The 56319-nt window shown below is 43.6% G+C and overlaps 1 protein-coding gene across 3 annotated transcripts; it reads left to right on the top strand.

Moving 5' to 3' along the window:
- Positions 1 to 1796: 1796 nt before the first annotated feature.
- Positions 1797 to 54568, top strand: STK38L (serine/threonine kinase 38 like). Of its 3 annotated transcripts, none has more exons than XM_077337890.1 (14): positions 1797 to 1946; positions 26592 to 26736; positions 28945 to 28996; positions 35123 to 35245; positions 36842 to 36925; positions 38075 to 38198; positions 39026 to 39180; positions 42714 to 42816; positions 44897 to 44958; positions 46166 to 46283; positions 46415 to 46538; positions 49588 to 49683; positions 50820 to 50911; positions 54138 to 54568. In XM_077337890.1, the coding sequence occupies exons 2-14, from the start codon at positions 26603 to 26605 to the stop codon at positions 54263 to 54265; spliced, it is 1395 nt and encodes a 464-aa protein (XP_077194005.1). In that variant the 5' UTR covers positions 1797 to 1946; positions 26592 to 26602; the 3' UTR covers positions 54266 to 54568. The 3 variants fall into 3 exon arrangements, with proteins under 3 accessions (XP_077194005.1, XP_077194003.1, XP_077194004.1); XM_077337888.1 differs by having other exon boundaries at positions 1892 to 2030; XM_077337889.1 differs by lacking the exon at positions 1797 to 1946 and adding an exon at positions 17124 to 17144.
- Positions 54569 to 56319: the final 1751 nt, after the last annotated feature.

Raw genomic sequence — 56319 nt, 5'->3', positions numbered from 1 at the left:
GCTAATGGTGCCCAGCTGAATGGAGTAAGGGTTAATTGTAAACAGCAGAAGCCAATTACCTGAGCTTTGACTGCAAACAAGCTGTAAAACCAATTGATATTAGATGATCTTTGACAGCTGTCAAGATAGAAGGCTATACTCAAATGTTTTATATTTTCTTTAACAGGTCTCCAATATTAAGCCATTGCAAAGAGAAATCTTTATAACTAAGAAATGATATTGAGCAGACCTTTTCCTATTTGGGGATTTTTGTCGCAAATCAATCTTCAAACCCCCCACCCCGATTTAAAGCAACATTTAACAAAGCAAAACCATGTGCAAATGCTATAAATTGGCTCTTCCATAAAAAGGAGGGGGGAAGCATATTCTCAGAGCCATGTTAATTGGAATGTTTGCTCAGCAGAATCCAAAGAGAAAAATAAAAATAGAATTTTAAGTCCATTTTTGCACAAAAAGTTCCTGGACAACCTTGTTATGTTGGCACCATATATAGCCCCCTTGACATGACATCACCAACATCCCAAGGTTGTCCAGTAGCTGGGTTGCGATTTGGTCATTTTAAAATCGCAATTTCACTAATCCAGAAAACTAGATTTACAGGTGTCCACTCTTGGCCAGCAACTGCTCCAACAGCGCCTCCAGCACAGCGCAGTCTCCCACCAGGTGCTCCAGGTGGCATCTTGGCGGCCTTAGGCTCCAGGCAGTAGCCCAGCTCCTGAAGCTGTACGCCCAGCCTCTTCAGGGGCACCTGCTTGCCACGCAGAGAGTCCCACTTCAGCACCACCTCCTCACAGAAAAAAACCAATTCTTATCCATCCATGGTTCCTCTATATATTTGTAAAACAGCCTGGGGGGTGGCACGTGTCTGGCTGTCCAAGTTGGAATAGGCCAATCACGGTGCAGCCAGCAACACTGGCTGCACCCTGATTGGCCCTGCCCCTACAGTTCCCGCCCTCCCTCCCTGGACTCTAGCCACATTCCTCTCAGAAAGCCAGAGACAGATACACAGAGCCCTGCCAGACCCAACAGGAACCCTCATTCCCTCCTACTGCAAGCCATTGGTCAGTTTCGGTTTAATTTCTGTGACAGAACACTTGCATAATTTTAAGGTTGGGGGTCACCACAACATGAGGAACTGTATTAAAGGGTCGTGACATTAGGAAGGTTGAGAACCACTGCTCTAGTTGGCCCAGGCTTTGTTCTGTCCAATCCTAAACCCATAAGCAGCAACTATCCAGCACCTCTCTGGAAACCTCTGCTTAGTTTGGAATGCAGCCACTTAACTGTGGAATACATCCTCCCCTTCTCTCCATTCTGGAAGCATTTTGACCTGAAAAGGGTTAATCTGTGTACAATATTCTGTGTTTTGAGTTCCAAAATATTGTCCTGGAGTGCCTTGAATGCACCCCACTGTTTTTTGAGGTAATATGGTTTGTTTAATGCTCATTCCAGCCTGTTCTGGGGTGTTATGGAGGTATTTTAGCCCCAAACATTTCTGCATTTGGAGTACCAAAATATTTTGGCATGCAAACTATTTCGATGATTTGGTTTCCAAATTATTGTTCTAGAGTGCCTTGAATGCATCCCACTGCTTTGGGGGCACTGTTATTTGTCTAATGCCTGTTCCAGAGGCATTTTGGCCTGGACAGGATTAATAAAGGGGTGGGAGCTCCACTTTTTCATTTCGAAAATATTGTCCTTGAGTGTCTGTAATGCTTTCCCCTATTTTTTGTGGCATTCTTGCTTGTTGAATACCTGTTCCGGCCCATTCCGGCGTTTACCTTTTCCCGGCCTGTTCTTCCCTCGGCCGCTGGGCGCTCGGCTCTTCCTGGCTCTCGCGAGAGCTGCCTGTAAACAGCGCGGTGCTGCCGCCTCCCTCCATTCGGCAGCCGGGCAGGGGAAGCGGCTGCAGCCGGCCGCGGAGGGAGAGCAGCCGCTTTGGAGAGGTGAGCGCGTGCGGGAGCGCGAGGGAGCTGGGGCCCCTTCCGCAGGCCAGTTCTCCCCGTGGCCCATCGCGAGCCGCGCGTGAGGTGCGTGCCTGCAGAGGACGGGGCTGCTGGGACAGAGAGAAGGGCAGAGCTTGGGACGGAGGCCAGGCAGTGCGTCAAGCCCGGCCCGGGAGCCAAACGGGACCGTCCGCCTAGCCGAGTCCTGTAGGGTGGGCGACCGCCTATACTGCCCACTGGAACCGTTTCAAGCCCCCAGAGGCTGCTCTTCCAGGGAGGGAGAGAGAGGGTCTCGGCTTAGGCGGCCGCTTCGGATTCTGCCCCACTTAGTGGCTTGAGTGCACCCCCCCCCCCCCGACAAAAAGCAACCGGGGAGCCAGGTTGGCCAGAAGTGCAATCCCCAAAGGAAACCCCAGCCGCGCTTTTGAGTCAGACCAGCCTGGGGATGGCAGGTCCACCCGACTTGCTAAGTCACCTTCGGAGCTTGGCGGCTCTCGAAGTAAATGAGGGTGAGTCGGGGTCCGGATCAGGCATATTTGTGCCCCCACCCCACCCCACCCCGCCCCGCCCCGCCCTGTTCCTCAAGCATCTCCAGCTTTGCTAGTGTGATAAGGGCTTCCATGTGGCGTGCACTTTCACGTTCCTGCAGATGTTAAAGCCTAGCTGCGTTTTAGACCTTGGGAATCATTGAGGCTCAGAGTTTTTAATTGAAAGACTTGGAAGGTTTAAAAAAAAAATCCCGGTTTTTGTCTCTTCCCTCTCCAATGAGTTGGTATCCTCACCAGTTGTGCTCACTTAAGGATTGTGCCCTCTTTGTAAGATTTTGGTGGAGGATGCCTGACTCCCATGTGAAGGTCCAGGTTCAAAAACTCCAAATATGGGATGGTGCAATGAGTTTTAAAATAATGAGGTAATGTACTTTAAAATAAATTAGCCCTTTTGTATGGCAATTTTCTGAGTCTGTAAGGCAGATAGAAAGATTGTCTGGACTTCTTGGTCTAGCCTAGAGCTCCAACTTGGCCGTTCTCCTTTCCAACTAGGTTAGGAGAAGCTTACAAAGCATAAAAACTAGAATGGAATTCATGCTTTAGAGCAGAACATTTCTGAAACTAGACAGAAAAGATGTATTAGAATAGACTTTAAATGCACATATGGCAAAATAGCCCATGATATGAAGATGTCTTAAGCAGTTTTGCATTGAGCATTACATAATTTTATAGGTTTTAGAAGTTAATTTTCAGAAAGTCTGCTGGCCCTCAACCTCAGTTTGTCTTTAAGGGGTGTACTGTGTTTGTGTTCCTGGCGTATATATGCATGACAAATATCCTGTTCAAACTCTGATCACTGTTCTGCAAAATCACTTCCAGCAGCTGGATCTCCGTGGGAAAGTTGTATTTGCATAATTTATATGCTACTTCTTGAGAGACCCTGTTAGAGATGGCTCACAAATAAGGACAGCACCATGAAATCATAAAAGTAACAACTTACAGTATCAGTGTAGAAAATGCCCATAAAACTAGCCGGGACATAAAGAAGCATAAAATCAACATTGAACAGCCTAAATATATCCTTAGAACAGTCATAATTCTAAAAGCAGACCATCAAAGAGTTGGGGGGGGGGAAACCTTGAAAACCCTTAAGTCAGAAGGATGGTAAAAAGAAATATTTTGGTGTGGTACTTAAAAGACAGTAAGGGGGGGTTTAGCAGGGGAATATTTCAAAGGAATGTGAACTACAGCATGGATAGTGTTCTGGATGCCTTGGAATGTATTGTGGCGTGCTTTTCTTTTCCTTTGGATGATGGGAAAGAGCAATAAATAAATATTTCGGTAGTTAAAGCAGTCTTTATTGTACATTTGGAACAGTTTCATCAATTTCTTGTTGAACTCTATTCATGTTGCTTAAATATGAAAGCATTGATGTTGCAGGGAATTTGATACATTTTGGGATACCTTCCTACTGGTAAGTTTACTTATTACCAGATTTATTATTGAGATGGTATATGTGGCATTTGATAAGGTTGCTTTGATGAGTTCAAGATTGTGTGTGTGTGTGTGTGGGGGGGATACTGAGATTTGTTTGTTTTAGTTTGAGGATTTTTTTTTGGGGGGGGGCATGTGCTAGACATGTAGCCAGAATTATAGGCAGGCAGGCATTTGGAAACCAGGATAAAAGTCAGCAGCATTTTACTGGGTTGCAAGGATTTTTACAAGTAGGGAATATCTGATCAGGATATGGGCTTCAGTAATAATCAGTAGTCTTCAGGATGAGTGTTTGAGTAATATGGGAGCCCTGCTTGTCACATTGGGACCCAAAGGTATCAGTCCAAAAACCTACAACAACAACCCACAAACTCACAACAACAACAAAATAACCTTTGGGCAGGATGTGCAGCAGCTCCCTAGGGACTCTGTGACCCCCCCACCCCCATTCCAGTTGTCAAGCTTATTGGAGACCTTGACTATTCATCTGCAGCTGACCAGCTACGACCCTCAGTTTTCAAGACTTGAGCAAGGCTGTTAACGACAAGACATTTTGGAAGTCATCAACTGACAGGGTTTCCATAAGTCAGAGGCAACTTAACACACACCCAATATATATTTTAGAAGTGTTGGCATTTTTCTGCAAATCTGCAGTGTCCGTCAAGTTTGCAGAAATATTTGTTTTCTACTCAATGTGGGCCTGACCCACAGATTCTAGTATCTGCAGATGAGCTGATGCATAGGGAGCCCATTTGCTTGCCCATGTGCCAGGTGGCCTCTGCAGAAAACCCCCAATGATGTGAGTGAAGCAAACTGCCCTGGCAGAGCATAGGGAGAGGCGGTCCCACAAATAAGAGGGACCAAGGCCATGAAAGGCTTTGTATGTTATAGCCAATACTTAAAATGAGATGGGGAGCCAATTGAACATCTGCCCAGTGGGAGTAATATGCATTCTCCATTGAGCTCACTTTAATTTCCAAGCTATGAAATTCTGGACCAGTTGGAGTTTCTGAGTTGATTTGGAGGGGAGACCAATGTGCAGTGTCCATTGTCCATTTCAGTGTCCAATGTCCATTTCAGTAGTCTCAATGTGACTATGGCATGAATCTGGGTGGCCAGGTCAGCCATATCAAGGTAAGGGACCATTTTAGTCTGAGTTGGTAGAAAGCTGTTTTTGCAGCTCAATTAATTTGCTTCCCCAATAATAAAGCTGTATCTGATATGACCCCAAGGCTTTTAACTGAAAATTGTGGAGAATAGTATCCTTCAAGACCTCCCCCTTAACATTCAGCATTACCTTTGTCTTGTCAGGGTTTAGATTACATTTGTTCACTTTTATCTAGTTAACCATCATGGCCAGGCAGCAATTCAGGATCTCTACCGCATCATCAGAAAATTTAGATACAGATACATAGAGCTGAGTAACAGCAGATAACAACCAACCTCAGAGTTACAAGTGATTTATCCTAACAGAGATTGAAAAGTCACACAAGAGGGGTCACACACTGATGACAACTGATTTCCAGTAGCAACCCTTTGAATCTGATCCGAGAGGAATGATTTGAACCAGTTCAACACATGTTCCCTGGGACCTACGTCTACCTCCAGATGCCTTAACAGGATGGCATGATCTGCTGTATTGAAAAACCCAGTAAGAGCAACAGCAAAGCTTGGCCTTTGACTACACAAGGCTTTCTAAACCAGGGTTTCACAAAACCCTGGGATGTCTTGATAGCCCTAGAAGGGTTTCCTAAATGGCTGGGAGTTCATTAATTTTGAATATTAAAATTAATATTTTAATTTTACAGGACACCCATCTGGCCTCGATCCGGGCCAGGGCCTTTTCAGTCCTGGCCCCAGCCTGGTGGAATGAACTCCCGGAAGAGCTGAGGGCCCTGCAGGAACTGTCAGCTTTCCGCAGGGCCTGCTAGACAGATCTCTTCCGCCAGGCATATGGTTGAGGCCAGGGTGGAGTCTTGGTGGTTCCATCTGAGGATTTCCCTCCAAGGTATAATGAGATTTGGTGCCTCGCTCCCAATGGGAGAAAACTTGGCCCTCTGGCATGAACGGGAGGGAGGGGATTAGGAAAGTAGAAGTGTTCCAATATGTGATCGCCAGCCGTCTATTGTTGTAAGGGGTGGTTTTATAGGCTTTTACTGTATTTTTAGTGTTTTTTTGTGAACCACCGTGAGACTTTTGGAAGAGCAGTGATATAAAAATCAAATAAATATATGTATTTTAAATTTGTTAAAGATTTATCAGGTGATATGACCATATATGGTCATTTATCAGGTGATATGACCAGCAGCTGGCTCAAGGTTGACTCAGCCTTCCATCCTTCCGAGGTCGGTAAAATGAGTACCCAGCTTGCTGGGGGGGGGGGGAAACGGTAATGACTGGGGAAGGCACTGGCAAACCACCCCGTATTGAGTCTGCCATTAAAACGCTAGAGGGCATCACCCCAAGGGTCAGACATGACTCGGCGCTTGCTCAGGGGATACCTTTACCTTTACCTTTATGACCATATATGGTCATATTGACCTGCTCCCCCCCCAAATGGGCAATGATGGGCCTGGAAGGGGAGGAGCTCCAGGCGGGCGTGTACATTGCTATGTTTCCCAATCATATTCTGCATCATCGCACCTCTTTTGGGATTTCTTGAAGCCTGAAGAATGTTTCAGGGGCTTCTTGCTGGGGGGTAAACGGTAATGACTGGGGAAGGCACTGGCAAACCACCCTGTATTGAGTCTGCCATGAAAACGCTAGAGGGCGTCACCCCAAGGGTCAGACATGACTCGGTGCTTGCACAGGGGATACCTTTACCTTTTTTTAATGGTTAAAAAGTTGAGATAGGCTGGTCTGTACTCTACCAGACGTCATCAATTACAGCTAGCAGAGCTCCCTCTGTCCCGTAGCCTGGCTTGCGGCCAGACTGGAAAAGTTCTAGCGTGTATGAATTAACCAGGAAGACTTGGATTTGGTTCATTACTGCTCTCTGAGTCACTTAGAGAGAGTAGATTAAAGACCGGGCGATAATTGGCCATGTCATTTTTCTGTAGGGGTGGTTTTTAAAGTAGCAGACAAATAAGTGACTTTGAGTGACTGCAGGAAGGTGCCCTAAATTAGAGGCTGATTTATAATGGATGCTAAGAGTCTGTTGATGTGATCGTTATGCGATTTTAGCAGTCAGAATACAAGTTGTGGCATTTATAGATCCTAGCATCTTCTCCACATCCATTACAGAAGCCCAAGCAGTGGATTAGGCTTTTCCTCTGATGTACTTGTGGTATAATTGAAATGTTGATCAGAGCTTATTTTTGATACCTTATCAGTAAAAATCTTGACTAAATCTTGACTAAAGTCTCACAGCTAATTATTCCTGGGACATTGCGATGAGCGTGAAATAACTGATGCTGGATAACTATTTTTCCTTATCCTAACTAACAGTTCAACAATTGGCCAGAGATGATCCAGTTTGGAGTGAGAGTTACCTTCATGTTAAAGATGTATATGTAGGAGAAATGGAATATCTTTATTCAGGGGTGACAAGCCTGTGAAATGTGAGGCCTCAGTCAATAGCAGAGAGGAACTAAGTGCGAGCTCTCTGTTTGGTACAAAGGCGTAGTGGAAAATAAAGGGGGACTGATGAAGATGAGAAGCAAAAATATTCTGTCCTATTCTGCAAAGAAATCAGATGAAAGAATCCAGTGTGTGTTGGGAATCTCTGTAGAGTTGGTATCCTGGAACAGACTTTAATTACTGGCTCTAAAGCTAGTATGAAGCTAGTTATACTGTTTTAGGCCCATAGGATAGTATGGATTCTTTTCTAACAAAAGAATAGGGGATAACTTGGGAATTGCGCAGCTTATCAGAAGAAAACTATAGACCTGGGAGTCTGTTCATTGAATTAGTAGAGAAGGGCAGTTACTAATTGAATGTTTTCAGAAATAGATAAACGGTACAGAGTCATGTATTTGATGGGAACTTTGGGACAATGGGAAGATGTGAATTGGAGGTGCCAGGCTCTTACAGCACCCTTAATGGCATGCCAGGTAAAAGATAATACAAGGAGAGACTCTGTCTTCTAGCCTTGTTTGGTTTAATTGCTTTCATCCGGTTGACACCCTTGCACTTCCTGATTTCTCTTGAAAAGGTTTCCTTGAAAGTTGCTGCAAGATCTCTTGCGAATCACAAAGCATGGTGATTGCTCCCCACACTTTTTCTTTGTCTTGCAGGAGCAGGTATCTATGGGAGTGTGGGGTATGCAGATGTAAGGGGAGTGCTAGCAGCATATTCCTTCCCTGAACTGAGGTCTTCACTAGGAGCTTGAGTTCACAAATTTTGTGGGCATTCTTCATTGAGGGATTTCAGGTGTTCCTTTTCTTCCAGGGCCTGTAGCTTGAGAGCTTGTTTTAAGATATCAAACATGGCAAGCAGTGTGATCAACCTGAAGATGTAGTATCACTATGATAGTATGAAATATTACATTGAAAGCTCCTGTGGCAAAAGGAGTGACTGTCGTATTCTGCTGAACAGCCCATTGGGAAACGTAAACTATTTACAGGAGGAGAGAGGGGTGGCCATTTACACTTGTTTGAGGGGGGAGAGAGATACAGAAAGTAGTAAGAGCAAGGGATTCCTCACCAAAGCTGGTACACATCTACTGGCTAGGTTTCTACTGGAATCTTTAAAAAAAATATTGTACTACCAGAATCAAAGAATCAACAAGTGTGCCTGTACAGCCAATCATAAATGTACAATGGACTGATAATAGATCTATGCCTCCCCCGGGGACTCGGGTTCTGGACCCGAAGCAAAACATCATCAGGACCTCCTCTCCACCCGCTAGTAGTGGGAGGGAGGGGGGGGAGTTGAGCTGCCATTCTTGCCATGCCGGCAATATTGACAATGTTATTATTGTTTTATGGGGTTTTAATGGGGAATTGCGATATTGTTACCCGCCACGAGCCGCAAGGGAGTGGCGGGCTATAAATCTAATAATAATAATAATAATAATAATAATAATAATAATAATAATACAAGTAATTATGATTAAAATGCACAGTATAGAAAAATCGCACACAGAAAATCTTCAAGCAAAAGTCTGATTGCATGAGCAGGTAAAACTGGCCACATTAGAGAGTACAATGATCTAGAGCTTGATAGGGTAAGGATCCAAATGTATGGCTCCAAGCAATAAGGAGTCCGTGGCAGTTTGTCCAGTGTGTTGTGCTCAAGAGTATCTGCAGAGCTGAGCAGAGGAGTTTAGAAACCCAAATGTCATAGTCTGTAATTCAACAGGAAAACCCTGGAGGCTGGAATCTAGTCAAAGAGAAAAGCAAGTCCATGCAATATTTGGTGGCCAGATGTATGTGACTGGGCCTTGCTGGGAACCAGAACTCTGCCATACCCCTACCATCCACTCCAGTGCTGGAGTAAGTGCCAAGGAACTTGAAGGAGGGCATGGTATTTGGCAAGGGTGCTTACTTCATTGGGAAGGAGGAGGAAGTATTGGGAAACCGTCCAGCCATGCTTCTGGAGGCAGCAGAGGGTGGCAGAATCGATCAACTAATGAGGCTCCAGGACTCTGGAAATACCCCGACTGGTGGGCACCGATGCAGACAACCAAGCAGTAGACTGTCCCACTAGATGTGTGGGAGCAGCAGGTCTAGTGATGTGCTTAACAGTCTCCAGGATTAACCAGAGGCAGAGTGCTGTCCAAAGGGGCAGAGAGGGATGTGGCTGAGGCCTCACTCATTAACAAATTGACTAGAAGTGACCTATGGAAGTGAGGAAAGGGGGTGGAGCAGTACAGACAGGCTGGCAGAGGATGGGACCAGGGTTAATTGGAGGGAGGAGTCTTTAAAGAGAAACCTCTGGGATAGCCAAAGAAGGAAGACTGTTGGAGGCCTCCTTAAAGCCAGAGCAGCCTAACCAGGTTGAGGGAGGGTGATGGTGCTGTTTATTTCCAACATTAACCATATCTGGGGCCTGGGAGTTTGACAGGGCAGTGAATGATTCCTGGGAGGACAGGGCCTTTCAGTGAAGGAAAGTCCATGTGGTTTCAGAACGTGCAAAATTCTGTTGATTGTGGGACAAATGAAGAGATTCTTGTGAGATGAAGTTGCTGAGTAGCATTATGGATGTACTACTGTTTTTCCTCCAAGTTCCCAGTGCAATTTCACAGTTATGTAGCAAAAGTTGTGTTGTGCACAGTGTCTGGTAAAAGAGGGTAGATTGACATATGAACAAGGTGACCATGCTGCTACCCGAGTCCTCTGGGGATACCAAGCATCTGGCTGGCAAACCTGGAGCGTCTTTGGCAATGTAACAGGAAAGAATGCAGCTCTTATCAGGTGGGACACTTTGGTTGATAGAACATGTTTGCTATTTGGCAGATTTCTGGAGACACACTTCTTTCACACTTAAACACAAAACTTTCAGGAACACATGCTCTTTTTAGTAAGCTTGCAACAAGGGTCAGAGTGGTAAGTGGATCCCTCCCTTTCTGCTCCCCTGATAAGCCTTGATCCCATGGATTCAGGAATGCACAGTCCACCTGCGAGAGTCATCATCACATGCTCGCCCATTTCCCCAAGGTATGGAGCAGAAAAAGGTTGGGAGCCCTAATACCAAAGAGAGTACTCACTATGCACTGAATTGAGTGGGGGCACCATGAACTCAAGAGCCATATGGTCAATATGGATCTTGAAGGCATCCCAGGCTTATTACCCTCAGATACTCCATAAGAACAGTCATATGCAAAGAATGGAAACAAAAGGAACTGCAGAAAAGGAAACTGATTTTCCATCCTGGGGTGGGGGAAACCCCTCTCTAGCAACTTAGCCAGTCTGTCCCAATAAAAACAGACCAACTGGTTAGGAAATGGCAAAAATAGTTCATTAAACAGTTATGGGGTACTTTAGTCAGCACCATCTCTGTAAGTTTAAATGTCAAAATGTAAATAGCGTGTTGGGAGGAGTTAAAAATAGTTGTGTCTTTTCCACCTTTGAAAAACAAAATGGAGTGGAAGGAGGATGGCTAGAAGAGTGATAGCATCCTTTGTATTTATACAACTACATACACATGTATGGTGTCCAGATTTGTATGTACGTGTACAAATATACACATACATAGTCCCACAAATAACAGAAAGATGTTGGGGAAGAGTAAGGCAAAAGGGAATTCTAACCCTTGTCTTTTGTGGGGGGTTCTGCCCAGGGTTCTGGCCTTTCCCAAACTGATTTGAGCCTGGCGGCGGAATGGCTTATGCCTGGGCTGTTCATTTTCCTCTGAGGAAGAGTGCTTGTAATCTCCATTTGGTGATCACTGGGGCTTGCCCTACCAACAATGGAACAGGGACCAGTCCTGAACATTTTAACTGTTTGTTTACCTGTTTGTTTTATGCGTCTGCTGGCCTGCAAGTATAATAACAATATATAAATAAATGAAATGTACAGTCTTCTCCTTCCCTTGTATAAAGGGGTGGAGAATTTCTCAAAATACACTGCTTCTGACTTCAGAGGCTTACAGGCATAGCTTTTGTGCCTGCCCGTGCTTTGCCATTCCTCCTGTTCAGGCTTAACTCCAGGTGGAAGAGAACAAAAGGAAGAGGTTGGCTTAGGTTAGAGTCTTGGTCTGACTGCTTTTTCCACTTCAGTGGAGAGTGGGGGTGGTTTGTACTTCCAGTCATTTGTTCTCAGAAAGGGAGGATCGGGCTGAATGAGCGGGGGGGGGGGGTTCCTTTCAGATGTAGCTCCAAACAGAATCTGTTTGCGATTTGCCATCCAGCATTGTTTTTTTTTTCACAACCGCACATAGAGCTGGAAGTTATACTTTTGGGACGTTTTAGAAAGAGGAAACAGAGACAGACTTTCTGTAATTCTCTTGATCAGGACAATCTTTGTTAACAGACTCTGCGTCAGTGCCCAACATTAGCATTTGTTCAAAACTGTTGGTGTGGAGAATTTGGGACGAAGGTAGCTGTGCTCTAGTTAGCTAGAGCTAGCTGGCGAGAGCCAGTTTGGGGTAGTGGTTAGGAGTGGTGGCCTGTAATCTGACGACCCGGGTTCGATTCCCCAGTCCTCCACATGCAGCCTGATGGGTGACCAATGGGCTACTTGCAGCCCTGATAGTGCTGTTCTCACAGAGTAGTTGTCTCATTGGTTGTTGCAGGGAGAGGAAGGGAAGGCGATAGTCTCTTTGTGACTCCTTCAGGTAGTGAAGAGTGAGGTATAAAGACCAACTCTTCTACATTTAGTGAAAACCACTTGGCCCAAAGACAAATTCTTTTGGGATATTGCATATTTACTCTCCTTTGTTTGGCTTACAGTATTGTTGAAAAGAGGTATAGAAGCGAAATGAACAGAGAATCAGAAGCTTGTCTTTACTGGGACTAGGCATTCCCCACTGAAAGGAATAGCTGAAGCAGAAAGTTTTATACTCTGCATGTGCTCAGAGGCTAGGGATGCCAGCTTTTGGGTTGGGAAATAGCTGGACGTTTTGGGGATGGAGCTTGAAGACAATGTGGTTGGGGAGAGGAGACACTTCAGTGGGGTATCACGCCATAGAGTCCGCTTTCCCAAGCAGCCATCGTCTCCAAGGGAGATGAACTCTGATCATTTATAATGGCAGCAGATCTCCAGCCACTATCTGGAGGTTGGTAATTCAATTAGAGGCTGGGTTACTTCCTAATGGCGTAAAGGGATTTTGGGATGACATTGTCTGATTACTTACCCTGTCTGACTACTTGCCCTACCATAGTTTACCTTAGTTATTTATTTATTTATTTTCCTTTTCCAATTGGGCTTTTCCCAGATTTTTCCATTGAACCTCTGTGAGTTTGTGGATATGTATTATAATTTGACACGGGGTTTTTAAACTGGTGCTTTTGGTAGTGATGCTCTTTTCCAGGTGATTTTGTACTTTAGTGAGCTTATTCAGGAGTTGCTCCTTTACTTTGTTAAAGGTTCCTTGCAGCATCTGATTTTTCTTTTTTTACCGTGCTTCATGTCTAGCTGTTGTTTTTTACTTAAGCTTCATTTATTCTCCTTTCTTACCAGTTTTAACGTCGGGGGCTTATTTACATCTATTAGGGTTTTTAATCTGGTTCTGGGTTCCAATTAGTCCCAGGTAGGACAAGTTAATTTTCTTTTATAATAGCTTAACTTTCCACTATGAATCCAGCAAACGTACTGGGGTATTCTTTGATCTTCTCCATATATTGGGGCTCTGTGGAAAAGAATGTGAAACCCCTGGGTCTTCTTAGCATGCTCAGGTCCAGTATTTGGGATGTAGGGATGGGCATGTTAGAGTGAAGCTATTGGACTAAGTGCATGAACATCATAATATTCCCAGTCCTGCTAGTGTGCACTGCATGCTTCCATTAAGACGCCTTTGGTCCTATTTGGGCATGTTCCCACCTGCAGATGCTAGCTCACACCACAGGTATATGCAGATGGAGGTCTTAGATGTCTTGGGCCTGTTAGACGATTCTGGTTTCCCCCATGTCCTGGGTTTCTGCATGGCCAATAGAAATTGGGTCCTGGGGAAAAGTAAGGGATTGGAAGGAGGTGGACTGTAGGTATTCTGTGAGTTTGGAGGACCAGAAGAGTGGGGGTCATTATTGCAGTATGTTATTGTCTAGATGGGATTCGTGTTATTTTTCCATGAGCCAGAGGATTTCTTAAGGATGTTTGTTTCCATAAGGATATTGCGAACTTGCCCGATCCTTTCTGACCTGTCCACCCATGTGTTGGCTTCCAAGTTGCTGGAGCCAGGAACCATTTTTGTGGTTGTACTTAGCCCTTTTATGAATTTCCTGGAATTTATATTTAGGAACAGTTCTCAGTTGGGCGTCAGTATCTGGTGCAATCTGTTGATCTCTGCCAAACACTTTTTCTGTGCCACATAAACTTCTGGGACACAGTTCTACATTAATATAAATTTTGTCAATTTCATCTCAGGGAGAAAAAACTGCAGTATTGCCTTCTTCCGGTGGAGGGCCTTGTCACGTAGCCCACCAATCAGATCCAGTCTTACCTTAAATAAATCAGAGTCTCTGATTTGCCATGCACAACAAGCGTTGTTTCCAGTGAATGATAGCGTCACATTTTATGAATAAAAATTAAAATCTTACAACTGCTCCACAAAGCTGCAAAAGATCTACCTACACTTTCATCGTTCAGTGTTATCATTCATAATTCCCCCCGTCCCAGTACTGGTATATGAATTAACAACAACTTCTCTTGCTCACTACTGGCCTTTTGGGCTTTCTTGGCAGGAAAGACTGGGCTGGGTTTTACTAGATAGGTTAAGGGACTTTTTTTCCAGTACTTTAATCTTAAAACAGCCCTCCCCTAAATGGTGTGCCAGTAGGCTGCAACTGTAATAAATTCCATGTTTGTCATGTCTATGGAGTGCCTGATTTACCAGGTGAACAGTGCCATCCTAAGCAGAACCTCACCCTTCCAAGGCTATTGACTTTGGTGGCCTTAGGAAGGTGGGTTGGCACTGTAATAGTCTTTGTGATTCATTGCTTATGTATAGTTCCTGCACATGTTTACTTCCATTCACAGTTCACGCTGGACCAGGGATTCCCAACCAGGTCTCCCTGGAGGTCCTGGAGGGCTCCCCAGCCTTTCTGGCAGGAAGGTGTGGTGAGCTGACATAATTTCTGGACTGGTTCCAGGGCTCCTTGAAGTCTGAAAAATATTTCAGGGACTCCTCCACAGTCAAAAAGTTGAAAAAAAGCTGCTCTGGATGATGATCATGAGGTTGGGATACTTGTCATCAAAGGAGGAAGGAGTCAGGGCAGGGCAGGTCTGTGTTTTGTGAAGTTCCTTTTTGATTTATGGTGGCTTTAAATGGGGAAGCTAGGCTTTAAAAGCTACTTATATTCAGTCAGTTGAGTCTAGGAAGGGCAAGTGTGGCATTAAAAGGATGCAACATATAATGCAAATTATATTTGTTGATATTTTTGATCTGAGGTTGGGTTTATGTCCCTTGATTGCAGTACTTCAACTCATATCAATCATGAATTTGTTCACAGGAGGGGTAAAGCTGAAGTGAAGTAACAGTAAAGAGATGGAGATTAAACAGGGATACATCTCACTTTTTTACTGCTTATAAGTAGCTGTTCTGTGGTGGGTAGATTTTGGTCCCAGAATTACCAACGTAACCCAAGGCAGTGGGGAAGGAAATGATAGCAGGGTTCTCTGCCAACAAAAATTATTAATTTGTGCATTCTTCAGTTAAAATTGCTTTTTTTTTTTAAATGCCGTGATGTTAAACTATGGCTGAAGGAGCAGCATTCATTCATGCTACCATAATCTGACATGTTCTGAGCAGTTGTGCGCCCTTGTTCACGGACTAACAGTGGCACTGCATGTGGAAAACAGTATTATGTCTTAGTGGTTAAGCTACCATTTAATATTTTTTCTCACATTTGGTCTTCTTCCAAGAAGCCCTGGTCAATGCATCTGTGCTTGACAACCCAATTTGTGTGTTATGCTAATTGTGTACGAATTGTGCTTTTTGGAAAGGTTGATGTGGCAACTGTTCTGTGAAGACAGAATAATGGAGAACCTTTAAAAGAGGCTGGCTACACCTCTTCCCCCACCCCCAGTCAGAGCACTGCCTTCACAATATCTCCAGTAGGTAAACGCAATGCCTGTTGAGAGTTCTGAATATTCCTCCACTGACAGGCAGAGAAAGCTTTAGAAGGAGAAAGTTGCCCGCATGTTTCAGGAAGCACTAGCTGCCTTTCTCCGCCATTCTTTCCTGCGTTTCCAACTTGGATGGACTATTAGCAATTAAGGACAGAGGTAAGAGGAGATAAATAGGGGCCTAAGAGAGGTGACTTAGAGGGTCTGCTTTCCCTGAGCATGTGATTCTGTTCCCATCCAGCAGGGAATGTAATGAATGGCCAGGATCTTGGTTGTGAAAAGAGAACGATTGCTCTTGTAGTCCATCAGCCTGCCTTTTCTGTCAGTGAATGACACCTGGTTATGCTTCAGATTGGAATGCATTTTTACTTGAAACTCGGAGCACATTTCACTGGCACACTGAAGACTGTGCTTGCTAAGGCTTGGGTCCGGAGTGCTTTGGGTGTCATTTCCTTTCATTTGTCTTAGGCTCTAAGAAACCAACCCAAATGTCCTCTTCATGGCCTGCGTGTCCATCTCAGGCAGCAAGATAATAAGAATCAGCATGTTTCTTATAGTTGCTTCAGAGCTCTCGAGTGAGCACCTTGATGATGTCCAGAGCTCTTTTCGTCTTGTGAGCTTTTCAGAGTGGAAGTAGCCTCTTCTAGAAGGGCTGTCTGTATTGGCAGAGTTTAAACATGCATGTAGTACGGAGCACGAGATTGTTTCTTTTTTAATGAAACTTTTATTCTTTAAGCAAACTTTGTATATAAAGAAGAGAAAGTCCTGTCTAATTGTTTGGTTCATTCAGTATGTTCTGTTGGCAAGCAGGAAGAAAGTTTGCTCAAAGGAGCAGGAAGACTCCATGTTGAGAAAGTCAGGACCCATAGGAGATTATTTGAAACATAATCAGAAAGTTCCTGACCTAAATATGCTAACTACACCTCTCCTAAAATGCTCCCTGCAGGATATTCCCCACATATTGTTCCATCATGCACACTATAGATGTTATATATTCCAACAGTCTGTGTCTGGGCATTGTAATTCCTTATTGTTTGGGCTGTTTTATTGATCAGTGTCCATTTTGTCTTGTTTTTTGTATTCTGTTGCTTTTTTTGGAAGCTATAATGAGTTTTGTACAGTGACTCGCTTGGCTGAAAATGCCTTTGGAAATGAGGTAATGGGAGGGGAGAGGGACAGCTAGGCGAAGAACATTCCATCAGTCTGGATACAATTCCTGAAAACTCTTTGTTCTGTGCGCCTGTCTTCGTGCTTACGTCAGTGTGGGTGGGGAGGAGCAGGGCATCAGCAGAAGATCCAAGGGACTCATAAGTGGGTGGAAGTGGCCCTAAGCTGCGTAGGGCTTCCAGCACTTTGAATGGGTACACCATCCCTGCACCAGGACTTGCTGTACTGCATTTTGTGGTTTCAAAATGCTTGCCATGAATAGTTCTGTGATTCCTTGGTGTAACTGTAAACAGATTTTGCTACTCCAGGAGAAGTCATAGCAAATGAATCCGCTGAAACTTCTCAAAGTACTTCAGGCTGCTACTGTAGTCTTACTCCAAAAGGTAAGCCCGATCTAGAATATTCCCCAAGTTGGAAATTTGTACAAAGCAGGTTTCTTTCCTCCTTCCTCCAACAGTATTTCTGTCCTGTTTGGATTAAGTTTCAGAATGAGATGAAATCTTAATTGATTGTTCTTGCTTCTGCTCTGAGGCCTCGACATAGGCTGAGCTGTTAATTGCTCAAGTAGAGCGGCCATTTATAAGTGGGATTATACTTCTTTTGTGGATGTATTTGCAGGGCTGCATGCAAGGCAAGCATATGTTCCACCGCTGGCCCCTAAAACTCTTTGACTTGAACAGTGTAGTTTAAGAACTACGAAGCTTTTGTGCCTCTGCTGCTCCCTCAAGGTTCCATTAACTGGGTTCATTGTCATGTTGTGAATATATTTATTACATTTATACCCTACCCTTCCCAGGAGGCTCAGGATGGCTTCCAAAGGGTTAAAATTCATAAATAAGACATTAAATATTCATCCAAGACCGGACCCAGAGGGTTGAGGTGGGGGAAGAGTTCTCGCGTCCTTATAGACTCTCTTGTGAGGTCCCCCAGGACACGGTTCTCTCCCCCACTTTGTTCAACATCTTTATGTGCCCTCTGGCCCAGCTGGTGCGGAGCTTCGGGCTGGGTTGCCATCAGTACGCTGATGACACCGAGCTCTATCTCCTAATGGACGGCCACCCGGACTCCCCCCCGGAACCATTTGCCAGATGTTTGGAAGCAGTGAGGAGTGACAGAATGGTTCGAGCAGAGTCGCCTGAAACTCAACCCCTCCAAGACGGAGATCCTGTGGCTGGGAAGAAGGGGGCAGGAACAGGAAGTGCATTTACCCACCTTGGTGGAAGCGCAACTTACCATCGTGCCCCAAGCCAGGAATTTGGGGGTGATCATTGACGCCTCCCTGACTATGGAGGTGCAGGTCAAGAGAGTAGCGGGCCAGGCATTCTTCCACCTTCGCCAGGCCCGGCTACTAGCGTCATACCTGTCCCCTGACCACCTGGCCATAGTGATCCATGCGACCTCCAGATTAGATTTCTGTAACTCGCTCTACGCGGGCTTGCCCTTGTCCTTGATCCAGAAACTTCAGCTAGTGCAAAATGCAGCTGCAAAGGGTCCTCACTGGTACACCTTGAAGGGTCCACATCCAGCCGGTGCTGAGGCAGCTGCGCTGGTTGCCAATTGCTGTCCGGATCTGGTTCAAGGTTTTGGTTCTAACATTTAAGGCTTTATGTGGGTTGGGGCCCACATACCTGAGGGATCACCTGTCGCCCTGTGTGCCCCACAGGGCTCTACGCTCTGTGGGAGAAAACCTTCTGATCGTTCCCAGCCCCAGAGAAGCGCGCCTAGCCTCAACCAGGGCCAGGGCTTTCTGTGTCCTGGCCCCTACCTGGTGGAATGAGCTGCGGGCCCTGCGGGAGCTGTCAGCATTCCGCAGGGCCTGTAAAACAGAGCTCTTCCACCCAGTCTATGGTTGAGGCTGGGATTGGCAAGGAAGAACATTGCCCCCCTGTGGGGTTTGAAGTAGTCATCATTACCCTCCATCCCCCAATGCCCTTGTTTGGGTAGGGGAGAGTGATATTTTCCGCCGTGTTGGGTATTTTTATAGTCTTTTAACGGGTGGTTTAATGGGGGATTTTAAGACTATTGTTACCCGCCACGAGCCTGTAGGGAGTGGCGGGAAATAAATTGAATAACAACAACAACAAGTTGGTTCTACCGCCCCCATCCCCAAGTGCTAAAGAGGGGGGAATAATACATGTATTCAGATGACATTTTGTTGGATGGGTTGTAGACAGGAGGGAGACCAGCAACTGTAAGTTGTTCCTAGGCCTCAACCATAGGCCTGGCGGAACAGTTGAGCCTTGTAGGCCCTATGGAACCATTTAAGGTCCCACAAGGCCCTGATATCCTTTGGCAGAGTGTTCCGCCATGCTGGGGACACTAAGCAGATTTTGTTTGCTAGATCTAGCACTAGATTGTCTAGTGATCCTAGAGTCCATTCTTGGATTTTGTTAACTGTGATCAGAAAAGTTACGCATCTGTATCTGCTTTTAGTTGTCTGGTTATAATGGTATATCCATCTTTGGGGCATTCCAGAGAGCAAAGCACAGTTGCTAATAATGGCCAAAACACTTGTGTGCCATTAATTTAAAAGCATGAATGCTTGTATTTTGAATAGTTAGTTTTAGTCAGTTGCGCTTGCTGCAATTTCTTATTTTGGATGGATGATGCTACTACTAACTATAGGATTTTAAAATTCCAATCCAGTTGAAATTGAGCATTCTTTTATTCCACCGATTGCAGCGGGAAGGCTAAAGCTTAATCTTCCACTGAAATTGAAGGGATTGAAGACTTCAGTCCTGTGTTGCCCTTATTTGCAAGTATATCCCATTGAATGTGTAGGCGTTACTTCCAGGTACACATATACAGAAGAAGATGATGACCCAGGAGGTCTCTTCCAACTCTCCAATTATTCTAAGAAGAAAAGTTGGTTCTTACATGCCACTTTTCTCTACCCGAAGGAGTCTCAAAGTGGCTTACATTTGCCTTCCCTTTCCTCTCCCCACGGTCACCTAGCTGGCTGCATGTGGGGGAGTGGGGAATCAAACCCAGTTTGACAGATTAGAAGTCAGCACTCCTAACCACTACACCAAGTAGAATTGGACTACGAAAGTATGTTTTCTTTGGCTGAATACATTTTTATCACATAGCAAAAGAGACAGCAGAATGGGACAAAGAAATATTGTGAAAGGTAAGAGATCAAAATGATAAAAACTGAAAAAGAGATAGGAGGAGAATGTAGGGTACTAAGAATACAATAATAGTTAACCTGTACTTGTTTCCCAAGGTTTCTGATTTCTGTTAGGCAAGTTAAGCTGTAATTAAGCTATTGTGATGGCTTAAGTGAGGTTCCTTTTCACTACACATTTCTCTGTTCATCTCTGTCCTTGGTGAACTCTTTAGGGAAACAAGAACAGGTTAATGATTAGCAGGAAGAAATAAAATAAAGTTTCTCTCCCACCTGCTGTGCCATGCAGATTAATGTTGCTTGCATATAACATGCTTACATCATGCACACTATAAAACCCATTACTGCAAGTAACCCGAAGGGATGGTTTTGGGGAAAACTGAGGAATGATGGAGGATGATTGTCACAGATGATATGATTCTAAGACAGATGCTGTCAGGAAACAGGCCAGGTTGCCAATGCAGGGCCACAGTAGAAGTAGGTTTAGGAACAGTTCAAGAACAAGACTAGAGTTGATATGTCCTTGATGATGAGAAACTCAGCGGCATGTGTGCTTTTCATGACCACATCAAGTGGGTGAAAATCCAAGAGTAGTTGTAAGAATCTGATTGGATTAGAAGTATGGGCAGACAAGCCCAACAGACTTTGAGGATACAGAAAGATGGGAGTCAGGCAGAGAGAGTGGTGGAAAGTTTCACTCCATATTTCCTTTGGAAATTGCTTTTATTTTAACAGTGGTGATGTTCCTGTTTTTACATCTATCTCATTGGTTTTAGATCTTCCTTAGTCTAACAGTGGGGCTAGCTACAAGTATCAAGGCGTTTCCCAGGGTAATTCACATAGTGGGGAATCTGAACGCGGATACAGATGCAGAGTATACCGGACCAATCATGAGTAAATACACCAGACCATCCTTCCAGATCCCTCAGCAATATATTTGACACCTGGGGATATCCCCAAGTGGACCTGTTCGCCACTGCTAAATCAAAGAAGGCCCTGACATTTTGCTCCCTAGTAGGCAGTGACCCAACCTTGTTGTAAGATGCACTTCAGGGGGATGCTGTTCTACATCCCCCCCCCTTCTCATCTGAGCATGATATTGGGGAAATTAGTAGTGGAGGGCTCAGATTGTATTCTTGTAGCTTCCTTTTGGCCTCATTGGTTCTTGTTTCCAGAGCTGTTCTGTGTATTGCATTATATCCCCTCCTGCCCCAGATTTATTGATGAACTAGTAAAAAAGCCCATTGTATCCAGAAGACAATGGGCGCTAGCAGGCAGGGACCAGAGCGAGGGGCAGGCGAGGGACAGAGCAAGGGACAGGCTACCTGAAAGAGGAGGCGGGTGGCGGCTCCTCGGCGTCTCCTGGTTTTTGGTGGGGAGTCCCAGGCGTGGTGCGCTGGGCTGCGGCGGCTCCTGTGCGTTTATTTGATCTTCTGCGGCTGGGGGGGGTGGGTTCTTTCTGCTGCTTCTAGGAGGCCACGCCCGCGGATCGGGCCGCGCCCGGCCGCGCCCGCGGGGCCATGCCCGCGGATTGGGCCGCACCCGCGAGCCGCGCCGCGGATCGGGCCGCGCGGGCGCGGCCTGGCCCTGATTCCCTCTCGGCGGCTGGAGTCTCGGCGGCTGGAGTCTTGCCGGGGGCTCCTTCAGGGGCCGGCCTGACGCGTCAGGCCGGGAGCAACTGCGAGCCGCGCTGCGCGCGGCTCGCAGTTACTGGGGCTGGGAATCAGAGGGACCAATCGGCAGGCGCTTCGCGCCTGCCGATTGGTCCCTCTGATTGTCTGTCATGAGGAAGGGTCCAATCCGGACCCTTCCTCATCCCGGACACATCCCGCCCCAGAACCCCTTACTATTTTATTTAGTCCGCGGCGCCACGGGCGGTGTACAGATGGCCTGGTGTTGCACCATGATGTGGCAAGATCTTGAACATAAATTCACATAAGACTTGGGAATACTCAGGTTCAGACTTCTTCTTTGCTATGGAAGTTTGCTGGGAGATTTGGGCAGGTTACTCCCTCTCAGTGTCACCTACCTCATAGGGTAGTAGTGAGGATAAAATGGGAGAACACTTGATACAGTGCCCTGATCTCTTTGCTGATGATAATTAAAATATACAAAAACTGACAGAGCTGATCCTTTCTGTAAGGGGCATTCGTTCTTGTGTACTTGACACTGCTTCTGAACAAATACTTCCATTTTTTTTCTAGTGTTGCTATGTCCTGCATTTTTTTATGAGGAATATTAAGGCTGTTTTTTATCTGATGTGTTTCCCTTTGAGCCTGGGGGAAGAGTTGTTTATAGATTTTAAAATGAATGTGGCAGCTGTTCTGTTTTGTCCTGGTGAACTCCTGTTCAAAGCTCCTCTGCTAGGGCTGGCTGTTCAGAAATGGACTGTGCCAGAGACTTTTCAATCTCTTCCTTTCCTCTTGTCTTCCTGCTTGCTAGCTAGAAGAAGAAGAGTTGGTTCTTATATGCCACATTTCTCTACCTGAAGGAGGCTCAAAGCGGCTTATAGTTGCCTTCCCTTTCCTCTCCCCACAACAGACACCCTGTGAGGTGGGTGAGGCTGAGAGAGCCCCTCAATCATATGACTGCTCAGTCATAACAGTTTTATCAGTGCCATGGCGAGCCCAAGGTCACCCAGCTGTGGGGGAGTGAAGAATCGAACCTGGCATGCCAGATTAGAAGTCCGCACTCCTAACCACTACACCAAACTGGCTAGTTGTAAACAGTCTGCTATGGAAAGTGCTTTGAACCAGTAAAAGTGCTTATTGTTGTTTTCCAGCATTGGAAGAATTAATGTGACAATCCAGAACTCTATGGGCAATATTCCCAAATGACTGAATGCTCTTGGTCATTCGTGTGTCATGTTTTAGCTCTTAAAGAAACAAACCACATTGATTTTACAAAAAGTGCTACTTTAAAATTTGCTTCAGGAATACACATATATGGACAACATAGCTTGCCAGTAAAATTATATTTAAAGTTGCTTTGCTCCTCGATATTTTCAGTTTAAGGGCAGATGGAGATGCATTGTAGTATCTGATTTTCCTAATTTCCACTACTATAGAGTAGACGTGTCTCCCGTCAAAATCCACCTTTACCTGCCTTTCCGGAATAGCAGGCAAGTTTCATAGGGGCAGTCAACCAGGAGATCTGTGGTCATATAATTGGTTCAGTGTTCTTTCTAAAATGTCTACAGTCCCTATAAATCCTGTGTGGCAGGATTAGAATGATTCCTTTGTGTGAATGGCATGATCCTGACTCTGATTAATGGTTTCTGTCTGGGCATGTCCAGGAAGTATGGGTGGCCAGCCCTTTTATAAACATGTAGTGGTAACAGAGTGGGATGAAGGAATGCAGTGTTCAGAGGTTGGTTTGGAATACAGGCTCTACTGACAATATTTTTTCCAGTGTCTTGTGCTCACGTTGTGCATCCCAGTATATTCCCCCATGGCATCTGGCCACCCAGTAGTGCCAAGGCATGTATAAGTAGAAGGAAAGAGCAGAAGTGGTACAAATATCTCCATCCCCCCCTTATGCATTATTGATATTGTATCAATGAGCCTTTAGCTTACAACTTGTGGGATTGGCTTGGTGTTGCCTGAAATAGACATGTGAAGGGCATAGCTGGGGCACATCATTAATACTGAGGAAGTGGTATGCAAAAATGGCCTTCTCTGCTGTATGTAGGGTATAGTTTTGCCAAAGTGTTGGGAAATATGTAGGATGAGGTTCTGGGTACAAGTCAGCCTTCTGAGGATCTCTGCTTTCATGTTGAAAGCATCAGTCTTCAGAATACTTGCATTGAAAGGGAAGCCAGTGCAGTGCTGCATCTCAGAAGCCAGCCTGTGTAAGGGTGGTGAAATACCACCCAATGAATGTGGATATGCACAGCATAGAGCTGCAGTTCACTCTGACCTTGCTTTCAGAGATATTTAGACCACAACAACAATCTGAAAAAAAAAGATTTGTGATGGTCGTAATTTATTCCATTAACAAAGGGGGAAATATGTAACGAGCTGACCCTATTTTTGGTGTATGTGCTCAGGTCAGAAATGCAGTGTTTTGTATTATGAATGATTTTACTTTATGGTATGTATTTTAATAATTTGTACCACTGAGGAAGGCCTTGTGGCTGACACTCATTTGGTTTTAATGGAATTTCTTACTGTTTGTATCATATTGAAGTTTGGTTAATTTATCATATGTAATTCATTATTAATTATATTTATTCTGTTATTACGCCTTTTGTCAGTCTTCTTTGTCACCTGGTTTTTCTAGGTTGAAGTTTTTCTTCTCCTTAATGTTTTGGTTTTGCTGCCCATGTAAGGATTCAGAGGCTGAGGACAGGAGTGTGAATGCCACACAGAGCTCTTTGCCCTCCCCATGCCATGGATATGGCATCTCAGAAGTTGCCCTAGTTAGTTAGCTCAGTGAGAATTCCTCTCCCATTTTCCTTTTGCACTTGAATCACCTACCCTATTTATATCCTGGCAGATAATGCCAGAACTGTTATCTGAAATTTCCAGCCTTAATAAAGCTCAGCCTACTGGGTGTACTCTTTTTGGTAATGTCTGTTATGGGAAGAACAGGAAAACCAATTATTCTTCTGTCTTGCCAATCAAAATAGCAGCCTTAGTAGAAATGAAAATCTTGCCACTTTATGAAACTGTAGAAAAGTTGCTGTCACGCTGTTAAATTTCCAGGGGCCAGAGCAATCCTGAGCCATGCCTTTCGTGAGGTGCACTTGAGATTCCCAATAAGTAAGACTGTGAAAGAAATCTCTTTATTCAGGAACAAACAAAACAGGGCTTCTCTAATTTTTTGCTGAGACTAAAGGTAGATACGGGGTCCTGACATTTGTGCTGTAACAGCTGGCCACCACACAGCTGTGTTGCCACGCCAATCTTCCAAAAGGGAGACTTATATGATGGAGGAATAGGAAAAAAGGTGTCCCAATAGTGTTGCTGGTCACTATTGTGGCCATGACTGTGATGATTTCGCCTCAGCATCCAAGTCCAGTGTTGTTGCAGGGTGGCGGCAGCATGATAACAAGGCAGGCAGAACCATTGGAAGCCATGAGTTGAGGAGGCAGAGCCAAGAAAATGTCGCTGCTAACGGATGGAGAGATGAAGCTTGGAGGAGCCACATTCCTCTCCTTCTGGACACCCCTCCCTTAAAGAGACCTGCTTCTATTCCATCCCCCTGCCACTTATCAGTCAGGAAACCCATCAGCCCCACTGGCACCCATGGTGGTGCTCCACAGACAGCATACAGAGCAACAGAGGCTGACAACAAGAAAGTGCATGTCTGGGTACCCCCTGCTCACCACTGTCTGCAGTGGCCAGATGGCCACCCACACCAACAAAGGTGTCCCCGTGAGAAGCGGGGGTGCCAGGGGGCCTCAGAAAGACTACTGGCTGACAAACATACCTACATGCTTCCAGCTGATTTTTTTTTTTACCTCCAGCCCAAAATTAAACTTTGTTGGTCTTAAAGGTGCCATTGGACTAAGTTTTCACTTCTATTGTTAATTCTTTTATTATTTGTATATTTGCCAATTTGCTGCTAATCACCTGTGTTACCAAATGTGTTGTTCCAATCTGAGCTTATATTTACTGCTAAGTCACTTACGCATCTTGACTCTACTTCGCCCTTACTAGCAACTAACCCCCTCACCTATATGTAACATTTGAAGAAATCTGTTTCAGTGTACATGAAGGAGTACACATCTACACATGCTGAGTTGTCTCTCGGTTCTTGCTTATACTCAGTATTGAACTTTGTTGTTCTCGAAGGTATCATTGGACTCAGACTTTGTCCTCACATCTGTTTGTTAACTCTTGTATTTGTATGCTAATTAATTGCCCTTCACAGATCTTACCAACTGCTTTCATTCAATCTCAGCTATAATCACCCAGTTTCTTATGTATGCTGACTAATTAGTCCTTCCTGGCAGCTAACCTCCACCTACTGATATGTAATGATTAAGGAAATTCTGCTTAACTGTATTTGAAGAAGTGTGCTTGCAGGGGAAAAGCTTATACCTTGAATACATTTTTGTTGGTTTTAAAGGACTGCTGATTCAGATCAACATCTCCAGCCACCTGAATTTATTAGCATGGTCTCAGTTATGAACATCCAATGAATGTTTTGTACATCCAATATGTTAACTTCTGTAACCCTAGGGCGGGGGTGGCCAAACAGTGGCTTTCCAGATGCACATGGACTACAATCCCCATGAGCCCCTGGAGAACCACAGTTTGGCCACCCCTGCCCTAGGGGGCTTGCATCCTTCCTGCACCTTGACAGTTGTTACTACTACTATTGTTATCTGAAATGTTTGATGTTATATCTGTCATTTAAATGGGGGTTCTTTCTCTTGTATTGCAACTTATTAATTAATTAATTGAAGGGGGGTTATCTTTGGCATTGGCGGATGCTGTTTGGCACACAGCCTAAAAATATCAAAATTAATTGCTGTATTCTTTCCTTTTTGATTCAGTCTTTGCTAGCTTGCATCACTTGTTTATAGGTGGATGACCCTCGCCTACATCTCTAAACAGCCAAATATAACTAATATTTTAGAGCACTCACTGTATTCTTCATTATTACAAGTATATTTTCTCATTCTTGGCTGGTTTGGAAGAAGGGGGAACAAAAAAAATTCCATTGAGTAATTATTTTCTGTCCTCTGTTTCAGTTCATGTTACTATGGCAATGACTGCAGGGACTCCAGCATCCTTCCCCATGAGCAACCACACCCGGGAGAGGGTGACCGTGGCCAAGCTCACGCTGGAGAACTTCTATAGTAACCTAATTTTACAACACGAGGAGAGAGAAACCAGGTAGCATGCTGGGGTTTCTTTTGCCCTGACTGTTTCTATACAATGTATATATGCATGTCTACTAGATATTTGGGGAGATGGGAGACTTGAAAATGTACGCAATCCTGTATGGCAGATTACTTTAAACCAGGAATGTCTTTTGAATTAACTGAGAGCTAAGTAGCCAGCAAAAGTTAACTCTGCCTGCTGACTCCGACCGAGGTGGAGGCAACCTATTCATGCTGCCTGTCCTCCCCTCTTCTTCCTGAAACTTCCTCCATTTCCGGGTCAGCAAGCAACCATCAGTAAGTGGCACTCTGTGGACAGTGCTATCCCAGCTCTGGGCTGTGTTTCTTCTGTTGCTTGGCAAGTGTCCTGATTTGTTGCTCAAGGACACTTGCCAAGCAAGTTGTTTTTTAAATAAATAAACAAATAAATAAATAAATAAATTTGATTTCTTTTTAAAGCTCCAACCAAAATGGAATTCTCCCACCCTTTGTAATGCAGTATGTAAGCATAGGAACCTTAGCTGCGAGATCCTACCCCAGCCTAGTGAAAAGCTGACCTGAAATTGAGAGGAAGACTTTGCAAAGGAGGCATTATGTCCCAGAGGTGGATAGAAGGACATTCCTCTTTCCCTTGAATCAGAGAAACACTATCCCTGGAGGTCCAAGATGTTGGTTTTTATATTTGGCTTGAATAAATGAGTCAGAATACCTCTTCAGCCTATTACTTCATTGGCCTCAGTTTGACTTCCAGTTACCTAACTGGAATAAACCAGGGCAAGGTAGGTCAGCTATATGAAAGGTAGCATTTTTTAAATTGACCTAGTAGGCAGATGGTACTTCTGCTGGCAGACTTCTGCTACATGGAAATAAGGTGTAGGGCAGGGGAATCCTGCTGTTCTAAGGCACCAGTCAGCCACTGGATTTGATGCAGGCAGGGTGGAGTGGGATGAGTTTCAGTAGTCTCCTAACAGACTTCTGGCAAGCCCACCGCCAGAAGAGCTGCCCCATTTTCCTCCCTTCTTTTGCTTTGGTGGAAAAATGGGTAATCTAAGCAGCCTCAGATGTCCACAGCTTACTCGTTCAGTCAATCAGAGTCAGTCAGAGAAAGGGAAGGCAGGTTCAAGCTATTGGTCATTCTTTCTAGTGTTCGTCTAGCATCTGGGTTAGGATCCCAAGGGTTTTGCCCAGAGAATCTAAGGGCTGCCTCATGTCAGAAGAAAAAGATTTCAGGAAGAGCAAGAGATAGGAAACCCCTGGCCCATGTAGGAATATAGGTGAGCAGTTGTGTCTCTCCACACAACTTGTCTGTTCTCCAGCTCCTCTTACTAATGGTTAAAGTGACAAAAAATCCTTATTGTAAAGTGGGTTAAAGGGTATGCATGCATGGGCTCACTTGGGAACATATGAAGCTGCCTTATACTGAATCAGGCCCTTGGTCCATGTGGTAGAACAGGCCTGCTTCAGCCTGTAGGTCCTATGCTCCCTTGCCTGCTCCAAGATTTTTCCCAATACCTGGAGAGGCTTGTCTCTCTCTAGGGTAACACCACCAATACCTGACCTATGTATGGAATAGCCCACTGGGAGGGTTTCCTTCAGCAATCCAGGTGAGCATATGGTCAATGGTTGACTGCTCTAGACCTTTGTTAAGAGATCTCTTCCCTGAAGGTTTACATGCCAGAGAGAATTACTGGCCAGGCTGAATCAAAGAGGTACTTCTTTTATGCCATAAAGGTATTCTGATTCTGAGGCACTTCCTGAAGATCTCTAGGAATTCCTTCCTGGAGATTCTTTTAAAGAGACTGTTTGTTCTGTGCTTGGAGGAGGGGAGTGGGCTTGACTGTCCCATTGTCTTTATCTGGACCTATTAGCATTTCTTAAGAGGTAGCTGAGATGAGCCTAGAAAGCCATTGACTAACTTCCTCCTCTCTGCCTGTTCTCTGCACAGATGGGGTGAGGGGGAAACCTGTTAAAATGCTCAATTCAAACCTCCACAGGAAAAATACATTTCTACACAGTCCATCAAGGACGGTGTGGATACTCAAAACTGGCAGTACCTCTTCAGTACCTGAGGTAGAGAGGTCTTTCACCTAACTAACTTTTTAAAACTGGAGATTGTTGGGGATTGAACCTAAGACCTTCTGCATGTTAAGCAGATGCTCTACCGTGGCCCCTTAGCTTTGTGTAATATGTGGATTTTGTATGTGTGTTTGCACCAATTTAGGCAGAAGAAACTGGAGGTAGCTATGGAAGAAGAAGGCTTGGCTGATGAAGAGGTAATAGAATTGCCATTTAAGTGGAATTTTTTAATATTCATTTGCCATGATTGGTTCTTGGAGAATTGTAAATGTGATATGAATAATTAATGTAGAGAGATAAAATTTCCAGAAATTTTGAAACCAGCCCCACAACACAGTTTTTCCGGGAAACAAAATGATATTTGGGGAAAGAATGAAAGAGATGCCATCCTTTCAAATCAGATCTAAACTTATTTTACTGATTTGACAGTAAATTGCATCAGTTATATCTTAGCATGAGCCTCTTGTGGTGCAGAGTGATAAGCAGCAGAAATGCTGTCTGAAGCGATGTTCATGAGGTTGGGAGTTCGATCCCAGCAGCTGGCTCAAGATTGACTCAGCCTTCCATCCTTCCGAGGTCAGTAAATTGAGTACCCAGCTTGCTGGGGGGTAAAACGGTAATGACTGGGGAAGGCACTTGTAAGGTCACCCTGTATTGAGTCTGCCATGAAAACGCTAGAGGGCGTCACCCCAAGGGTCAGACATTACTCGGTCCTTGCACAGGGGATACCTTTACTTTTACTTTTTATATCTTAGCATATAGAACTGTGGAATTGCAAAGTATTAATTCGATGTCTAAGAAAAATTGTAAGAAAAAGTTGCAAACTCTATAGCAAGCATATCTTTAATTTTTGCCAAGGTTCAGGAAAAATAAAAATAGAAGCTAGATAAGCTATAAGACAATTCTGTAGTAAACAAAAGAAAGGATATTATTTGGGGAAAAGATCTCTCATAGAGACACAAAAGGTAGGACTGTCAGTAGCATATTAGACTATTATGCTAAACTTGATAATGTTGAAAACACTAGACTAGCATAATGTATTATTATAAACACTTCATAACATATTGTCAAAATTATTTAACATTTCAACAGAAAAGTTCCTTAAATGTTTTATAAATCTTTAGTATGAGTTTTTTTCCCTAGTGTTCCCCCAAATTTCCAAATTTTTCCATTGGAAAAAATGAGAAAAACCTCAGATTTGTCAATACTGTACATTGAGTGAAATGCTTTTCTCAAAATATTTCATAGGAAGTTTTTTCCAGTGCCCCCTTCAAATTTCTTCAGACTTTTTCATAGAATCATAGAGTTGGAAGGGGCCATACAGGCCATCTAGTCCAACCCCCTGCTCACATCTTTTTAAAGCTGCACATCTTGAATGTGGAAAACCTTGGCTTTAGAAGCATTTCAGTCATTCAGAGGAGAAAATATTTCATGATATTTTTCAATGTTTCCACACTTTTTCCATTTATTTAAAAGTTCTTGGAAAAACCCTTCCTTCAGTTTTTTTCTGGGCCTGTACTTCGCTAGTATTGGGCAAGAATATATTGAAATACAGCTTTGGAATGGTAGGAAAAATCTTTTATGTCAAGTGCTGTTTTGTATTGTTCCTGTTAAAAGCAAAAGAGACTTCTCCTGTACTGAATTTCACAATCCTGCACTGCTATTAAGGGAGGGTATTTAAACCTATACTGGTCTTTGTGTTGAATTGTAGTATGCATTTACACCCTCCCTAATGTGGCAGACTAGGCAGTTCCTGATATCTGATGTCATTGCTTTTCAACCTTTTGACTGTGGAGGAACCCCTGAAATATTTTTCATGTTTCAAAGAACACCTTCAGAGAAGTGGGCGCAGAAGGAAGATGTGGGAGCCAGGCAATGAATCAATCAATTTAACATTTTCATTGTGGAGAAAGAGACTAGGCCTGCAGAGCTACAGCGGAGGTGGGCTCCATTTATGTCAGCAGCCATCAGTACTTTTGGGAAAGTTTGCATAATTCCTGGGGAGCTTTCAAATAGCCCCAGGGTTTCCCTGATTGGGAATCCCTGTTGTTCATTCATTTGTTCAAACAAGCAGCATTATTGAAGTACAGAGATTTGTACACTAAAAAGATAAAAACAATGACCACTGCAAAAAACAGACATGTCACATCAAATGCGTTCAAGAATTCTTTTTTTTTTAAATCACAGATTGATGTGAATGGTGATTGCAGTATGGAAATAAAACATTGAATTGCTCAGGGTCGTTCAGCAATGATGAGTTTGAACCGAACATGGAAAAACAAGGACGTAATCTACTACCAAATGTAGATTAGTTAGATTTAACGTATCTCCAGTAGCCACTTATGGCTCTGGAAGTTGGATATAAAAACCAGACAAGAGAAGAATTGATTCCTTTGAAGTCTGGTGTTGGAGAAGGCTTCTGCAGTTTCCATGGACATCAAAAGTCACAAACAGGAAAATAATACAGTGCATAAAATCTGATATATCACTGGTAGACAAAATCATGTAACTCTGTCTTGCTTACTTTGGCCATATCATGAGATCCAACTCAATGGAGAAAGCAATTATGCTAGGATGTATCAGTGGAAAAACAAATCCAGGCTGACAGAGGGTGCAGTGGTTGGATGCGCAGTGGATGGACACCAGGCAGAACATTGCATGGCTGAGCGAGGTGGTGTGGGATCGGAGATCGTGGCAGCAGCTGTGCCCCGGGATCACCAAGAGTCAGACTCCACTGAATGGCTGACAACAACAACAAAGTGTAGTTTTTAATACACACGGGGGATAGGTAGATTATGCTTTTTAGGTTGCATATAGGACCAAAATCATTTTGAGTAGATGTGGTTAGCGTTTACAAACCCATAACATATTGATAGGAAGTCATGTGACAGTCACATGACAGGAAAAGTATGGGCAGAGTTATAAGTCTAGCACTGTCAAGATTTGGACCAAGAGATCTAGGGGCAGAAAATGGAAGTTGAGCAACAGGAGGAGAATAAGGAACAAACCAAGGGTCAGAGACATAGAATATTCCTCATCACTCACTGACCCTGCCTGAACAAGTGCACAAAAAGAAGCAGGAAGCCTCTTCTGTACACATGCTCACTAATGGCAGGTTTTTCCAAAATGGCAACTCTGGAGAGTCTTATGACTCTGCAGATGACGCTCTGTGATCTACCCATGTCCTGAAGACACTAGATTTTAGAGGGCCAAGTATGCATTCAGATAATAATATATAATCCATAGCTTAACCTAGATTTATGGGGATTTTTCCCAGTTTGCAAAAACAAGATAAATACATGGATTGCCATCTTAAAATCCCCAAACTTTTGCTGCCAAACAGATTTTGTGGAAGAGCATTTTCCTCTAATAATTAATAATATCCATAAAATATTATTCCTTTAGTTGTATTAGGCATCTGACATCCCTCATAGTAGAAAAGAATGTTAGGAAATCCTACGTTTCCTTTCATATTTCTAAACTATGCTAATGAAGAAAGTCTGGAAGTGTGCGTCCTTCCCCCCCCCCCCCCAAAATCCCTCAAGACATGCTTTTTGTCTCCTTTTCAGAATGGATATAGAAAGGATGTTATTCAATAAGAGTGTTCTCAGTAGCTCATTCACTTCTGTGATAGAAATTCTGACTGTGCTTTTTATTTACTTATAATAATTTCAATTTAGATTATGCCTTAAAATTTATAGTGATTTCTTCATATAACTTTTTATGATTGATTTCAGCTCCACTTTTCCCTGATCCGTATTCCCAGGTATTTCCATTCAGATACTTTCATAGAATATTACAAAGTACTGATATACTAGTTTTCGATTGTATAGACACATTGATTCTTAACCAGTCTGATTTTTCAAATTAATTTTTGTATCTCAGTATCAAGCTACAAATTTGACACAGAACTTACCTTAAAATCTTTCAGATCACTAGCATGTTTTCCCGTTTTTATCCCTTTGTCACCACTAGTTCTGTTTAGTGTGTAAAAAGAAGGGGAGTTTGGGGACGCCCAAACTGTCTTATCCTTATGTCCAAATCCATTCTCACTCAGATAAAAATTTATAAAGATTGTAACTATATATCTATCCATTTTATAAGTTATCCCTTAACTATGTTGAATCTCTCTGGACATCAAGATATAACACTGCCCCCTGTAGTTTCTTTTTAAAGTAGCAATAATTATTAATCTTATAATGATCGCCTTATACAGTTCTGTCTCGATTATAGAATTATAAATTATCAAATCAACTGTTGCTAGAAGAGATGTTCATATTTTAAAACATTGATTCAAAAGACAGCTAATAAAAATCAGTATTCCTAAATACAACACACCATTCCTTATTAAAGCTTCTAGCAATTCTAAAATCATTAATTCTGTGAATAATTGCCCCTCCCCTTCCACCCTCTCTCCCTAAATTGACTAGCTTCCAAATGATTACAAAGTGATTGGGGAGTTTCTGTAATAGAGGATGGTGGCCTTGACAGAAGCCCCCTGTTTGTTGGAAAGATTCTACCTCCAAAAAGGGAGGAGGAGAAGGGAAGAGCCAGGCACATGTGGGGGGTGGGGGGGGGGAAAGTGTTACAGAAAGTCTCCACATGGAGAGAAGAGGAGGCTGCTGGAAGAGTTGAGTGTTAGTGACTTGGGGAGGATTTTCCAGATGAAAAGGTCTCTTTCCCACCTCTGCCATGGATACATAGAAGGGAACCTATGAGAAACTATTCTGCATATATAGATATTGATGATATTGAAAATCACTCTGAAAAATGCCTGAAGCAGTGAAAAAGGCAAGTGAAGAGGAGACATGATAGAAGTTTATAAAATAAAGCATGGAGTGGAGAGAGCTGCCAGAGAAGTTTTTCACCCTCTCCCAGAATACTAGAACTCGAGATTATCCAGTGAGACTGAAATTGATGGGCAGGAGGGCCAGGAGGGACAAAAGGAAATGCAACTCTGCACAGACAGTGATTAAAATGTGGAATTCACTGCCAGAGGGTGTAGTGATGGCCACAGGAATAAATAGCTTATAAATAGATTAAAGAGATTCATAGACGCTAAGTCTCTCAATGGTTACTAGCCATAGTGACTGCAGGGAACCTCCACATTCAGAGGCATTAAGCCTCTGAACTTGAGAGCCAGGAGGCAATATCAGGGGATAGCCTCTGCCTCTCCCTTTCTTTCATGAAACCTTGGGACTTCAAGAATGAGGAGCAGTGGCTGAGGGGAGAGCTGCTTTTCTCCCCTCCCTCTGGGACCATCTAGGTTTACAGTGAAACCCCATGTTATCTTATGACCTGCAAGTCTGCTATAGGTTCTTGCCTGCCAAAAGGCATTCCAGGAATAGTGCAAGTCACTGTGTTGCTTAAGAATGTTAGGAGGAAGTCATTTGTTGGAGTATGTGGTTAATATAAATTAACTCAGGTAGATACGATTTCCTTGTATGTGTTTCTGCTGCCCTTTTGAAATCTCGAAAATGGATGGCTCTGCATTACAGCCTCATTTTACAGCATCGATGGCTTCTAATATAGTATGTCTTTCTGTTACACATTAAAATGTAGTCTGGTGCTTGGGAGCCACAATCTAATTTAGCTTCCTTGCTAATAGTAGATAGCCTTCTGAATGTTGAATACCAGTTGTTCACCCATTTTCTGCTGAAGAAGGGAGGGGCTTGGGATTCAGCTCCTGAGAGACAGAGATAGAGAGAGAGGTACATGGGAATTCTTGTGTCACATGCATTCCCTGTGCCAGAGGTCCACCAGAGTCAAACAGTGCCATCAGCCCTTAGGGGGTGAACAAATTATATTTATAAATAAGTATATCTGAATCATAAATAAAGCTGGACATGGATGGTGGGAGAAGTTGGGACTTATTCCAAACCTGATTGGGCCCCTGGGGAGTCACAGTCTAAGAGCATGAGGATAGCTGAGCCGCCTCGATCCAGCTGGCGACAGAGATCATCCATCAAGATGACCAGTACAGTCTCCACCCCGTGGCCAGGACGGAAGCCCAACTGGTATGAATCAAGGACTGAAGTTTCTCCAAGAAAGCCAAGAGTTGGTCTGCGGTGGCCCTTCCAGATACCTTACCCAGAAACACAAGATTTGAGACCAGGCAGTAGCTGGTGGGGTCCTGTGGATCCAGCAATGATTTTTTCAGTAGAGGGCAAACCGTATTGGTCCTCTAGAAAAAGTTATATGCCATGCTGTTGAATGCTTGATGTCATAATAGCAGTGCTAGGAATAGCTTATACATTCATGTTGTTCACTTTTGAAGTTCTGTGGTTATTTTAAATTGTCCAATATTTAATTCTGTCCTTCAGAAAAAGCTGCGAAGGTCTCAGCATGCCCGCAAAGAAACTGAATTCCTGCGGCTGAAAAGAACCCGGCTAGGCCTAGATGACTTTGAATCTCTGAAAGTTATTGGAAGAGGTGCATTTGGAGAGGTTTGTAATGCAGGCTTTTCCTGAAGAGTTTTTATTTATTTAAAACATTTCTATGCTGCGTTTCCACTCAGTTTATGGTCCCCAGGGTTCCATTACAAAATATTTCAGAACTAGAGTGAAAGCCCGTTGTAGGCAATACAATGGGCGCTAGAAGGGGGTGGGGGGGAAAGTAGGAAAGAGACCAGGTTGAAAGAGAGTAGCAGAAAAAGAGAGATCTAAAGAGAGAGAAAGGAGAAGGAAAGTGAAAGAAAGGAAGAGAGAAGAGGAGAGAGGGAAAAGAGAATGGCAGCAAGAAATATAGGCAGAAGGAAAGAAAGCTAGAAAGAGAGAAAGATAGCTAGAAGAAGAGAGAAAGATAGAAAAAGAGGGAAAGATAGAAAGAAAAGGAGAGCGAAACAGAGAAGAAAAGAGATAGGGAGACAGAGGGAGAGCAAGAAACAGAGATGAAGGAGGAGGCTGGAGGCGGCAGGGGGATGTGTTTCCCCACTCCCCCGGTCCTCCCAAGATTACCGTCGCCTCTGTGTACTGCCTCCAGCACCCTGCAGAACCTGAAGAACCATTGGCGGGGCTAGAGGCAATTCCCTCCTCCGTCTCCCCTCCAGAGGAATGGCAGCTCTGGCTGCTGCCTCAAGCACCCCGCTGAGGGCTCTGCGGAGGGTGGTGGGGGCCGGCCCTATCCAGGGTTGTTGCTGGGCGCCTGGATTGGCCTGTGTTCCAGGGCTGGACAGGTCCACAGAGTCTCCACCCTGGAGGCTGTTTCCCTTATAAGGGCTAACGGTTAAAGATTATAATTCTGTTAAGCAGATTGCTTAATATTTCAGATGGAAATGACTCCAAAGATGTTCCATTTTGGTTTTTCCGTGCTCTTTGTCCAAAGAGCTAGGAGTGGCATACATGATTTCCCCCCTCCCCTGCCTTTTCCCTCCAACAACCCTGTGAGATAGGTTAGGGCAGGTTGAGAGGAAGTAAGTGACTAGCCCAGGGTCACTAAATGACCTTCAACTAGGTCTACATTGTCTTATATTTTCAAAGTTGTACATTGCTTATTTTTTACCCAGGGCATTCAAAGTATCTCTATTGTAATTTTTGCACTTTAAAGTAGATGTAGCCACTCCTGGCCTGGATGGTCCAGGCTAGTCCAGTTTCGTAAGATTTGAGAAACTAAATAGGATCAGCCCTTGTTAGAACTTGGTTGGGAGACCACCATGGAAGTCCAAGGTCGCTATGCAGAGACAGGAAGTAGGGAACCACTGTTAATCTCCTGCCTTGAATACCCTGCAGCCTTGCCATAAGTCAGCTACAGCTTAAAGCCACTGCACACACACAAACAGTCCGATGTGCTGTGGTCCTACTTGGATTTAAAGGGTCAGACTCGTGTAGAGGCTTCCCTCTTACTCAGAGCAGAACTGTGGTAATATGTGCTTACTTAGCTAGGGTCTGTCATCCCTGTTGAAAGTGCCAGTTATCCATTTCCTGAGTTATGGAATTGCTTCTGAAGTACCAACTATTGCATTTTCCCCCATAGTACCAAACCATTTGCTCAAAAGCCTGTTTTAATGATGGTTTTTCAATTTTTTTTTTTTAAACAACCCTTAGGTGCGTCTCGTTCAGAAGAAAGACACAGGTCATATTTATGCAATGAAGATACTAAGAAAAGCAGACATGCTGGAGAAAGAGCAAGTATGTCTTTAGTTGAGCAGCAGAAAATATTGAAAAAAAGGCAATGAAACTAGAAAAAAGTTCAGAAGAAAGCTGAAGGCTCAGATTGTTAGTCCTCTGCAGACTGTGTCCTGCTGTGCATACTGTTATTTCCTGTTCTTATGTGGTGGGAAAGATTGGGCCCCAAATTAAAGTTGAGTTATAATTTATAAATTCTTTGGGAATATTTAAACTGCGCTTTTTGTTTGCATTAATATGAAAGTGATGTATGACTTGAGCTCAGCTCTGTGCTAGCAGAGTGTATGAACTTCTCTCCACAATGACTGTATCAAGTCACGATTTGCAGACCCAGAATGGCATTCCATTTGCTGGCAGGGGCTCATGGGAATTGTAGTCCATGGACATCTGGAGGACCACAGGTTGACTACCCCTGTGCTGGCGTGCTTGAAGAAAGCCCCCACATGTGTCAGCAGTGCCTATCACTGCTTGTGTGCTGATGTGCCATGAAAGCCAAAATACTCTTAAGTAGTTAGTGAGATTTAGTGCTGACATTTTGCTCCAAAACTAAGAACCTTGTCGCCTTGCTTCTTGAAAGCTTCCAAGTGAGTTCTCATGAGCATGTGCATCTCATCACATGATTGCTTGGTATGAAGCTACCTTTAGTGGAAGCACATTTGCAGAGTGATTGAGTTTGTCAGCAAACTATCACATCAAGAGATTGTGTGGATTGACTGTATGTCACATTCATTAAAGTGTATTGCATAGAAGGGGAGCCAATAGAGTGTGTTGTGTGTGCTGAAATCCCACTGAAGTACAATTCTGACTAAGGCACAGACTTAAATGCTAAAATTCCAGTTATATCTGTCAGCTACAGCCAAAACTACACTGTTTTATGGCATGTTAAAGATGAATGAATTTATTGTGATTTAATCAATGAGATTTCAGCATGCCAAGCTCCTTCTGGATAGCTCACAAGAACAGCAAATCGCTTGTCTGTCTGGGGAAATAAATGTGCATGTCTGGTTACATCCCTCTACAGCCTCAGGCTTACGAAGTTTTTAGTAGACACTTCCATTATGCATAAAAGTCGGCCAAGTGGTTCCATGGAAAGAGGGTTTAGTGGTAAGCCCTTCTGACTAACATGAGTTTGGTTTTGTTGCTTTGCTGTAGGTGGCTCATATACGAGCAGAAAGAGATATCCTCGTGGAAGCAGACGGTGCCTGGGTGGTGAAGATGTTTTATAGTTTTCAGGATAAACGGAACCTTTACTTGATAATGGAGTTTCTGCCTGGAGGTAAACCCTTAATCCTAATTTAGTATAACTGCTTTCTGTCTGTCTGAGCTGGGCCTTGCAAAGAGAGTCTTTATTCCTCATCCCCAATTGTAACTTAAGAACTGGAAAGGTTGTATTTGCAGTGGCCATTACTGCAATATAAGCAGCATATAGCTGTTTAAAAAGTGGAAGAGACTGGAGAAAAGCAAGATTGTACAGTTTTAAAAGGGGTTTAGATGTATTCATTTAGATGCTGTCCAGTGCCAGTGTGCTCCTAAACAATCTTCAGAGGCACCAAACCTCTGAATCCCAGTGGTGGGAAGCGGCAGTGGGGACAAGCCTGCTCAATGTGGTGGTTAAGAGAGGCAGCCTCTAATTTGGAGAACTGGGTTTGATTCCCTACTCCTCCGCTCCGAAGCAGCCAGCTGGATGACCTTGGGCCAATCACAATTCTCTCAGAGCTCTCTCAGCCTCACCTACATTACAGGGTGCCTGTTGTGAGGAGAGGGATTGTAAGCTGCTTTGAGACGCCTTCATTTAGTAAGAAGTGGCGTACAAAAAAACAGCTCTTCTTCTCAACCTCTGTGCCATGTCCGTTGGCCCTCCAGATCAACTGGCCGGCTGCTGGATGAAACAGGATGCTGGGCTAGATGGACCCTCACTGGTCCACCCAACAGGGCATCTTACATGAGTGTACAGAAAGAGGTTTTTCCTGAGGTATCAGGGCCTTACGATGAGTCATCCCAGCCCCATCTGTACTGAAACGAAGAGGTTGTGTACCACATTCAAAGCCTGTTGAATTTTAAATGCTTCTGACCTCATTAAATGTCCCTTTCTTTTTCATTCAGGAGATATGATGACTTTGCTTATGAAAAAGGATACATTATCAGAGGAAGAAACTCAGTTTTACATCTCTGAAACTGTACTGGCCATTGATGCTATTCACCAGCTGGGCTTCATTCATAGAGATATTAAGCCAGATAACCTGCTGTTGGATGCAAAGGTATGAAATGGGTTTTAACTTTCCAATGTCTTGTGGCTGTGTTTTGACCTTTGTTTTGATTTTGTTCTGATCTTGGATAATGGGAGTTGGTGGACGGTGCTGGTGAGGAAGGGAAGAAAGAGAATCAGTCCCCCTAATATTGGTTCTTCAGAGGTGCCAGAGAAAAAGAGTTGAAAAGGAAACTCCTCCCATTAATTAATATGCTGAATTTGTGTATAAATATCAAAAGCATATTTCTTCTTTCCTCCCCCTTTCATTGCACCCATTTAAAACTAGCATGGATCCTATTGGTGAAAAACCACACTGGAATTCTGTAAGCCTAATCCCAACATACTATGCTAAAAGGCACCTTGTTTTATGTGGCTTGTACAACTGTATGGTTCATAGCCATTCTTTCAGTCTGGATTTGGAAAGGAAGAGTGAGGGGTGGGGAGAATTGAACTAAAAAGGCAGAGAGGCACAAGAACTGAGCTATGGGATGGGTTTGGCTGCTCTGTTGATAAACCTAGTCAAATACATCGTGGAGCAGAATGGGGTGTATGGTACAGCTGATGAAAGTTCAGTGCACTCTTACCTTGTTCCTTGGCTAAGTAATGTAAGATTGATCCCGATGCAATATTGTTATATAAAGAGAGAACAGAAGAGCTGTACCAATCACAGAGATAAATAGTCAAGGAAGTCTATGATAAAGAATATTTTATTGTTTAAGTTTAAAAGTTCCTATATGTTTCGCAATCATACTACTTCGGGAGAATCGGCTAGACATTCAGTCTTTTTAGAGTGAGAATGCAAAATCACTGTTAGTTCACCTTCTGTCTTCCTGTGCAGCCTCATATTGGGACTGTGCTTTCACAGGGTGGCTACATACATTCTCTAGCTCAGAAACTCCAAGAGTGGGGTGCCCTGCCCAAATTGGAGTTGTGTTTGCATTGGTTTTCCTGCCAAACGCATCACATGTTCCAAGGGCCTTTTACTGCTGCAAGCAAGAAAAAAACAATTGTGGCTGGGGGGAATCAGTAGCCATCAGATGTTGAAAGAAAAAGTGTCAGGCCTGGAGGCTAAACTGTCAGACTCACACGCTCCCAGAATCTGGACGAGCCACAGTTTGTGGTCCAGATACAGTGGCAGTTTGCCCCAGAAGGCTGCCTTTGATCGCTGTACGGGAGCGAGGTTGGCTACACATGAGCCCAAGGGCCTCCAAGACGCATTCCTGTATCAGCCAATCAGGATTGAGTCCAAACAACAGCATACACATTCCGGGAGAACCCCAGTAGCTTTTGGGATTCCAGACCCTGTTGGAGAGCAGCACCGTGCCCAGGAGCCTATTAGGGCTGCCGTAATAGTTACTAGACGGATTGAATTCTAAACATATTTACCTGGATGTGAATCCTGTTGAATTCAGTGGGGCAAAGATAATGCTTCCTTGGCCAGAGGTTTGCAAGTCACCTGTAATAAAGCTTAATGAGCAGCCGTTTCACAGTTTCCTTGTTCAGGCTATAGCCAGAGAGTGGAACCATAAGAACCCAACTGACAGCAGTCAGGACCCTTAAAGGTTGATTGGCTCTACTAATGTTAAACTGATATAACTTTTATTATGCAAAACTAAAAAAAACTATAAAAAAACAAAAATTAAAAACGTATATACAGCCCATAGGCTATAGCAGAACAGTGTGCTATGCACTATATGAATCAATAGACCTAACATGTTTCGGCCTGTGTAGGGCCTTCTACAGAGGTCTCGTTATAACACACATCAATTCCTTACACATATGAAATATGCATAGCAATACATGCCCTAATAAGAGAACACACCATTGGAATTTTGGGCAGGCTTTGGAAGAGAGTTAATGGCTTGAAATAGACATCTTTGTTCATTGATTGACTTTGGTACTTTACAGCTCTTACTTTTGGTGCTGTTATTGGCTGCTGTACATATTTCGTATGTGTAATGAATTGGTGTGTGTTATAACGAGATCTCTGTAGAAAGCCCTACACGGGCCGAAACACATTAGGTCTATTGATTCATATAGTGCTTAGCACACTGTTTTGCCATAGCCTAAGGGCTGTATATATGTTTTCAATTTTTTTAAAGTTTTTAAAAATTGTGCACAGTAAAAGTTATATCATTTCAACATTAATACAGACATTCCATCTTTGAGGTTCCTGACGGTTTTTATGATTCAAGTTCCAGGTTTCCCCCCACCCTTTGGATTTTTGTTTTATAACCAGAATAGCATCATTCTTTAAGCAAATGTCATGTGGCGCAGAGTGGTAAGGCAGCCGTCTGAAAGCTTTGCCCATGAGGCTGGGAGTTTGATCCCAGCAGCCGGCTCAAGGTTGACTCAGCCTTCCATCCTTCCGAGGTCGGTAAAATGAGTACCCAGCTTGCTGGGGGGTAAACGGTAATGACTGGGGAAGGCACTGGCAAACCACCCCGTATTGAGTCTGCCATGAAAACGCTAGAGGGCGTCACCCCAAGGGTCAGACATGACTCGGTGCTTGCACAGGGGATACCTTTACCTTTACCATGTTCAGTAGGAAGGGAGGGTGTGAGAGGGCTTCTGTACTCTTGTTGGGACTGTGCTACCTGCACTGGGCTTGCTCAGCTGCCTTCCCTGTGAATCTTTAGAGTGTTGTATGTGGGTAAGTCAAAATGTATCGCTACACTATTAAACAAAAATATCACACTGTGAAGCTCTTGTTTCTCGCCATATCTTCTATCTAGGTCCATGCACTTCTGAAGGTGGTGTTTCCATCTCTCTTGCCCTTTCCTGAACACTTCTGTGGTCTTCAATTTTCACTACATCAAAACACAGTTTTGTCATCCTCAAGGGACTCAAAACTGTGTTCCTTTTAAATGTATTTTGAGATTTGGAGGGGGGGGTGTCTGAAGGGGCAAGATCAAGGCTGTAGGTTGGATAGGGTAAGGTTTCCCAATTAAATTCTTGTAGTACAATGAAACAATGAAAAGGTGCATTGTGACGGACAAACATTCTTCAGCACAACTTTCCTGGCCTTTCTCTCACCAATACAGTTTTCAATTTTTTTTTCTTGAGGCTAGCCTAACAAGACTAAGACAGGTGTTTTACAGAGAGAACTCATCTGCGGCCATCCACTGATTGCAGAGACATGTTTAAACATGTTCTGTTGGGAAAAAAACCCACACCTGTAATAACTGGAACCCTAGCAGCAATACTTTTTGACTTACCCTTGTAGATGGGATGTGCAGACTCAAAAAAAACAAAACAAAATCCCTTTTGATTGGTAAATAGTGGCTTCTTCACCATAGGCAAAGGTTAGTTTGTTGGGTGACAATCAGGCTTCCTTTAAAGCCAGTCTTGTAGTTGTTAATTTCCTACCTTCTGTAGGGGGTTGAATTAGATGACCCTGGAGACCCTTCCAATGCTGTGATTCTGTTGTTATACTTTCCAGTGTCAAATCAAGCAATTTATGTGTAAGATTACAATACTTAGACAAAAAAAGAATTGCAGCCTGTTCAATACCTAAGGTCAACTCATGTTTTCTCTCTGTAGGGTCATGTAAAACTGTCTGATTTTGGACTATGCACAGGTTTAAAGAAAGCTCACAGAACTGAATTCTACAGAAACCTTACCCATAATCCACCAAGTGATTTCTGTAAGTGTTAGCCTGCCCCGCGCTTCCTTAGCAGTCTCGATTTGTAGGTCTTGTATGCTAGGTCTGCAACATTATTTGTGATTTTATTGGAATGCCTTTTGGGATGGGAATCAGCCCAGAGTAACCCTGTAGGATAGATAAGAGGGCACTGCAATTCCCAACCTTGCATGTTTTCTCAGCTCAGGAGGACACTGTGCCATTGGAGTTTCTGTTGGCTGGTTGACATTGGCAGCTGTAATTCATTACTGTGCCTCAAAACTGAATTCAGAAGAAAAATAATTTAATGAAGAACTTTTCATAATGCAGGCTACAAAATGGGACGTGTGAAAATTCCAGGAATGCTGTGCCTTTCCCTCCCTCCCGGGGTCCTTCCAATGATGATGGCAGGGCTGCAGCTTAGCTGTTGAAGGGGTCTTGGTTTCAGGGAACAGGCATCCCATGTGGGTCAGCTTTGATGTCTGGTGTGTTGTCATAGAGCTCAGATTGTCACCTCCAAAACATCTTGAAGTTCGGTCCTCTGTACTTTGCCAATTGGAAAAGGGGGGCAGCAGCAAAATGGGGTGAGAAAGGGTGACCGTATTCATTGACAAACAAGCTCCCCATAAGGCAGGAATGGCCAAACACAACCTTCCCATAGGGCAGGAGTGGCCCAACTGTGATGCTCCAGATGTCCATGGACTACAGTTAGCATGCAGCACAGAGGCTGGGGCCAGAGTTCTTCTTTGTTTTCCTCAAAGGTAGAGTTAAGTACCTGACTGTGGGCTTCCCCACAGTCATGGTGGTTGGACTTCCCTTAGTTAAAAGAGCAAGTAGTTAATGTATTGCAAACTGTACCTGTAAGCTTGGGGCAGGAAAGCTTGCTGTTATTGGAAGTTATAAATGAATTGACTTTTTGCATGAGTTCGCACTGCTGCTTGGGAATTGCAGGGTTGGAGGGGGGGAGCAATATGTTGCCTAGGCAATTGTCAAGTGCTCTCTTTTATTCCACATGTATGTCATAATGCCTCACACCAGTATGGGGGGGGGGCATTTTCCCCAAACAATTAGACTACTAGTTTCATTTGTCTAAAACGTTTGCATTTACATGATGCATTCCCAGTCTTTGGAATGTTTACAATATGGCCAGCCTTGTTCATTGCTCACATTCTAACACATTAGAAGTGGATTTTAAAAAATCAAGTTAGAAAAATGGGCCCCACCTTGGAGATACTTTTTGGGAATGTCTTGAAGAACACATAGTACACAGACACAAAATTAGCATACAAGTTCATAATTTTAAATTACAAGCCAAACACCATCTTTAGATGTGGCCCAGCAGGATTGTAAAAGCAATAAATGTATTGGTTTATTGCTTTTAGCTTTTCTCCCTTCTGTCCCTTCTTTATCATGGGACTTAAGAAGCCTGCCATTCAGATAGTGACCAGCCCCAGACCATACAGGAAGTAATGAGTGCAAAAAAGAATATTTAAAAGATACATTTCCCTTTACCTATTAATTTGTTCTTCTCAGTTGCAGCCAGAGAGTGTTTGCTCGGACACTGGTCACTCTTAGCTATTGGGATTAAGCCAACTGATGCTGCAGAAAATGGCTAATGGCTTCTTGAGGGCCCCTCCCAGCTGAGAATCACTGGGGGGGGGGGAGGCAGGCCCTCTCTGCCCCCCTGACCAAACAAATGTGGGTGAGGGTAAAACCAGATAGGCCCCATCAGCTTTTCAAAACATGTACTGAGCACCCTGTCTTTTTCCAAAGAGAACTGCATCATATATACTCCAGGGTGGTCTGTTCCTGTGTTACACTGTTGAAGGTGTGTGCACAATTGTATTGGTTTGGCTCTGAGGGAGATGACTGAGATGCTGGAGTTACTTCTCATGCCCATGTTTTAGTGGTCATCTTGGAAGTAATAGTATTATCCCCTTACACAATTATGGTGTGTGTTTGCACATGCCGTTGGAGCAAGCCATACTATGCTGCAGGGGCTCCCATGATGCAGTGGTGTCATTGGAATTGGCCATCAATTGGAAGTTTCTTGTGTTCCACAGCAAACCAGAATTAATGCCTTTTGTTTTTCATTGTGCATCAGCATTCCAGAATATGAACTCAAAGAGAAAAGCAGAAACATGGAAAAAGAATAGGAGACAGCTGGTATGTACCTTTGGGATACCTACACTTAATGTTTGGTTTTTAAAAAAAATTAAAGAAAAAAGATAGAAATATAAGAAGGATACAAAGAAGAATATATATATATAAGAAGAATATATATATTTATTAGCCACGGTGATCCATGTGACTGGACTTCTGTAACTCACTTTACACAGGCCTGCCTTTAGCCTTGATCTGGAAACTACAGCTGGTCCAAAACACAACGGCCAGGGTTGTCACAGCAATACCTTTGAGGTCCCACATTCAGCCCATTCTCCATCAACTATCGTAATTGCTAGCTGAATTCCGGATCAGGCTAAAGGTTCTGGTAATTACCTTTAAGGCCATAAGTGATCAGGGTGCAGTGCCTCTCAGCCTATGCCCCTCAAAAGAGCTTTAAACCGCCACCACCAACTGGCTTATGAAGCCCGTCTGGCCTCAACCAGGGCCAGAGCCTTCTTTCCTGGCCCCCACCTGGTGAAATGAGCTCCCGGAGAAGATCAAGGTCTTGACAGAGCTAAAACAGTTTTGCAGGGCCTGCAAAAGGGAGCTCTTCCACCAGGCATTTGGTCGAGACCGAGTGAAACCAGCAACATCTACAGGGCCTCTGCTTTCTCCCTCCCAGAAACCCATTCATGGTTTTGCCCCTGGACCTGTTTGCACTGTTATAGTCGGTTACCTCTGTTATAGTTATTAATGTTAATATTATTATTGCTGTACTTAGTTACATGTTGTGAAAAAACTATGTTCCATGTACTGTTTTCTACGTTCTATGTAAACCACCCTGAATCTTAGGGGAGGGCATTATATAAACACAATCAATCAATCAATGCATGCATGCATGCATGATTACATACATACATACATACATACATACATACATACATACATACATACATACATACATACATACATACAATCTTCAGTGAGATAAGTCTGAAGGTATTAGAAATGTTGTCATTCAGGTTGCCATTTCCCCAGGAGACCCTCAGGAGAGCTAACCTTAATGTCTCTTTTTGGACAGATTTTCAGCACAACATAAAAACCTGTTGCTGAAAATGGGTGCTTCATGTACCTACCACTTTGCCAAGCATTCCATGAGAAAGGTTGTAGTGAGATGGTTGGGGGAATTTACAGGCATTGAATTTTTTTTTTGAAGACTTTCCATTTAAATGTTGGCTAAATATCTTGCTTAACATCTTGTTTTCAGGCATATTCTACTGTCGGGACCCCAGATTATATTGCTCCAGAAGTTTTCATGCAGACGGGGTACAACAAGTTATGTGACTGGTGGTCATTAGGCGTAATTATGTATGAAATGCTAATAGGTAAGAATTCGTAACACCATTCTCGGGCCGGTAGCTATGGCACAGACCTTTTGTTGTGCTGATGGTTCTTGTGAGAGTCAGTTTAATAGAATCTTAAGCTCCTAACAATATGTGCATTTTAAATTCTTCAGGGTATCCTCCATTCTGCTCTGAAACGCCACAAGAAACTTATAGGAAAGTTATGAATTGGAAAGAAACACTAATATTTCCGCCTGAGGTGCCCATTTCAGAAAAGGCCAAGGACTTAATTCTAAAGTGAGTAGTTAACATGTTTCTCAGTATTTGAAATTTTCTTCTGCTGTACTTCCTGCTGGTGGAACATACTTGTTTTGTTCAGAAATGTGTAATTCTGGGTCCCAAGTAGGTACTTGCAAAGCACTGCCTTTCCAAAGCACTACCAAGGTAATTATGGAAGCCAGAACTTGTGCAGGAGTGTCCACTAGCATGTCCATTTTTATATTTTTACTGCAGAAGAAATATAGACCCAGGGGAGTTCCTGGATCTGCACAGAGAACAACAGGATTACATAGTGTTAAATACCCTGTTCTTGGAGGTTGGGAAAGATGATGCCCTTGCAGGATGAGCCAATCGCCTGGGGTCTCTACCTCCCCACTCCACTTCCTGGGAACATCTTACAGCTGTTATACATGCCCTCCAGGAACTGCTGACAGGTCCAAAAAGCTGTTCTCATGCTTTCCCTCCAACCTCCAATTGTTTACATAAACAGTAGTGACACACTCTTCTTCCATTTCTCTAGCCTTCATAGGGACTCAGCTATGAAATAAACTTTGGTTTTGTGAGAGAGCTTATCAAAAACTACATTCCAGAGAGGAACAGGCTGAGAAAAGAACCAAAGACTTGCACCAGGACAGACCAGGATGTAGAATTATAGCCAATCCGTAATAACCATGATCAGAAGGCTGCAGTCATTTTCTTTATTCCAATCAATGCTAGGCTTAGACAACTACTTGAAGCTGGGGCAAATAGTCACCCATATAGAGGCAAATAGCCTCCCATCAGGAAGCACCATGGCTTGGTGATAACATTTCCTGCTGTTCCTGTATACTAGGCTGAAAGCGCTATTCTGAACAATTCATTTTCTCTTTCCTTAATCCCAGTTCCCTGACATGCTCAAGAGCTGTGTTAAACTCGCATTTTTTACCTCTCATTTCAAGTGGGGTCCTTCTTGCCCCTGTGGGCAAAGGCCTGAGCAGCTTACCTTCTGGAACAAGGAGTGCTTGAAAACAGTCTCACCTCTTAGTTTTCATTTGCCTGCTGAAGAAGGAACATTCCAGCCTGTTGTAGTATTGGTGAGTCGATGATAATGTGACTCACCACGTTGGTGGCCTGCTGGTTGAAATCGTGGGACAGCTGGCCTCTGTGCTGAAAATTTTCATGGTTATTATTTATATGGTTTATTATTTATTTATTATTGTTATGAAAGCCGTGTTACCTATTTTGGCTTGCAGAACATGGTTCTGTTGTGCACATCAGCAGTTAGCCAAAATCAGCTCTTTTTGGTAATTTATGAGAATTTAAAAAGGGATGGAGCTCACTAAAGAATGCATAAAGAGACAGGAGACCCATGTTCTTCGCTGTCATCTTGCAAAGTGGCAGAAGCCATTTCATCCTTTTATCCCAGTGCTGTTTCCCTGACTGGCAATACTCCTCCTTGACTTCACCTAGGACCTCCTGACAGATGCCGAGTCCGCAGTCCACTACTTGAGCTATTGCAGCCAGTTAGCTAGTTCCTCATACTCATCCTCAGTTCATAATGTCATTCGGAAATCTGAGGATGAATTCCTTCAGTCCCAAACTAGCTCTAGGTATGTCAAACGCAAATGTTTGATTTTGTGATAGTGGTTCTCTGATTTATGATGTCGAATAGACAGTTTGATTTTCAGCACCTAGTCCTGAAGAAGGAAATTAATTCCTTTCTCTCTGAATCATAATGGTTGGTTGTGCAGGCAGCTAGGCACAATGTATGCTGCCACGTTCAAGGCCAAGCCTGGTGCTGATGTTCTACTTGGGGTTTTCTGGATGCACTAATACAATAACAGTAAGCACCACAATAGGTTCAGTGGTAAGATCTACAAACCAGCTTGGAGTCAGAGATCGAAGGTACAGTCCAAAGTCTGAATATTCAGATTTATTGATGTATGGTTCCAAGCCAGGTACAAAGACACTTAAAAATCTAGAACCAAGGGCCTGAGTAAGGTGCATCGAGGGCTCAAGGAGCCAGTTTCAGGGCTGGGGAACAGCTGCAAGATGCAAGCTTTGGGTCCCAGGCTGTAGGAGCAAGCACAAGTTACCAGCAGCAAAGTACAATGTAGCAAGTCAGGGCAGAGCTCTGTTTGCTCAAAGCAGGTCAACTCCCGGAAGTGTGACAAGCAAGGGTGCTTCACACACAGAACCTTGCTCAACATGTTCCTTCTGTCTGTTGACTCATCCCCTGAGGCCCATCTCCTCAGAGTTGCATTCACTTTCCTACAGGTACAGGTTTTTACTGTTTCCATATCAGCCTGTTGGTCCTGGTCCTGTAAGGAATTAACACTGATTGTTGCTGAGCAATTAGGTGAGCGCTTCATCTTCTCTCTAGACCATGAACATCTGGAGGACCACAGGTTGACTACCCCTGTTCTAGAGCGCTCTGCTGGTTCAGGAGAGGCTGCCGGAAATGGAGATGCTAGCCTCTGGGGTGTCTCTTACTTCTCCTGGAAGATTGAGCAGTCTGGCCATGGCTGGAAATGCTTCCCTTGTTGTGTCTGCCACTAGACCCAGCTGCTCAGATGGGAATTACAGTGCATGGCCCAATTCTTCCGATTCCAAGGAGGTGGCAGCTGGTTGGCCCACGACAAATGATTGAAATGCTTTATTTCTCAAGACTCTAAAGTGCCCTGAATTTGCCAGAATCCTTAGTGAATCCTATAATTATACATTTGTTCTGAACCTTCATTTTCAATATACAGTAAAATTACTTATCACATTAGGAGTAATTTTCAATTAATAACACGGAGAGGGGATAGAAAAGCTACATCAAGTATATTTCCAGCTAATTTGATGTATTATAACTTTAGCTTTTGTTGTTTTTTGCTACTCTAAATTGTCATTTTAAAATTGTTTTGTAGATGGGAATTACAGTCTCAGTAAAAGGGAAAGGATTTTTCCATTACAAAGCTAAGAGTGATCTATTTTTGTCACTTATTTGATGGGAGGAATGTTTTGTACAAAACACATCCTTGTATACCTTTTGTTGTTGTTCACCTTGACTGTAATGATTTCTTTTATTTCCTCTCTCTTTTAGATTCTGTGTTGATGCAGAAAACAGGATTGGTAGCAATGGCGTGGAGGATATTAAGACACATCAATTTTTTGAAGGTGTTGACTGGGGACATATCAGGTATATGTGATGAAACTTTGGTGTGGCATGTGAGAAACCTTAGAGCAGGGTTGGGCAAACTGTGGCCCTCCAGATGTCCATGGACTATAATTCCCATGAGCCCCTGCCAGTGTTTGCTGACAGGGGCTCATGGGAATTGTAATCCATGGACATCTGGAAGGCCACAGTTTGCCCAACCCTGCCTTCTCCCTGATCTTGAGAACCTCATTAGTAAGCTGTTAGTTTCAGGACCTCTGAAACGTCCACACATGCATTTTTGAGTGTGCCTATTAGTTACTCTCTCCTTCCCCCCCCAAAGATATCTGTGATTGTGAGATAGTGAATTTCACCCTGTTTGCAGTCCCATTTCAGGATTCCATGAATTAATTTGCAGTCTAGTATGGACTATTCTGTCTGGAGGGGCAGTGAGGTGAAACAGCTTCCCGCCTGATCTAAGGCTGAGCTTATCTTTCTAGTCCTGTGTGAATTTGAAAACCCATCAAAAAGGTGATAGAAAGAGGCAACATCCAGTCAGTCACTGATTAAATTCTGGGCTTCACCAGGATAGTGTGCCTTCTTTGGGGTAGCGTGCCCTAAACAGTAGTTTCCAGCTACTGAGCCTGAGCCTCCGGGGAGGGCGGTATATAAGTATGATAAATAAATAAAATAATAAATAAATAAAATAAGCTGCAGTAGCTGGCAGCAGAGCAAATAACATATCCATCTTTTTCTGTTTGCTGTAAGGGAGGTGGGAAGGCAAATAGGGTTGGACATGACTTGAGGAAGGTGTGTTCTTTCTGTGGAAGACTCCTTGTTGAGCAAAAAGAGTCATTTCCTTGAAGCCATTGAGTTTATGGGGAGAAGGGGCTGAAAAAAGGAGGCACAAGGTAGGCGAAGGGAAGGGGTTCTGAGATGTGCAGTGCTGTTGTTCCACCCTGGGCCAATGGAAACCTTTCACAGATCCCTCTGATTATTAACTGTTCTGGAAGGAATGTCCTCTATAAAGAGGCAGGGGGACCCTCTGTAGTTAGCCACCAGTGGCCAAGCGATGCACATTACGATACAGTATGGCAGATCCACAAGATTAAACCATGATGTTAATGACATTGGTTATGCTGACTAGTACTGTTCTGTTTTTTAAAATTCCTTTGCTGTAGAGAGAGGCCGGCTGCAATCCCTATAGAAATTAAAAGCATTGATGACACGTCCAATTTCGATGAATTCCCAGAATCTGATATTTTACAACCAGGTGAGAGAGGATGTCTGTTTATAGAAGCAAATAATGATCACAGCTTGTTTTCTAATCCTACTGATGACCTTACAGTTCAGCAGACTGGCCTCTGAATCTCCTTCTGCACACTTCAGTGGCACCCACTATATCTTTATGCCCAATTCTAGATGCTGCATACCTCAAAACGAACTCTGTTGCAAAGCCACATGGAATTTAGTGGTGGTAATTGTCTGAATGGTCATGGCTTTCTAGAATGGCTTTGGAAGCAGGAGAAGCTTTGCCCATCATTAGCTGAGCTCTTCAATGAGGCAGGGAAGCAAAAGGGCCTAGAGAAAATAGAAGCAAGGGCCAGAGGTGCAGTAGAAAGGAAACAGAGGGCCCTGGGAGAAGAGGAAGACAGCATTCTAGAGTAGCGGTCCCCAACCTTCTTCTGGTCGGGGACCGCCTCCGGGGGTGGGGGAGAGCCAGCGGCCCGGCTGCCGCAGTTGCTCATAAACGTGCATGCCCAATTGCTGCGTATGCGCGTTTTGGCCACCAGGGGGCGCAAACGTGCATGCACGGCAGTTCCGCTCATGCGTATTTGCGTAGCTGCCACGCCGGCTGCTGCGCCGGCCTCTTCCCCCTCTCGCTGCAGGGGGGGAGGCAGGCGTGGCTGCTGGCGGCCCGGTATGATGGCCTTTGCGGCCTGCTACCAGGCCACGGACTGGGGGTTGGAGACCCCTGTTCTAGGGGACAAGGACACAGCTAGAGGGAGGAGTCTGAGAAGGACAGCTAAGAGCAAAAGGACCAGAGAACACAGCTCAAGTGAGAACCATATTGGGTCCTCATGTTGGGTCACCAATGGGTTGGGTGACACCTCTCCTGGTGCTCTCCCAGTGTTGTTAGAAAGGGGCCAGGGCCAAGTGGGGTATTTGCCCAGCAGAGCTTCTGATTGGCCATTGGACATTTGATTGACTGTACAGATTTTAAAAGTTGCTTTGGCAGCAGCTGCCACCACAATACAAGGATCCTCACTGCATAACTGAAGGTAAGCTGAGTGTCTGCAATATATGCAATAGCATATTCATTTTTTAAAAGTAGTCTGTTAAAAAATAGCTCATGCCTGAAACTTTGAAAAGTTGCTAGTAGAGTTATGCTAATCTCACTTCCTGATACTTTTTGTTTGGCTCTGCCTCTTGTGGCAGCTGTTTTGTGGTTGTGCCCATCACATTGTGTCAAAAGTCCAAAGCAGGGGTAGTCGAATTGCGGCCCTCCAGATGTCCATGGACTACAATTCCCGTGAGCCCCTGCCAGCAAATGCTGGCAGGGGCTCATGGGAATTGTAGTCCATGGACATCTGGAGGGCCGCAATTCGACTACCCCTGGTCCAAAGGTTCCTGCAAGCTCAGAAAGGTTAGAGATCCCTGATCTAAATTACCTAGTCAAATCTGAGTGACCTCACAAGAATTGCATTTCTCCAGGAGAATGTTAAATGATTCACTGAAGTGACACACATTTTGCCCAGAGAGCTTGTGACCCACTTTGGTTATGTTAGAGTGGGAGGAGGAGAGTTTTATTGCCAGGATGCAGTGTAGAAAAATAAAGGATTGTTCTCGGAAACCTTTTGTGAACAAATGATGTTTTTATAAATTAGGGGACTAAAGGAGGAACAGGAGATGGCTAGGAAAATGTAAATAGTTACGTTTTTAGTTAAGGAATCAAATGGAAGAATGCATAAAAGAGAGGTGTTAAAAAAAGGAACATGGTGGAACAGGTAACGGATGAGCTTGCAGGGTAACAAGTAGGACAATCTGAGATACAAGAGAAGGTTCATGGAATGGCCTGGTCAGAAACGTGTTGTTCAGTGTGAGAGAGAGACGCTTATCCTCTTCTGCTGAAAACTGCCATTTGCCACAGATACCAGCTATTTCTTGGCTTTCCTATTGGTTCAGAGAAGAAAAACAGGTTATGCCCTAGCACAATGCAGTAAAGAGACAGGTAACATGTAAAATGGGGAGGGGGGAATGGGATGAGGGCAATATGGCTGAAAAAAGATGACACTATATGAGATTGAAAGTGGTCCATGTCAAGGGGTGGGGGGACTTAACCAAAATGAACTGAAATAAGAACCAAAAGGTTAAGGAACTCAATATAAAGGGCCAGTAGTTCTGTGTCTAAAATTGAAGCAGAAATATTTTCAAATATAAAACGATGATACAATCCCCCCCAAATCATAGCACATGTGACCAACCACAGGTTATTGGGGGGGGGAATTAAAGATGATTGAAAAATCCAACATGCAACTTCTTCAGTGTCCGAGAGCCAGAGAAAACTTACTGGATTTACACTCTGAATACTTAATCCCTACATGGTCTTAATGAAGAAGTGGGTTGGCTGCATGTCGGTGTAGTGGCTAAGAGCAGTGCCTTCTAATCTAGCGAGCTGGGCTTCATTCCCTGCTCCCCCACATGCAGCTAGCTAGGTGACCGTGGACTCGTCACAGCCCTGATAGAGCTGTTCTGACTGAGCAGTAATAGCCCCAACTATCTCACAGGGGGTCTGTTGTGGGGACAGGAAGAGAAGGCGATTGTAAGCTGCTTTGAGACTCCTTTGCAGTGAAAAGTGAGGTATAAAAACCAACTCTTCTTCTACAACCATTAATCAATTATGCGAGGCAATATTTGTATTTTCCAACATATTTGCAATTTCTCTCTTCCCCCCATCCCTTCTGTAATCTGTGGTTGGTCACATGTGCTGTGTCGTTTGTTGGTTTTTCATTGTTTGCATTATCCCTTTGCCTGACATATAAGGGGTATGACACTTTGCACTAGGCACTGTTACATTACTAGCGGCTCCAGATTGCATCTTAAAAAATGTTTTTACTGGGAGAGAAAGCTAATTGCTATTGAACGTGGTTTTTATTTTACCATGTTATTTGAGGTCTTATCATTTTTTAAAATCATGATTTAAGTTACACAATTAAACCATTATTCAAAGGAAGTGTACCTGACTAATTTTAATAATTATGTTTTCAACTCTTTTCCTCACTGGAAAAATTGTGTGTTGGTCTAACTTTAAGAAATGATTGTATTTTTGCAATGTCTGGAGCCATTGTATAACAACAACATCTCTGGATCCTAGACAAACTTTGTGACATGCTCCACAGTACATGGGTGATTTAAGTTTTGATACTTTGGTGTGACCCTAGTGATTGCCAGGACTTTTGTAATGTATATATGCTCATTCCTTTTGTTTTTTCTTCTAGTGCCAAACACTACAGAACCTGACTACAAGTCCAAAGACTGGGTTTTTCTCAATTATACCTACAAGAGATTCGAAGGGCTTACTCAACGCGGCTCCATCCCTTCCTACATGAAAGCAGGGAAGTTATAAAACACAGAAGAGGGGATAAAAACCCCTCACCAATAAGAACTCAGGTAGCTGCTGCATCCTCAAGATCTGCTTGGCCTAGATCGATACACTGAAATGTCCACACAGACTGTCCGATGCGCATTGACTTTGTGGAGATATGAGGAAATCCTACCGGATTAGGATTTCTAAAACTACCGTGATAATTAGTTGGCAGTGCCAGCAGGCTTCATCTTCTTTTTTTTTTTCTTCCTTTTTAAATAGTAAATATTTTTGTTAACTTTATTATAACAAAAGTACTGGAATAAAAGGATCTTTGCATCTGCACTGCCTGTGAGTAGATGAAGATTAATTGTGCCTCTGTTTGCACTCCGGCTTTGTTGGTACTGTAACATGTCTAATTGGCTCACAGATTGAAATTGCACATGTAAGAAACATCACTGGCAGTTCCCCAGTAAAGTTGCCTATCATGTGTGCTTAATTGTTGTCCTCAGTGTGGATTTAGATATATGCAATATAAAAACCACCAGCCACTTTTTTGCAATGTTGTAGAAAAGAATCTGCCCAACAGATGAAAGGTAAGTGACACGCAAAGTTGGAATAAGTGTTTTGAAGAAAGCAATACTGGTTCAGATATCCTATTTGAAGGGTTTCTTTTCTTCATGCTTCACGGCTCATACTGGAGAGCAGAGTACATTGTGCCTAGTTGGGACACTCAAGAGGAGTTGTACTTCAGGGAGGCAAATGGGGTTCTGGTTGGCATGCAAAGAGTAGCTGAAAGGCAGTACCTTTAGCATAATAAACGTCTATTGAGTTTTAATTCTTTATTTTCAGAGAAGAAAATAGCACTGACATATTGGACAACTGAATTCTAAGTAAAGTTTCTAGAATAATAGAAGGAAACTTCTAGAGAAAGGAGGGGGTGCAGGGACAATGCCATTCTTAGAAGCAGAGAAAGTTGCTTTTAAAAATGAATAAGAATACATCTTTTGCTAGATCTGGGATTTTTCCCCTTCTGCAATTTTTTTTTGTGGGATGGTTTATCACTGTGTCATTTGTTCTTCTTTGAGTACCAAAGATCCTGAAATGGCTTGATTGCACATTTATGCAGTTCTGCTTTTTAAAAGTATGTGATTTGTTTATTTTCATAACAGATGTTAAGAATGATGAACGCCTTTGCACACACCTTTGATGAACACCTTTGTAATCCTTCTGAGCTGAAATCCTGGAAATGGATACATTTACAGTAGTGTGTGTTAGATGTCAGGTCTTCCTGAATGCGGAGAGTGTTTTAAAAATGACCATGGCTTTGGGCTAAATTACATAATCAGAAGCATCATGTTGTACAGTTTTCTGGCAGTGTATCACTACAGTATGTGTGATATGCTCTAATTTAAAGAATTTCTGTGCATAGACTACTAGCAGCATTTGAGGAGAGAGAAGAGTTAGACACCTTTTCCTTAACATGCTGCCTTTCTGCAGGTAGTGACTTTAGATGAGCATTTGAACACGCACACCTCCATGTGCAGTCTCCCTAATGGGACAATCCCAGGCGACCAGTTTAAGATGTGAAACGGATGCAAAATCAAATCAATATTACCAGCATTCTAATAATGGGGTTGTGGGAATTACATTGTTAATTTGTCTTTCTATAATGTTAAGTCAATTTTATTTTTATATGTTGATGTTGATTTTATATGTTGATTACTGAATACCACAGTAGCTAGGTGCAGTTTGGGAGAGAGGGCGGTGGTCTTCATTTAAGCTTAAAAGTAAGGACTGACTGCAAGAGGCTGTACATTGTAACTGGGCCCATTGTTAAAGCAAAGCTTTTATTTCAGTTTTGAAAATATTTAATTTGTATACTGCCCCTCCCCATGTCAGCTCGGGGCGGTTCACAGTGATAAAACACATTCAATAAAATCTTCAATCACAATAATAAAATTACAGTAAGATATAAGTTAAAGAGCCAGTTTGGTGTAGTGGTTAGGAGTGGGGACTTCTAATCTGGCATGCCGGATTCAATTCTGCACTCCCCCACATGCAGCCAGCTGGGTGACCTTGGGCTCGCCACGGCA

Source organism: Paroedura picta, chromosome 5 (genome assembly GCF_049243985.1).
Source record: "Paroedura picta isolate Pp20150507F chromosome 5, Ppicta_v3.0, whole genome shotgun sequence".
Lineage (NCBI taxonomy): Eukaryota > Metazoa > Chordata > Lepidosauria > Squamata > Gekkonidae > Paroedura > Paroedura picta.
Note: the sequence above shows the minus strand (reverse complement) of the source record. Positions and strands in the feature narration are given on the sequence as shown.

What these genes read in the sequence shown, in the direction of transcription:
- STK38L (XM_077337890.1), top strand. Translation starts at nt 26,603, where the DNA reads ATGGCAATGACTGCAGGGACTCCAGCATCCTTCCCCATGAGCAACCAC. An exon ending in CACGAGGAGAGAGAAACCAG is followed by an intron (nt 26,737 to 28,944) that starts GTAGCATGCTGG and finishes GCACCAATTTAG; the next exon opens with GCAGAAGAAACTGGAGGTAG. An exon ending in AAGGCTTGGCTGATGAAGAG is followed by an intron (nt 28,997 to 35,122) that starts GTAATAGAATTG and finishes TCTGTCCTTCAG; the next exon opens with AAAAAGCTGCGAAGGTCTCA.